At 41.9% G+C, this 58,208-nt stretch overlaps 1 protein-coding gene across 1 annotated transcript; it reads left to right on the forward strand.

Moving 5' to 3' along the window:
- Window positions 1-6,720: 6,720 nt before the first annotated feature.
- PSMA8 (proteasome subunit alpha 8) lies at window positions 6,721-57,787 on the forward strand. The gene is made up of 7 exons (XM_030213677.1): window positions 6,721-6,956; window positions 18,263-18,389; window positions 19,890-20,014; window positions 27,286-27,408; window positions 42,345-42,464; window positions 42,637-42,699; window positions 57,325-57,787. Exons 1-7 carry the CDS (start codon window positions 6,855-6,857, stop codon window positions 57,418-57,420), a joined length of 756 nt encoding a protein of 251 aa, XP_030069537.1. The 5' UTR covers window positions 6,721-6,854; the 3' UTR covers window positions 57,421-57,787.
- Window positions 57,788-58,208: the final 421 nt, after the last annotated feature.

The raw sequence follows: 58,208 nt of genomic DNA on the forward strand, positions 1-58,208 counted from the left end.
CTGTAACACTTGTGCTGGTAAATGGGAGGCCTCCAAAACCCACTGTACCCACATGTAGGTGCCCCCTTCACCCCTAAGAGCTATGGTAGTGTTGTACATTTGTGGGTAGTGGGTTTTGGGGGAGGGGGGTTGGGAGCTCAGCACCCGTGGTAAGGGAGCTATGCATGTGGGAGCTTTTTCTGAAGTCCACCGCACTGACCTAGGGTGCCCAGTTGGTGTCCTGGCATATCAGGGGGGCCAGTGTACTACGAATCCTGGCCCCTCCCACGACCAAATGGCTCGGATTAGGACGTTTTTGAGCTGGGCGTTTTTAGTTTCCATTATCACTAAAAAAAACAAACGCCCAGCTCAAAAACGTCCATTTTTTCGAAAATACAGTTCAGCCCGCCCCTTCACGGACCCGTTCTCGGAGATAAACGCCCATGGAGATAGACGTTTGCGTTCGATTATGCCCCTCCACGTATACTTACTTCAAAGCTAATATCAAATCCGATCATATTATGATCACTGTTATCAAGCGGCCCCAGCACCATTATCTCCCGCACCAGATCATGTGCTCCACTAAGGACTAGGTCTAGAATTTTTCCTTCTCTCTTTGGCTCCTGTACCAGCTGCTCCATAAAGCTGTACTTGATTTCATCAAGGAATTTTACCTTCCTAGCGTGTCCCGATGCTTTATTTACGCAGTCAATATCGGGGTAATTGAAATCACCCATTATTATTGTGTTGCCCAGTTTGTTTGCGACCCTAATTTCCTTTAACATTTCTGCATCCGTCTGTTCATCCTGGCCAGGCGGACGGTAGTACACTCCTATCACTATCCTTTTCCCATTTATACATGGATTTTCAGTCCACAGTGATTCCAAGACGTGTTTTGTTTCCTGCAGAAACTCCCTTATATGGTGTGTAGCCCCGCCCAGCACATCCCAGGATGCATTGGGCAGGGCTGGGCACCGCCATTTTGCGGCGTCGAAGGAAGAGGAGGGAGGCAGGCTGCGTCCCTCCTTCAACTAAGGTAGGGGGGCCGGGCAGGGGTTCGGAGATATTTTTACCAGGGATTCGGCGGCAGACAACTCTGGGAGTTGGGGTGGGCTGGAGGTCCGCCCACCCCTGTCGTTCACTGGGAGGGAGGGAGGAAGGGGGTTGACCGGCGGCCACCGGACCACCAGGGAGTCTTTTTCTGGGGGTTTGGGGGGGCTGGAGACCCACCAGATCTCCAGCCCTCTCTGAACCTGGGGGGGGTGGGATCGTCAGGGGGGTGACCGGAGATCCGCCAAACCTCCAGTCCCCTTTCGTTGGGAGGGTACTTTGCGTCGTTGGGGGGAATGGGGGCCTACCAGCATGCAAATGCATGCTGGACAGGGCTCACCATTCCTCCCCAATGATCTGCAAACCCTAACGCCAGCTCGGAGCTGGCGTAGGGTTTGTCGCAGCCAGCGACCCAATCTTTAGCGCGTTGGTCGCTGATCATTGGGGATGAATGCGTTAAGCCCCGTTTAGCATGCATTTGCATGCTACTTGCGGTAAGAGCCCTCGAGCTGATTGTTTCACGCGCTCGAGGGCTCTGATCATGGGGCGATAGCAAACTCCGGCGCTAGTACAGTGCAAACAGCCTCTAGCGCCGGCGTTTGCTTTAGATCATCTGCCCCCTAGTGAGGGGAGCCTCAGCCCAGCTGGTGGCTATGGAGTACTTGCTGTGAAGAATTGTCAGGACCAACAGCTACAGGCTTCCCATTAAAATTTCTATGGTAAAGGTAGGGGCTGCTTGTGTGCATCGTTTGGAAAACGTCTGTGCATTGCTTTGCATGCACATTTGTATATTTGCTTATTATAATACCTTTGCATTCCGTTTTTGTTAGCTGCTACCATGACAGGAAAAGAGCTTGGAGAACCCTTTTATGCATATCTGGCTGTACTCCTTGCTCACTAAACCGGCTAGAACCAGTTTAAAAAACCATGTTGCAGGCTCATTAGGTTTTGTGCATCTGGGCCTAAGTCCTCTTGGGATCTGCTTAGAGTGGCAATAGTCTAACAGTGTGGATGAGCAAAGATCCAACCTAATAGACCTTTTGTTAAAATTTACCACCTCCTCCCAATGGCTGATATTGTCCTCCAAAGCTTCATCATCCTTGAAGAATAGTTCTGCTGGGTGCATATTAGCTATTTCTTCATCACCATAGCTCAACACATCTCTCCAAGAAGAGAACGACATGGTGCCTAACAATTCAGGTGTGAGAAAACAAGAAGGCAACCAGTCCACTAGATCCAATGTGGAACAGAAAAGAAGAAAGCAGACCTTGTGAAGAAAAACAGTCTTTTATTGGTTGTTCAAAGTTCCCAGGACTCACAAACAAGTGCCCGACGTGGCCATGTTTCACCAGAAATACAGGCTGCGGTAGAGGTAATAAAACCAATTCATCTTAGGAGTTCTGCTCTGTCATATGTCCAATGTCATCCAAAAGAGCAGGATGCTGTAATATCTGTTGGAAGTGCTCTTCAGAGTATCCCACAAATTCTGTTTGATTTGATGCCATAGTGTCCATTCCTTGAAACTAGCAAACTATGGACACTGTTTACTAAGACAAACTAGCGTTTTTACCGCGCACCTAAAATTAGTGCGCGTTAAATGCTAGACACCCATATATTCCTATGGGTGTCTTTAGCATTCAGCATGTGCTAAAAATGCTAGCGTGCCCTTAGCACTGCTTAGTAAACAGGGCCTTAGGCCATCTTTAGAAAGAGCTCAAACATAAACATCAAAGAACAATTATCACTCCTTTCTCTCAAAAATATCACTCAGAGGTTCAAAGAGCTTCAAGATTCACACACCCACCTCATCACTAGTCCATAGATGCTTATTTAGTTTATTATATTCTCAAAACATTATCTGATTAATTATATCACATAAATACTCATCTTAAACACTCAATTGCGTTATAATTCTCCCAGTTGGTCAGGGGATCTCGTCCAACATATTTTGCTCAAAGGCTGTATCAAGGAACTTCCCCTAAAAAAACCCAGCATCATTATTAAAATGCTAAACTGTATCTATTTTTCATAAAACATTTTCTACATTTTTTTTTCAAATCCCTTACTTTAACATGCTGACCACACCACCCTGACTGGTAATGTTAAACCCTTCAAAGATGGCCGCAGCGTTTTCCTTTTGTTTATTTAAGCAATAAGTATACAATCACCTAACTAAAAAGAGCCAATGAGCAGAACTCCCAAGCTAAAGTCATCCATTCTATCTCTGCATTTAAACCCTCTGGGGTTTAAAATTATCTCAATATTGTAACCCGAGGGGTTAATAAAATAAGTAAAATTACTCAAGTTGTCCCAGGGTTCCATTGTGGCCAGCAGCACAGGTCTTAGAATTAGCTGAGAGCTGAGCTTCTGTTGGCTTAGCAACAGCTTGGCTTACTGTTACAGAGAGGCTCTCTGGCTGGCAGTTGGGAGATGGAACTGCAGCTGTGAAGAGAGAGGATGTGAGAGGTTGGATGGCAGAGTCTGTGTGACTGAGAATTGAGGTTTTATTTCTCATAGAGAAGTGGGAAAGGGGTTTAAAATAACAGGGAATAATTTAAAGGAGGGTTGGAGTGGGTGATGTTGTACTGGGGAAAACTGATGTAGCTTTGGTCACAAAAAGGGAATAGCCTCCTGAGCATTGGTAATGGAAAAGTGATTTTAAGTGATTTTAACTACTTTGATGGGAAAATTTTGACACTGAGAAGGATCAAAAGAGGATCAGTGTCATATAGATATATATATATAGGAGTAAAAAAGGTCACAAGGGACATAGGTTTAAATGATAGAATGTTCAGTATATTGAGAGAATGAGAGAGTGGCTGCAGAAGGAGGTGAGTGAATAAGCTGCAGGACCGCTCCTCAGAGCAGGGTACCAGTAAAATAGCCTAGGTTTTGTAAGAGAGAGGAAATTGTTTAAATTTTGTTTTAGCTAAGTCCTGACCACAGTGTTGATAATATTAAGAGTAAAGTCACCAGGTAAAAGGCATTTTATGTGAATAGGAAGTAAGGGTTTTGCCTCCCATTTTAGTTGCTTAAGAAAGGTTTAGGAAGAAGAAACATCCGGAAGATGAAACACCTGGACGAACGGGCCCCCACGCAAGCAAGGCTGGAGTCACACCTCCTCAGCTAAGTGGCATTGGTCACAAAATTGATAAAAGAGACTGAAGTGGATTGGGAAAGTGTATGCTGAATTTATAAGTAAGCTGCAGAGTGAAAAAGAAAGGAGAGAAAAGAAAACATACTTACCGGGTCTCCTTGATCCGAGGTTGAAGTTTTTAGGGAATAGCTGAAGATCTGAAAAAACAAAAGTTGATAGTAAAGAATCATATTCTTTATAGAGAGTAACAAACAAAGGAGCAGTGGTTCTATAACTTAAAGAAATAAAGGGAAAGTGACAGTGATGCAAAGTTGTGTTGAATCCTGTGAAAAAGAAAATATATGAGATCAAAATAGTATGGTTACCTGTTAAATCTTCATAACTGTACACTGAGATTTACCAGTCAAAGTTTAGTTACATTGCTGTTCAGACATTGTTCAATTATACTTGCTATTGTGTTGCAAATGTCAGTACTGGATGCATAGATAAAGTTATGCATCAAGTTATTAAAATTTCTTTATTCAACTGAAGAGTGAACTGGTGTGTCTCTTCCAAAATCAGGAAAGATCCCTACATTAAGGTTATTTCTTCACCTATCCTTTGAGGGTAGGTGACGAGGTTAGTTTTTGTTGCTTGCTCCTCATTCCTGTGTGCTGGGTTTCCGGGAAGCTGCCACGACTGCTAACATCTGGCTACCCGGAACCCTGCTCCTGCTTTACATCACTCACTCACAGGCGTGAGTGTGGGTATAGCTACAATATGGCCACCCTCCCACCCTACTCATGCCTGATCTAATATTCTCTATTGAGTATCTGAGTATTTATTTGATATAATTAATAAGATGAATGTTTTGAGAATATAAGCTAAATTAGCACCTATGGACTGGTGATGAGGTGGGTGTGTCAATCAGGGGCATAGCCAGATCTCGAGGTGGGAGGGGGCCAGAGCCGACAGTGGGGGAGCACATTTTGGTAACCACCTCGCCACTGCACCACCTCTGCCGCCTCGCCACTCCCCACCCACTACCGCCGCTGTACATCTTGGCTGGCAGGAGTCCCCAACCCCCGCCAGCTGAAGCACCGCTGACACAAATACCTTTAGTGAAATTGGCATGCTTAATTTCACTAAAAGGAGCGTGCCAGACGTGAGGGGAAGAGTGAGAAGGGGCAATGTGGCGGCACCGCCACAGACCAGCACTGGACGAAGTCTTCAGCTGGTGGGGGTTGTGGACCCTTGCCAGCCAACCAGGGGCCCAGAGCAAATTTGAGGGGCCCAGGCCCCCATGGCCCCACAAAGCTATGCCACTGGTGTGAATCTTGGAGATAAAGAAGATCTATGAACCTCTGAATGATACTTCTGAGGTCCATTAAATCTTTGAAAGGCGCGATATTGTTCTTTGATGTTTACTGAGCCCTTTCTAAAGATTTGTATTACCTAGTTTGCTAGTTTCACAGAATATACAATTGGCATTCAAGGCAGACAAAGCTAATGTGTATAATTTATGCACACAGAGGAGCTAATTGTATGAATTGGCACTTAGACTACTTGCCAATTACATGCACTAGGTGCTATTCTATAAGGTAGCACCTAAGTGCCATAGTGCGTAACTGCAGGGGGTATATACTTTGCTGGAGCATAGGTGGGTCATAGACATGTCTTCAAGTGACACATATCCTATATAATAAAACTCACCCTCAACGTTCTGAGGACACTGACATGTGTCACTTCCTGCGGGCACTTCCTTCGGGTTCGAAGGGTTCGTGGTGGTGAAGCCACCAAAATCACTGTGTCTGGGCCCCGCCCTCGCGTCAAACGTGATGTCGAGGGCGGAGCAATGGCGTCAGTGGATGAAGGTGGCGTGCGTTGATGAGATGTGGAGCAATGGCGGTGAGTGGCTTCACAACGCCAAAAGGGTGGGTAGGGAGGAGGGGGGTTCGGCAGGAAAACCTTGCTAGCGCCCGTTTCATTTGCTCCAGAAACGGGCATGTTTTACTAGTAACTTAATAGAATACTATCAGTTTTGAGGATCACTTGGTGCATGTAGGCATATGCCTATTTACACACCATTGCCATGACATATGCCTACACTTAAACATAACCACGCTGACTTACACTAATATTCTATAAGGGCATCTTGGTGCACATATGCCATTAGAGAACTGGCCCCTGGCAATGGGACCAGGCAATTCATAGAATTGACTCCACAATGCTTCTCCAGGTGTCACTATTTTAGTGCAGAACATTAGGTGGGGGGGGGGGGGATGTGTGTCAGGAAGTTTGGACCACCAATATGCTCTCTGCACGTCTTCTGCATGTGATTTATTTACAGCCATCGCGTGGCAAACTATTTTAGATCAGTTCCCTAGTTATACTGTAACTGACGAGTATTCCCTCTGCCAATTTCGTTTATTTAGCGGTCATTTTCTTGGTAAAAAAAAAAAATCAAACAAATATTGAGTCTTTTTATGTTGTTTAGTAATCCAAGTAATCACTCTTTCCTGAACTACCTGGGGCACGGGCGTTCAACTTGATGGGTGTTAAGCGCACGCGCGCTTCCCCATCCTATCATATTCCCAAAACGAGAGGCTCGGCTTCTGTTCTAGGCAGAAAAATCCACAGCGGATACGCCCAGATCCAAGCGTATGCACGTTGAAGCCGGCTTCGGCCCCCCTTTTTTTTCTCTCTCGCCCCCCTTTCTTCTGTTTAAGAATCGGCGCTCCGAGGGGCAATGGCTGCGCGCTACGACCGAGCCATCACCGTCTTCTCCCCAGACGGGCATCTCTTCCAAGTGGAATATGCGCAGGAGGCGGTGAAGAAGGGCTCCACTGCGGTGAGTGTGGAATGGAATGGGATGCAAACCCCCCCCCCCCCAGGGGCAGAGGCAGAGCTGTTGTGGGGTTATCAGTGCCGGTGGTGGAGAAGAGGGAGGTGGGGGTCGCGTGCCGCAGTGACCTCATTCTAGCACCGCCTTCTGTGCAGGCTGAGGCGCGCGCTCGCTTATGCTTTTACTTTTGATGGTATGTGCGAGGTGGGACTGGGAGGAGGTGGGCTTGCACTTGCAAGTGTGTAGTGAGAAGCTTGGCACAGTTTCTTACTGCCTTGTTAGGCTTCTTGTAACGAGGTGGGAAACATCGTGTTTTTCCTTCTTTCGTGGAGCTTGGGTTCGGTTCTCTCTCCCCCCCCCCCGCCGAAGGAGTAGCCTTTTAGAAGGGAATAATTTGGAAACAATCTGTGTCCCGTTTGTGCTATTAGAAGAAGGCGTGATGGTGAATTGAGGGGCGAATCCCTACTACCACTCAACTCATACATTAGTTCTGGTTTTTAGTTGCCATTTCATTAATTAAGAAGATTGGAGGGCGTTGCCTCCCTAGGGGAGTAGAGCTAGTGTAGACCTGCTACTGTCCTTTGCACTGTCAGTTTACACAGAAGCAGAAGTATAGACTGATGTGCCATAGGAGCCAACTTTTCAAAATTATTGGGGGTGCAAAGCCCAGTGGAAATAACCCCTCCCTGGACACATACAAGGAATTTTCTCAATAATTGGGGGTGCTCAAGAGTCGGCTCATATGTGATGTGCGGTATTCTTTAATCACTGTCGATCTCTCTTTGGTTAGGGTCTAAATGCAGGAACTGCCCTGTCAGAGCTAGGAACCTGTTTGAATCGTTTTTGCTGAGCACCGAGAATCTGTATTTTAGGGGGAAGGGAAATGTTAACAACTATTGTGAAAACAGAAGATTTAAATTTCAGGTGAATTAAAAACACGAAAAAAACATGTCTTACAATTAAGTGCATCTGCCTACCTGTAAGTGATAATTGTTTTATCTAGTTAGATCCCATTCTAAGACTGGGGATATGCTTGTGAGACATTTATTCCTATTGAGCTTGATAATACTATTTGATGTGGAGGGGCATTTTCGAAAGGGACGTCCAAGTTTTCATTTGGAAGTCCTCGCAAAACGTCCCGATCCAGGGGCGGGGAAACCCGTATTTTCAAAACAAGATGGACGTCCGTCTTTTGTTTCAAAAATACCGTCAGGGACGTCCAAATCCTTAAATTTGGTCATCCCTAGATATGGACATTTCTGATTTTCGGCGATAATCGAAAACAAGGACGTCCATCTCAGAAATGACCAAATGCAAGCCATTTGGTTGTGGGAGGAGCCAGCATTTGTAGTGCACTGGTCCCCCCTGACATGCCAGGACACCAACTGGGCACCCTAGGGGGCACTGCAGTGGACTTCCTAAATTGCTCCCAGATACATAGCTCCCTTACCTTGTGTGCTGATCCCCCCCCCCCCCCCAAAACCCACTACCCACAACTGTACACCACTACCATAGCCTTTGTGGGTGAAGGGGAGCACCTAAAGAAAAAAGCAACACTGGGCCTTCAAGACTAGGACAACAGGAGTACTTTATTAGCCAAAGACCCGACACGGGCCGTGTTTCGGTGCCAACAAGGCACCTGCCTCAGGGGTCAAATTGTAGATATAATGGCGTACAGATGTCGAGGCGCAGATGTCTTAACAATCAAGATGACTTGCGTATATTCTGCTATAGCGCGAAAGATCGCCAAGGGCGCTGGCTCCAGCAAAGAGCCTTCTGTGTAATCCGAAAAAGTAAACCAGCACCCTTGGCGATCTTTCGCGCTATAGCGGAATATACGCAAGTCATCTTGATTGTTCTTAAGACATCTGTGCCTCAACATCTGTACGCCATTATATCTACGATTTGACCCCTGAGGCAGGTGCCTTGTTGGCACCGAAACATGGCCCGTGTCGGGTCTTTGGCTAATAAAGTACTCCTGTTGTCCTAGTCTTGAAGGCCCAGTGTTGCTTTTTTCCTTTGGTTTCTCTGACTGTATACTGTATTACCCTCTCTGTCTGTATTGAAGGTGAGCACCTACATGTGGGTACAGTGGGTTTTGGAGGGCTCGCTGTTTCCTCCACAAACGTAACAGGTAGGGGGGATGGGGCTGGGTCCACCTGTCTGAAGTGCACTGCACCCACTAAAACGGCTCCAGGGACTGCTTACTGCTGTCACAGACCTGAGTATGACATCTGAGGCTGGCACAAAATATTTTGATAGATGTTTTTTGAGGTTGGGAGGGGTTAATGAGGTTGGGAGTAACAGGAGGTCATTCCCGATTCTCTCTGGTGGTCATCTGGTCATTTTGGGCACCTTTTTGTGCCTTAGTTGTAAGAAAAACAGGTCCAGGTGAAAACGTCCAAGTGCTTGTCAGGGACGTCCTTATTTTTTCAATTATGGGTCAAGGATGTCCAAGTGTTAGGCACGCCCAAGTCCCGCCTTCGCTACGCCTCCGACACACCCCCTTGAACTTTGGCCGTCCCTGTGACGGAGTGCAGTTGGGGATGTCCAAAATCGGCTTTTGATTGTACCGATTTGGACGTTTCTGAGATAAGGACGTCTATCTTCCGATTTGTGTCGAAAGATGGACGTCCTTCTCTTTCGTAAATGAACCCATTAGTTGCTGCACCCATATCACAGGCCAAATGGTGATATTTTAAGAGAAATATTTTACACTCTTCTGTTTTTAACTGTTTAAAGTGATTATCAAATTCAGAGATTCTGAGGTATGAGGAACCATATACAAATCTTCAAAACCTGCATTTGAACAATTTATATTTAAGTAAAGAATAAAATGAAAATATTATTTTATGTTATAACATTTTAAGAAGCTGCATTATGGTAATGGAATTCAAACGTGTGAGATAAACACAAAGGAATCCTGTTTAGAAGGAATCTTAGGGGAGATAGGGTGGCGACGCCGGTAATTGGGAAACAAAATGGGAGCTGGGCAGACTTCTACGGTCTATGCCCTGATTGTGACTGAATAGATAGGGATGGGCTTCAGTGTAAATTTTAAGGGGCTTCGACGTTAGCTCCAGAACTTAGTGCAAGAACAGTGCTGGGTAGACTTCTACGGTCTGTGCCTTGAGAAAGGCAATGACAAATCAAACTCGGATATACATATAAAAGTATCACATACCATGTAAATGAGTTTATCTTGTTGGGCAGACTGGATGGACTGTACAGGTCTTTATCTGCCATCATAGATTGGTCATTAAAGAGGAAAGCTAGGTTCCAAGAGCATCTTAATTTACTCACACAATAGAAATTAAACTGTGTTGTGAAGTTAAAGGATGCTAAATAAATGTTTTTAAAATGATCCTCAGCATCTGCAGAAGAGTTGATGATAGAAGATTAATTTGATTTGTAGCAAGGCTCTTGGGATGAGCTTTAGGCATATATGTTGAAAAATAGCCCTTGTAGCTTTCCTCCTCCTCTTCATAACGTTTGATGATGTACCACATAAGAATAAACATAATGGGTCAGACCAATGGTTCATCTAGCCCAGTATCCTGTTTCCAACAGTGGCCGATCCAGGTCACAAGTACCTGGCAGAAATCCAAATAGTTGTAAGATTCCATGTTACCGATGGCAAGCAGTGGCTTCCCCTTGTCTGTCTCAATAGCAGACTACGGACTTTTCTTCCAGGAACTTGTCCAAACCTTATTTAAAACCAGATATGCTAACCGCTGTTACCACATCCTCCAGCAATGCGTTCCAGAGCTTAACTATTCATTGAGTTTGTGATCTAATTTCCTGCTTGTGTTTCCCACAAAAACAAAGTGGTTTACAAGTTAAAACAAAGGAGACTGGAAGGGGATGCCTTTTAGTTGATAGGAAATTGTGAGAGAGAAATGACGAAAAGCAACAGAAGATGAACCAGGAAAGAGAGGGTCCTGGGATACTATATTCCTTTAACCAATTGAATTGTATTTCTCATGACAAATGGTGTGCTGTAAATTGTACCTACAGAGCAATGGCTAATTGTAATTATACTTGATGCCTAAGAAATAAAAGATACCTTCTTATACTTCTAATTATATTTGGTCTGTGTTCTTGGTTACTTCAGAGCTAGTGCACAGCTCTGGTAATTAAGGAGTTCAGATAAACGAGGTAATTAAACCAGAAGCAGCCTGGGATGGGGTTCATTCATCCCTAAGATAGCAGTGGTAGATTCGCTGCACTGGGAGGAATAAATCTCACCATAAAAATATACACTACAATGCCCCCAGTCCTAGTATTTTTGGAATGAGTAAATGAGCAATTCATGTTTATGCGTTCCTCTCCACTCAGTATTGTATAGACCTTTTATCATATTTCCCATCAGCTGTCTCTTCTCCAAGCTAAAGAGCCCTTTAGCCTTTTCCTCATAGGGAAGTTATCTCATCCCCTTTATCATTTTTGTTGCCCTTCTCTGTACCTGAGCTTTAGCATAAATATTTTCATTCTGTGTGGCTAGCTAGCAGAGATTTCATGGAGCCTGTGCCAGCAAATGAGTCTGTTTATGGTGATCTTGTTCAGAAGTGGGGTCCAGGCTTCAGCCTTCAGGTCTTTGCCTAGTGAGGCAATAGCTGATGGTCTAATGGAACCACCACCAACAGGGGGTAATTATGCAAGGGCCCCTACCTGGGTCTTCAGCTGCATCCCTTGGCCTTCGCCCTGTCTCTCCTTGCTCCCCCCCCCCCCCCAATCAGGTTCTTCTCCATTTCCTCTCCTTGGTTAAGGGTTGTGGAGATGATCCGGAAACGAATAGAACAAAAACATGAAGGAGGAGCAGGATGCATATGTTTAAGTGTCTTGCTCGTGCATCACAGAGTGGGGGAAATGAAGGAGTTCTCAGTAGAGAGCTGCAAAGGAACAGAAATGTCGCCCATCCCTGCTGGAATCTAACCTGTCCCCGCAAGTAATCTCCTCCATCCCCACCCATCCTCTCAAGTAATTTCCTCCATCCCTGCAAGTAATCTTCTCCATCCCCACCCATCCTCTCAAGTAATTTCCTCCATCCCTGCAAGTAATCTTCTCCATCCCCACCCATCCTCTCAAGTAATTTCCTCCATCCCTGCAAGTAATCTTCTCCATCCCCACCTGTACCCATTAGAAAAGAAGTATCTACTCTGCATTAGAGAGTTGCATAGGGACAGAAATTTCACCCATCCCTGCTGGAATCAAACCCAACCCCACAAGTGCTCTCCTCCATTCCTGCCCATCCCCTGTGCTATACTAACCCAACTTGTGGTAAAATAACCAGACTTAACAGTAGCTGATGTTGAAAACTTACCTTCTCGGTGCTTATGGGGATTTCAATGCTATCAACCATATCCATTTATTTGTTTAGTACTATTATAATTGCCTACTCTTCTGTAGGAATCCCGCAGGAACTACATCCATCCCCTTAGAGTCATTTGGACTTCCTGCAATGTTTTACAGTCTGCATGTGTTTTGACAACCTCGAATAGTTTTGTGTCATCTGCAAATTTAATTACCTCACTTGTCATTCCAATTTCCAGATAATTTATAAATATGTTAAATATCACCGGTCCCAGTACAGATCCCTGCGGCACTCCACTATTCACTCTCCTCCATTGAAAGAAATGGTCATTTAACCCTACCCTCTGTTTTGTGTCCAATAACTAATTCCTAATCCACAGTAGAATATTGCCTCTTATCCCATGACTCCTTCATTTTCTCAGGAGTCTGCCATGAGGAACTTTGTCAAAATCTTTCTTAAAATCTAGGTATACTACATAACTGGCTCAACTTTATTGACATGTTTATTCATGCCTTCAAAGAAATGAAGCAAATTGGTGAGACAAGACTTCCCTTGACTGAAACCATGCTGACTCTGTCCCATTACACCATGTTTATCTATGTGTTCCATAATTTTATTCTTTATAATAGAGTCCACTATTTTACCCAGCACTGACGTCAGGCTTACCAGTCTGTAATTTGTCTGATCACCCCAGAAACCCTTTTTAAACATTGGTGTTACATTGGCCACCATCCAATCTTCAGGTACTGGGGACAATTTTAATGACAGGTTACAGATTACTAACAGCCGATCAGCAATTTCATGTTCGAGTTCTTACCCTAGGATGCATGCCATCCAGTCTATCTGATTTACTACTCTGTAATTTGTTGATTTGGCTCAGTACGTCTTCCAGGTCAGCTGAGATTCCTTTCAGTTCCTCTGCATCATCACCCTTGTAAACCATTTCTGGTACAGGTAGATCTCTTACATCTTCTTCTGTAAAGACTGAAGCAAAGAATTCATTCAGTTTCTCTGCTATGGCCTTGTCCTCACTGAGTTCCCCTTTAGTTGGTTCATGATCTAATGGTCCCACGGATTCCCTCACATACTTTCTGCTTTTGATGTACCCGAAAAAGTTATCACTGTGAGTTTTTGCCTCTGCGGCAAGTTTCTCTTCATATTCTCTTTTAGCCTCCTTTATCGATGCTTTGCATCTAACTTGCCATTGCTTATGTTGCTTCTTATTTTCTTCATTCGTTTTTTCCATTCTTTGAAGGACTTTTCACTTCACCTTTTAACCATGCTGGCTGTCGTTTTCTCTTCTTTCCACCTTTGTAAATACGTGGAATGGATCTGGTCTGGGTTTCCAAGATATTTTTTAACAACGTCCATGCCTGATTTAATGTCCTAACTTTGCAGCCGATCCTTTTAGTTTCTTTTTAATGATTTTCCTCATTTTATCATAGTCGCCTTTTGAAAATTGTATATATCTGTGGTCTGCAGCACAAAGTACTAGTTTGAATTTGAAGGGTGATCTTTACAATTGTAGATATTGATATTGGTGTTTGTACACAGTGTGTAGTCATTTGGAGATGATTTCAGAGTAAAAATCCTTAGGAATAAATTGCTTTTCTGGGCTATGATTTGAATGCACCGAGTTGGCAGTATTGTGTTCAATTTTGGTTGCTGTATCTCAAAAAAGGTATAGTGGAATTAGAAAAGGTTCAAAGAAGAGCTACCAAAATGATAAAAGGGTTGGAACTCCTCTCATATGAGGAAGGGTTAAAGAGATTAGGGCTCTTCAGCTTGGAAAAAAGATGGCTGAAGGTCTACAAAATCCTGAGTGGTGTAGAATGGGTAGAAGTGAACTGTTGTTGTTTTGTTTTGGTTTTTTTTAAAAAATACAAAGACTAGAGGATACTCAGTTACATGGAAATACTTTTATATTTAATTTTCTTTATTGACGAAGAAAAAATCATAATATACATGCTGTCATATGTCAATGTTACAATGTGACAACCCTCTGTACCAGCATAGCATACACAAAGATAGTCATTCTTCGCCATATTTAAAATGTTTTCCTTCCCTCACCTCCCCCCCAAATCCCCTTAATAAAACAAAATAATTGTAACAAACAGTCTCTCCCAGTCCCTATAAATCATAATCCAAGGCATACTCTTCCAAGTAATACCTCCCTCTTATAGTATCTTGTAACACTTAATTAAGGAGGGTGTGAGGTTGAGACCACCCTTACACCCCAAAAAGAGAAGAAAGAAGAGAGAGAGGAAAAAAAAACCCTCCCTATAGCATCACCCACGTGGAAATACTTTTAAACAAATAGGAAATATTTTGTCACTCGATGAATAGTTAAGCTCTGGAATGCACTGTTGGAGGATGTGGTAACAGTGGTTTAATGTATCTGGGTTTAAAAAAGGTTTAGATAGGTTCCTGGAGGAAAAATCCATTGTCTGTTGTTGAGACACATGGGGAAGCTACTGCTTGCCCTGGGATTGGTAGCATGGAATGTTGCTACTGTTTGGGTTTCTGCCAGGTACTTGTGACCTGGATTGGCCATTGTTGGATACTGGGCTAGATGGACTATTGGTCTGACCTAGTATGGCTATTCTTATGTTACTACCACTGTTTCTTAATAGGGTCTAGGAAGTCTGGTTTTCTTTACTGCTGCTGCCTCCCCTCCCCCACGAGTGTGAAAAGAGCTCATCCTGAATACATAAGGGGAGATTCGTCTAACCATACAATTACAATTAGATACAAATTATGGTATGTCCCAAGGTCTGAGTTGAGAACCTCTTCCTTTGTTGAATATGAAGATCTCACCTATATCTTGTTGATCTGCATTTCTGAGTGAGGTTTTTCTTTGGTTTGGAAGGTTTCCCTCACTCACATGAGAGGAACAATGACTGAGCTCCAGCATTTTTTTGAGCCTTTATTTGCATTTTTTCCAACTGAGCTTGGTCATTGCAGAAACAGTCCTTGTCAGGTCCCGTGTATCAGGGCTTCCTCTGGAACCCTGCTAAGGAAGTAATCTATGTTTAGGTAACCGATAATACTATAAATGATTACTATACTGTCATTGCGCCATTCTGTAAATAAGTGCATATTATCAATAGTGCGCACGTTTCAGGATGGGTGTAAATGGGGTGCAAAATTATCAGGCTTATTTTTGAAAGAGAAGGGCGCCCATCTTTCGACACAAATCGGGAGATGGGCGTCCTTCTCCCAGGGTCGACCAAATCAGCATAATCAAAAACCTATTTTGGGCGTCCCCAACTGCTTTCTGTCGCGGAGATGACCAAAGTTCCCGGGAGTATGTCAGAAGCATAGCGAAGGCAGGACTGGGGCGTGCTTAACACATTGGGCGTCCTCGGCCGATAATGGAAAAAAGAAGGGTGTCCCTGATGAGCATTTGGGCGACTTTACTTGGTCCATTTTTTGTTACGACCAAGCCTCAAAAAGGTGCCCAAACTGACCAGATGACCACCGGAGGGAATCGGGGATGACCTCCCCTTACTCCCACAGTGGTCACAAATTCCCTCCCACCCTAAAAAAAAATTGTTAATATTTTTTGCCAGCCTCAAATGTCATACCCAGCTCCCTGACAGCAGTTTCCAGGTCCCTGGAGCAGTTTTAGTGGGTGCAGTGCACTTCAGGCAGGCGGACCCAGGCCCATCCCCCCCACCTGTTGCACTTGTGGAGGTAAATGTGAGCCTTTCAAAACCCACCAGAAACCCACTGTACCCATATGTAGGTGCCCCCCTTCACTTGTAAGGGCTATGGTAGTGTTGTACAGTTGTGGGGAGTGGGTTTTGGGGGGGCTCAGCACCCAAGGTAAGGGAGCTGTGCACCTGGGAGCAATTTCTGAAGTCCACTGCAGTGCCCCCTAGGGTGCCCGGTTGTTGTCGTGGCATGTCAGGGGGACCAGTGCACTACGAATGTTGGCTCCTCCCACGACCAAAGGGCTTGGATTTGGTCGTTTCTGAGATGGATGTCGGTTTCCATTATTGCCGAAAACTGGGGACGACCATCTCTAAGGACGACCATCTCTAAGGTTGACCTAAATGTTGAGATTTGGGCGTCCCCGACTGTATTATCGAAGCGAAAGATGGACGCCCATCTTGTTTCGATAATACGGGTTTCCCCGCCCCTTCGCTGGGACGTCCGAGGACGTCCTCAGGAAAGTTGGGCGCCCTGTTCGATTATGCCCCTCTATATAAGTTGTCCATAAGTTATCTCCATAACTTAGGACTGGATAGCACTATAGAAATGATTTATAGTAGTAGTAGGTGTGCACACTTATGCCAGCTTGGTGCTTAGTGTTAAGAGCGTACATCTAAGTTACACATAAATATCTTCACAGGAAAGTGGTTGCCTACTTTCCTTTATACAATATGCTGCTATCAGGCACCCAGTTAGTTGGTCTCCACACGTTGTCTTTTTGTGCAATAACTGGGACTTGCTCGCACTGTAAATGCGTTCTTTGCAGCTTGCACAGTCCCAATTGACCCAGGAAGTAGAGTCCTGGCCTGGTAATGAAACCCAAGCTCTCCACAGAGGACTAGATTCAATATATGGTGCCTGAAAAATCGGTGCCAAAAATATTTCTGCCTAGGCATATTCTGTAAACCACACCTAGATTTAGATGTGCTTTATAGAATATACCTAGTGGCCATGTCTGCGCGCCTAACTCTAGGTATGTCCGTTGGTGTAAATACCGGCATCTAAGTTAGGCATGGAGCAGGTATATAACCCTCTGTTTAGATTTTTGAACTGCCCCCAAACCTCCCTTTCCATGCCCATGCCCTCTTTTTGGTAGTGCGCATTAGAATTTATGCTGGGATCCGCACCCAATTTTGGGCGTGAGCATTTACACCAACTAAAACCTGGTGTAAATTTGTCATGTCTAAATTCAGCATGGATCTCCCTTTTTCAGTAAAACTGTGTGCAAATTCCAGGAATGCCCTTGATCCGCCCATGGCCATGACCCCTTTTTTGGATCCACGTGTGAAAATTTATGTGCAGATCTCGGCACCTAAAGATGTGCACACAAATTTTAATTAATGCAAATTAGCACTGATAATGCCCAATTATTGGCACTAATTGACTCATCAATTGAATTGCAGTTCACAGTAAAGATAAGGAGGTGCTTCTTGGAGTTAACAGATCATTTCTGTGTCCAGTTCTTAGTCATTATTTTTTATAATAAAGTGATATTGTAGAGAGGGAAGAAAAGCTATGGTTTTTGTTTTTGCTAATAAGATATTTAAAATGAAAACAAAAATGAAATCTATTGAGGAATGGTTGTTTGTTTTATTGCTAAACTTAAGTTGCCAGAGTCCTGTATTTGGGATGCAGAAATCCAGCAGAGCAGTACTTTTTTTTTGTTGGTGCTGATGTACTGGAAGTAGTAAATGTGTGGCAAAAGCCACAAAAATGCTTCGATGCATAGAGAGAGAGGGGTATGAGTAGGTGATTTGTCTGTCTGTCTCTGTATGAGTCATTGGTAAGACCTTTCCTGGAACATTATTTCTAATTTTTTGGTGGTTATCATCACAATATATATATATATATAGATAAGTCTTATCAAAATGGTCCAAAGCCCTATCGAATAATAAATGAGACTTGAGCACAAAAATATATATACTGTAGAGAGGGCAGGGGTATATGATGGAAATATTCAGACATCTTGAAGGTGGTAAAGCACAAAAAGCAGACACGTATTCAGTGGCATTATGTTCTAGACTGCAGAGCATAGGATGTTGATGCGGGAGTAACGTAAGAGAGTGTTTCTACAAATATGGAGGTGAAATCCTAACAATTTAAGACATTTTGGAATATGCCCATAGAATGCTTCATATGCGAGGATGTAAGGGTGAAGCTTGAGATTTGCGAATCTCTTTAGTACTGCATTGAGAATTAGCAGGCTAGATGAACATAGTTGCACTTATCTGTCCTCCATTTTCTTGGTTTCTATGTAATCATCTCTTCTTAAAATGGACAGGTTGGGATTCGTGGCAAAGACATAGTAATATTGGGGGTAGAAAAGAAATCTGTCGCCAAACTGCAGGAGGAAAGAACTGTGAGAAAAATCTGTGCGCTTGATGATCATGTCTGCATGGCCTTTGCAGGTACAGTATTCTTTTTAGGAAATTGTGGGTTACGTTCTTATTTTTTGGAGTAATAGATTTGTATGCACCACCTCCTTTATATGCAAATCTATCTTAAAAATATTTATTGAGCATATTCTGAAGGCCCAACTGGCAGCACTGCAGATGTCCAGACTGCTGTAACATAATCAGTTAGGCTATTACCAGCAATGGCCTAGAGCAGTAGTTCTCAAGCCAGTCCTTGCTGACTGCCTAGCCATTCTGGTTTTGGGGCTATCCACAATAAATATGCATGAGATATTTTGCATGCAGTAGAGGTAGTGCATGCAAATATATCATTTGCATGTTCATTGGAATATTCTTAAAACCCAACTGGTGAAGCAGTCCCTGAGCACTGGGTTAAGAATTGCTGCCCCAGGAGCAGGGGCGTAGCCAGACAGCAAATTTTGGGTGGGCCTAGTGAAGAAGTGGGATGGGCATCAAGAGTTCTCCCCCCCCCCCCCCAACTTAAAATAAGATAGCATGCAGGAAAATGCTGCTGTCCACCTTGGCAGTGTGCAGCAGGCATGCGCTGAGGCCGGTATCAGCAGCTTTGGAAACTTAGACTGCTAGAGAGCACTGTTTTTGGCATCATCAGGGGGACGTCTTCAGCTGGCAGAGCTTGGGAGCCCCACTAGCTAGCACTAAATGTGTGGTGCTGTTGGGTGGGCCTGAGTCCTAAATGGATGATCCCTGGCACACCCAGGCCCACCTTTGGCTACACCACTGCCCAGGAGGTGCGTCAAGGAGACTGAATTACAGTGTGTTCAGGAAAAAAGTCAAACCATACCAAACTATAGTAACAAGACGGGGTGGAAATGCCTGTAATAAATAAAACTTGTTTTTAGGTGCCACTCCAGGTCTGTAAGACAATGAGAATTTTTTTTTTGGAGGGGGGACCTCCCATTTAATGCATGATGGTCTCATAGGACTCCCATGGTTTTAAAATCCTTATTGCGGTTAGCCCACTTCTCTACTTCTGAGATGCAGATATGGATGGGGCAATGAGAAAAATGCACAGGACTCCCAGAAGAGATGCTGAGCAGTTAAGTTTGATGTTGAAAAGTAAAATCTGAAAGCTGAAGCTACGAGAACACTTATCTTTGAATATTATAATATATCTTGGATCCTGTGACTACAAAAATGTGAAGTTTTATCTTTGTCATAAATTTGATGTATGATTTTGTTTATGTAATTCTTGAAATGAAGATAGTCTGAAGCATAGTTAATGTGCTGAAGTGAATTATTGGTCTTCTGCTTCTCTGTGTGGATAATTTAAAGTTGTTTTCACCAGTTCATTGGAGACCCTTTTTAATACATTATTTCATTAGTGTTCTGTTCTTATTAGCACATTCAGTGCTTGAGTTTAATTGTGATTCAAGCTGAAAAATAAAACATTTAGAACATTTTTCCCAGTTGATTGGTTATTGCTTTGATTAAAGTGGACATTGCATTCCTGTTAATTATTTGATAATTTTGTAGGATTGACTGCAGATGCCAGAATAGTTATTAATCGAGCTCGTGTGGAATGTCAGAGTCATAAGCTCACTGTTGAAGATCCTGTTACAGTTGAATACATAACACGTTACATAGCAACATTAAAACAGGTAAGCAACCTACCTATTTATAAACTTTTTTTTGTTCTGGTCATAGAAATTGTGTTCAATAACTCTAAGCCTAGATTCTACAAAGATGGTGAGTTTGGTGGTGGTTCACATCAGGCTGAGACCTTGTGATTTAAAGGTTGAAAGAAAGGGTACTTGGAGGTTTATATTTTATTTCCATTTGATACATCACCATTTGATAATTACCTTCATAGCAGTTTACAATACAATATTATTATTATTATTATTATTATTATTATTATAGATCACGGATTGCGACTTTTCTTTCCTAATGTCACTAAGTATAGCGTAATAAAGTTCAGAATTAGAAGACACTGCATGTTGAACAGTTCACTCTGATGCACTCCATCTACCATTCCGCTCTCCATCCCTAGACAATTTCTAAAGGTATCTATGAATAGAAATGTTTTCAGTTCATTTTTTTTGTAATTTTCAAATAACACATCACAGAAAAATAATACTGTGAAATCGCACATCAGAAAACAAAATCGAGCAAATGTAAAAGGAGAAAAATAATACAATAATCACCTGCAATAATAATAAAATCAAAATTAAGAGAAGGTATAGGAATTAACTATTGGTTTAATCCAAAATTCACCAACTACATAAGGCCACATCCTCCACTTCTACCACTAGCCAGCCCTAAAAATGGAAATTTAAGCCTTGACTGTCAATTCTTCTTTTACCACTATGTAATCTAAGAGTGATTTAAGGTCCATAACATTTACCCTCAAATAATACACATTGACAAGGAAATTTTAACACAAAATTCATACCCAGAGCCAAAGCTCTACGTTTCAATGCCAGAAACCCCGGTGTCTCTTTTGTGTAGCTGTAGAAAGATCAGGAAATAATACGTTTATTTTCAGTTTCTTTTCAAATGTAAGAAAAAAGGGCTCCAACTGTAGGTGGGTTGGCACTGAGTTCCAAAGTGTTGGTATCAATAGATGAGATAAGAGAATTGGAAATCCTGAATAGTGAGTTCTTTGAACAAGTGTTTAAATTTTGTATTCTATGAGTAATGGGGAGCCAGTGTTCTTTCTGTAGAAGTGGTGTAATGTGATCCCATTTTTTGGCTCCATAGATCAGCTTTACTGCCGTATTTTGTGTAAATTCTGCCAGATAAATATAAGATGAGTACCTTTTAAACAGGATATTACAATTATAGCTATACCTAATCTTCATATTCCTTTCGGCCCTGAATACATTATATGTATTTGGCTGAATAGTGATTTAAATTCAAATGTGAATAATCTGAGGCTCTAGTATGCTAAATACTGAAATAAACATTTGATCTCTGATTTCATGTATCTTCTTTTATTTGTTATGTTAAAGCTCAATGTCCATTGTTCGTATTCGGTATTTATATTTGGCCAAATAATATTTTTCATTATTCTTATTTGGCCGAATAGTAAAATATGCTATTCAGTATTGCTCTAATTACAGTAGTGAAAATGTGTAAGTACCAGGGAATGAACCAATATACATAGTGTTTTTTGAGTTAATAAAGGAGCAATAGAGCTTTAACGTAAACATTTGTGGGATAGGTAAGAAATATGCCCCCTAAAGGAGAGGTTGGTATTGATAATTATTCCAAGAATGCTTAGTGATCTTACAAAACATACAGGGGCACCCATAATGGACTACTAGCTTCAGGCGCTCTTCCTCCAGATATGGGGCAAAATCGTCCTCACACAGCCTCTGCAGCAAATTATCACCCAGTGGCAAGTATACCACTCTTTACAAAAATGCTCAAATTATATGTTAGTAAACAGTTCTCCAAATATCTGGACACATTCTCCACACTACACCAGTTCCAATTCAGATTCAGATCCACACACAGCACTGAAACCCTCCTCTTAGTACTAGCAACATATGTCAAACAATACCTATGTAAGTGTGATCAAGTGCTACTACTCCAGTTCGACATCTCAGTAGTATTTGATGCAGTGGATCATATAATGCTACTAGACCATCTGAGTCAGATTGGAATAACTGGACCAATCCTCAAATGGTTCAACAGATTCCTCTCAAACCGAAGCTACTCAGTGAAACAAAACAAAAAAACCTTTCCAAATACTGGATTCTGAAATGCGAGGTTCACCAAGGGTTCCCGCTCTCTCCCATCTTGTTCAATTTCTTCATGTCTTCCCTTAGCTCTATTCACCTGGGACCAGAAGAATTATTCTATCACACTTGATGACATCATGCTTCTTCTACCTCTGACATTCTCACACCAAGATCCAACCTGATTGGCAACAATTGGGATGAACACTAGTCAGACCTGGGCCCAAGCAAACAAACTGAAATTGAACACCCAAAAGGCCAAGATTCTCTGGTTCTGGAATCAAGGAGTTGAGGTCCCAACTTTAATAACACTATCCAACAACATCACCTTCCCAGTTGAATCAGAAGCTAGAGTGCTAGGAGTCATTCACATCCCATATCAACCAACTGTGGAAGAAAACAATGTTCAAAATGAGGCAACTTCGTCTAATCAGATCATTCTTTGATCAAAAAGCCTTTGTGATACTTGTACAAATGCTTATCCTGTCACACCTGGACTACTGCAATGCTCTATTTCTCGGCATTAGGAGCAAATGCCGACCCCCCCCCCCCCCCCCCCCGCTACAGATCATACAGAACACAGCGGCCAGACTAATCTTTAAACTAAATAGATACACCAGTATTTCACCTTACCTTTCAAAACTACACTGGCTACCAATAACTGAAAGAACTAAGTTTAAGGTTGCCTGCCTAGTCTTTCAGATTCTTCAAGGTGCTACGTCTGCACTCCTGATTAACATCTCATCCATTTGCATTGTTCACTCCAGCAGACTAAAAGAGGAACTGATCCTAGCCCTACCGTTTCACATGGGAATCCGAACTCAGAAGATCTTTAACGCTCTTCCCAGCGGGAGGGATCACATTATGGAGTTCACTTCCTCTGGCTATCAGAGCAGAGAATAACTACCTCAGCTTCTGAAAGAAGCTAAAAACCTTCTTTTTCCCAAAGAATGCTACATAACACCCACTGATCACTTTAGAAATATCAATTTTAACAAAGACTATAATCACAAAGTAAACCACCGTATAACATCACATCTATCCAATAAGAATGTATTCACCCACTGTCCTATTTATATTCTGTGCTTGTTGTTTCCACTAATGTTGTAAACTGCACTGAACCCTAAACAGGGGGTATTAGCAGTATATAAGACCTAAATTAAATTGAATTGAATAATGGTATATGAGATGGTAAAGAGTTTTGTCTTGTAAATATAAGACCTTTATTTTGTTTTCTTTCATTTCTTTAAATTATTTATTGTTGTGTAATTGTCATGGACTTGGGTGGTGAGCCCTTAGACCATCACTGTGTTCCCAAACTGAGGGTCATGGAATCCTGATAGACAGTAGACGAGTCACTCAGGAGAAGCTGAAGCTAGAAGATGCTAGAACTGGAGACAGGAACTGCGGAGCTGAAGACTGGTTACTGGAATTAAAGATTAGGGGCAGGGGGGGAGGGGTAGATATAATATGTTAAAAGTTTGATGACGAGCTGTATCATATGGTTTAAACAGAACATGTTTGTATACTTTGCATCTCTGTATATGCAGCAGGTTAAAGGTGTTTCTTTTGAGTTGTCATCAATAAAAATGTTGAACCTTAAAGATTAGGGGCAGGAACCTGAGGCTGGAACTAAAGACTGGATATTGGAACCAGAGGCTGAAGGCAAGGCAGGAAGAAAGCGAGGGGAACTAGACTAGAAAGGGAGGCAGGCAGGTAAGACAGCAACAAGGCAGGGAGCTTTAGGAAGGAACAAGAAGCAGGTGGGCAATGCAGGAACAAGGTTTCTCAGGAGACCAGATAAGGCACAGCTCTGAAGACTCATTGCGAAGAGAAGGTGGAAGGGAGGTCCGAGAGGTGAAATAGCCATCCCTGTGGAATGTCACAAGAGGAGTGCTGCCCCGTGCTTTGGCTGCCTGCCCCTTTAATAGGAAAGCTTTGGTGGCTAGGAACGCCAGTGTTGCAGCAGAGGCTAGAGTGCAACTCATTGGGGTGAAGGCAGGAGCCCCAAAAATGCCCTGACGTGAGTCATGGGGCCAGGGCATGGCTGTGATCAGTCAGTACTCCCTCCCCAAATCCCCTCTCCTTCTGGGACCCAGTTTAGGTTTGTGAGGAAACAAGCAATGGAATTTCCAGAGGAGGACTGGAGCGTGTGCTTGACTTTCTGGTTCCCAAGAATTTTCCTCCACTCCCAGATAGGTGAGACCCAAGTGACAGCAGGACTAACAAGTAGTGAGATTATATATGCCACTCTGGCTTGTTAGAAACAAAGTCCCTCGCTTGAAACTTGAAAATTTGTTTGGCATTGGTTCAGGAACCCCCTTCAGAACTTCAGGTTTCTATCAAACCAAGGAGGAGGTGCTATTCGGTCTCCTGAGGCCCCAGGAAGACTAGGAAAAGCTATAGTGGGTTAAGGAGCCACAGCTTGTGGTGCACCAGGATTCTGGAGGTGGTCCATCCGCTGGGTCAAATTCTGGACAGCACCAGATAGCTGTTGGAACTGTAGGGACAATAGTTGCAGTAAACCGCAAGGCTGATGACTCTGTCAAGCTCATGGCCTTTGCAATCTGTCACAGGCTTGGATGGTGAGCCCTTGGATCATCACTGGGTTCCCAAACTGAAGGTTTGGGAATTCTGATAGACAGTAGAAGAGTTGCTCAGGAGAAGCTGAAGCTAGAGGATGCTGGAACTGGAGACAGGAACTGCGGAGCTGAAGACTGGTGACAGGAACCTGAGGCTGAAGACTGGATACTGGAACCAGAGGCTGAAGTTGCAGAGCCGAAGACTAGAAGCTGGAACTGAAGACGGGATACTGGAACCAGAGACTGGGGCTGTGGAGTTGAAGGCAGGAACTGGAGACTAGATACTGGAACCAGCAGGCAAGTCAGGAACAAAGCAAGGGGAACTAGGCAAGAAAGGGAAGCAGGCCAGGAAGGCAGGAACAAGGCTTGTCAGGAGACCAGACAAGGCACGGCTCTGGAGACCTGTCACGAAGGCAAGGTATAAGGGAGGTCCGAGAGCTTAAATACCCCTCTACAAGGGACTTCGCAAGAGAGCGCCACCCCCTGCTTCAGCTGACTGCCCCTTTAACAGGAAAACTTTGGCGCCTAGGAATACCAGCATTGCAGCAGAGACTAGAGTGCTCTGAGCCATTGGGGAGTGCTGCCCGCAGGACTCATTTTGGTGAGGTGGAGGCAGGAGCCCTGAAAACACCCCAAGGTGAATCGGGGCCGGAGTTGTCTGTGACAGTAACCAGTTCCAAATCAATTAGTTTGGAGTTCAGTGTAGTCACTCAATCTATTGAGTGAGTTGAAAGTGGGCAGAATTTTGAATATCGTCAGCCTATGCGAATGGCGTAAGCTCAAGTAAATAATTAGACCTAATAAAGGAAGATTGGGGCCTAGATAATGCCTTATGGTACTTCTCAAGTAAAGTGGTTGGATTAGATGTGATGCTATTCCATAATACAGCATAAGAGTGATTGGAGAGAGACAAAGAGGCATATTTTCAAAGCACTTTGGGAGGCTAAGTTCCATAGGTTTCTATGGAACTTTGGGAGGCTAAGTGCTTTGAAAATGAGCCTCAAAGTGAATCAGTCCAAGGTTTTACCTGAAAGCCCAATATCTAGTAGCTTTTCAAGTAATAGGTAATGGTTCACGAAGCTGAAAGCAGCCAAGAGTTCAAGAGAGAACAACCATTTTATCTTGCTCTGGGGCTGGTGCTCACTTTATCGAAAATTAGTGCAAAAACATAGTTGCAGCATGCTCAAACTAATAAGTATGCAAATGACTGCTGCATTAAAATTTTATGGCAGTAATCTATGGCTCAGTGCTAAATGTCAACTTTCCTGTCAGTGCCTGAGCTAAATCACTGTTCAGGAACTGACAGGAAAGTTGACATCTATCTAAAAAAAAAAATAAAAAACAACAAAAAACGCATACCACAGCATGCATCGGTCTAGCATCCCCTTCCTCCCACCCCAGTTTTAAATAAAAAGATTCCAGGTGGTCTAATGACCCCCCACACAAATCCCTGGTAGTCTAGTGGTATTCTTCCTCCTCCAGTCCCACAAAAAACTCCCTGGTAGTCTAGTTTCCCTTACTTTGGGGAATGAGGCAGGAGTGATGCCCACTTGATTCTCCCAAAATGGCGGTTCCCTGCCTCACTTGGTGCTTCCTGGGATGCACCGGGCAGGGACTGTTTACTGTATAATGGAGACATTCACTTCATATGGTTGGTAGGCCCCACATGGTGCATCCCCGGGGGCCATTGAACCCCCCAGGGAATCTGTTTTTTATTTAATATTGGGAGGGGGGGAGGGAGGGGACAGGATGGCAGGGTGTTTCGGTAGGGTCAGAGCCGATGCAGAAAACAGTCTGGGGCAGGGTGGTTGGGTTGGTGGGAGAAAAGGGGTGCAACTTAGACACCACCAACCAACCCTTCTACACTCCCCCAAACCTGGCAAAAAGTTTCCCGCACTAAATATGCGTGAGCTTTGTTTGGGGTTTTTTTTAAGCATGGCTGTGGGATAATTAATGCCTGCATTAACACACATTTTATGGTTAAATATTTTTTATTTAGTCATCAACATCCAATTCAATACATAAGATTACAAATACTCGGTTTGTATAAGAATGCAAAGAAGAAACAAAAGAGGACCAAAAGTCAGTTTTCAATTTCAGCCCCTCCCCCCCAAACCACCCCAACACACACCATCCAACTCCTCCCCTATAGTTAGATCAATTTGAGTATCATTCGGGTCTCTGGATCAATGCTGATTAATTCTGAAGTATTGAATTAACTTGCATTTCAATGCTGTCTGCAGTAATGTCTCAGTGCGAGCTGATACCTGCGATAAAATCATTTGGGCGCAAGGATTTACACAAAGTAAAACCTGGTTTAAATCCTCATGCCTAAATTAGGTGTGAATCTCCTTTAGTCTTTAACACTGCATGTAAATTGCAGGAATGCCCCTGGCCCACTCATGTCCTCCCCATAGCCATGTCCCCTTTTTTTGGATCGCATGTAAATTTAAATTGATGCCAATTAGCGCCTATAATTGATAGGGCACATTTGCCAATTAAATTGCCAACGCAAATTGGGTGTGCTCCCAAATTTGTGTGCGTGGTTTTCAGTGCTATATATATATGAAACAAGCATTAATTGTGAAAATGTTGTCTTTGTAGCGCTACACACAAAGCAATGGACGTAGACCGTTCGGTATTTCTTCATTGATTATGGGCTTTGATTTTGATGGCAGTCCAAGACTGTACCAAACAGACCCATCTGGCACATATAATGCTTGGAAGGTAAGTCACTTATTGGAAATTGTGGTAAACCCATTTCTCCCTAGGAAACCTGGATCTCAGGACAGCACTCTTAAAATATGACTTATATCTTAAAATTTATATTTAGTAAATTCTATTGCAGTTCCATCGGCAGATTTAATAACAATGCATCAGTGGGAATCAACGTAACATAGTAGATGACGGCAGACAGCATGAGTCTGAGCTAGAGCACTGTAGGTAATTTGGACATGCAAAACTACCCTATAATACACTGTGATTGCTTTTGTCATAGATTACACCCTTACTAGCAAAATGGAAACAGTTGACCTATTTGGGAGACATTGCAGAACTTACAAGGGGGCAGATTTTTAAAGAATTTGCATTTGTGTTTACCTCCTTTCTGAAAAGGGATAAAGAAATTGCTATTTCCAGAATAATTATTTCTGTAGGTATGAATAATGTTCTGTCTAGAAAAACAGAGTATAGGTTTAATATATGTTAAGAACATAAGAATAACCATATTGGGTCAGACCAATGGTCCATCTAGCCCAGTATCCTACTTCCAACAGTGGCCAATCCAGGTCACAAGTGCCTGGCAGAAACCCAGTTAGTAGCAACATTCCATGCTACCAATCTCTGGGTGAACAGTGGGCTTCCCCATGTCCATCTCAATAACATACTATGGACTTTTCCTCCAGGAACTTGTCCAAACCTTTTTTAAACCCAGATAGGCTAACCGCTGTTACCATATTCTCTGGCAACAAGTTCCAGACCTTATCTATTCTTTGAGTGAAAAAATGTTTCCTCCTATTTGTTTTAAAAGTATTTCCATGTATTTTAATTGAATGCCCCTAGTCTTTAAATTTTGAAAGAGTGAAAAATAGACTCACTTTTACCTGTTCTACACCAGTCAGGATTTTATAGACCACAATCATATTCCCCCTCAGCCATCTCTTTTACCAGCTGAAGAGCCCTAACCTCATTAGCCTTTCCTCATATGGGAGGAGTTTGATCCCCTTTATCATTTTCGTTGCTCTTCTTTGAACCCTTTTTTGAGATATGCTGAGTAGAACTGAACGCAGTATTCAAGGTGAGGTATCACCATGGAGCAATAGAGACATTATAATGTTCTTGGTCTTATTTTGCATCCCTTTCCTAATAATTCCTAGCATACTATTTGCTTTTTTGGCCGCTGCCGCACACTGGGCATAATATTTCAGCATATTGTCTACAATAATACCTAGATACCTTTTTTTCTAGAGTGTTGTCTCCTAATGTGGACCATAGCATCAGGTAACTATGATTTAGATTATGTTTCAACTTTTTTATTATCAACAAATTTGAACAATCATCATATACATCATAGCTGAACATACAAATAAATATCTCAATAAAGTGAACTCTAATTATACGTGATATACCATTTGTCATCATGTTTAATTCCCCTAATTCCCTTCTTCATGCCCAAATCTAGCCTAGATCCCCCATCCCTACCTATTCCCCCCTACCCCCCTTCCCCTATACAAGCATCAGCGTAAGTTGTATACATCTACATCTAGCAATGGTGTTCACAATGTGTTGAGAATAAGGCTTCTTCCCTTCTGGGTCAGTCCATCTAAATAACATCCCCATACTTTTAGAAAACGAATTCTCTGTTTGCAGGAGCCTTTAGCTTCTTTCGCCTCCCAAGTCATCAGTTGGTGTACCTGATTATGCCAATGCCAATATGTTGGCGGATGAGTCAAGGTCCAGTGCTGCATAATACATTTCTTCGCAACCAAACACAATTTCCGATGAAGCAAACCTCGTTCAGCACTTAAGCGTAATTGTCCACTTTGTACCTCCAAAAGTTGATGTATTGGATTCAAGTTAATGCGTGTCTGCATTATATGTGACATATAGGAAATTACTTGCCTCCAGTATCTCTGTATTGCCACACAGTCCCACAACGCATGATACAATGTATTATCTACCCTATTGCATTTCAAGCAAATAGCAGAGTTAATCCCCCCTGACTTATAAAGTTGAACCTGAGTGAAATACGCTCTATGGAGTATCCTAAATGCACATTCCCTAAGATCTGCTCCCCCTACTGTTCGTGGAATACTTCTGATCTGCGCTAGAATATCCCAGGCCACTAAAGTTCTGCCCACATCTCTCTCCCAACGATGTCGAAGCTGGACTAGCTCCTTCCCGGGCAACAGTTCCCACACCTTCTGGTGTATATTGGATATGGAGGGGACATCTTCAGCAATCTCTTCAAAAAACTTCCTAATCGTGCTCCCCATCTTCTTATTTAGTGCGTCTGTACTTAAAATTTGCATGTAATGTTTAAGCTGGCAGTACGCATATTTGTCTCCCCAGCTCTCAGTCGCCGTCCCCCCCCCCCCCCCCCCCCAGGATTTGTGATAGCTCCTTGAGCTGTCCTTCTACCCCCAATACATCCGCTAAGCATACTATTCCCATTTGCTTCCACCTGGCAAAGATCCTATTCTCTATTCCTGGCACAAACATCGGATTACCGTGAATTGCCAGGAGCTCCGTCACCGTCGAATCTCCCCCCAACAGTTTCCCCAAGAATTTCCACGACTCTCTAATGGGCATTAATAAAACACTACGTCTAAATCTTGATGGGATCATATTTTTCTGCATATGCATCAATGTTACAATATCGTATGGTCTAAAGAACGGTTCTTCTAACTCAAGTGGTGTGTGTGCGTGGGATAAAAATATCCAATCTCTCACCTGTCTGAGAAGGCAAGCCTTATTGTAATAGGCCATGTTAGGTATCCCCATTCCTCCATGTCTCCATCCTCCTATCATGAATCGATATTGGACTTTGGCCTTTTTCCCAACCCAACAAAACTTCATTATAAGCCGATAAAAGTATTTTATATCTTTCTGCAGTATCAGTAATGGCAATGTCTGTAAAGTATATAGCCATCTCAGCAAAATCACCATTCTGAGAAGACTAATCCTTCCCGACAATGACAGCGTCAAAGTTTTCCATCTGTCAAGTTGTTGGGCCGTCTGTTCTAATAATTTATTAACATTCAGCCTATAAAGCTCTGATGTTTTAGTTGGTAACAAAATACTAAGGTATTTAAAATGAGCAGTTTCCCATTTCAATGGAAATGTTCCATTCCAATTACGACGGTCATCGGAGTTAATGGCCAACACCTCTGATTTGTCTAAATTCAATTGAAATCCGGAGTAATCTCCAAATTCACTGATTATCTCTAGTAGATTTTTTAAGGCGTCCTTTGGTTTCGTGAGGATTACCAAAAGATCATCAGCAAATGCAGCCATTTTAAACTCTTGATTCTGTATTTGCACCCCTGGCACTGCAGGGCATTCATGAATGTCTCTAATTAAAGGGTCTAAATGAAGTGCAAAAAGCAAAGGTGATAAGGGGCACCCCTGCCTGGTTCCCCTACTAATTTGAATTTCTTCTGACACATTCCCATTAACCAACACTTGTGCCCATGGAGACCAATACAGCGCCCTAACCGCCTGCATAAATCTTCCCTGCAAACCATATGCCTCCATCACCGAGTATAAAAATGGCCACTCTACTCTATCAAACGCTTTTTCAGCGTCAAAGCTTATCATGATGGCCTGTTCCTTAGTATACTCCAAGTGTTCTAGAGATGTCAGAATGCGTCGCATATTTTTCGCGACCGATCTCCCCTGCACGAATCCCACCTGTGTTTCATGGACAATATGAGATAACACGCGTCCCAACCTATTTGCTAAGATTTTTGCAAATAACTTCGCTTCCTGATTTAGGAGCGAAATAGGTCTATATGAACTTAAAAGCTGTTCATCTCGCTTAGGCTTTGGGAACACAACAATCCTTGCTAGATTCAAGTGTTCAGGCAGTTTACCGCCCTCAATCCGTTCATTAAATACCTTGGTCAGTGTGGGAACTACCGAATCCCCCATCATTTTATAAAATTCCACTTTATATCCATCCGGGCCTGGTGCTTTACCCGATTTACTGTGTCCTATAGCCCATGTTATTTCATCTGCGTTAATCTCAGCATTTAATAGTTTACAATCAGTAGTACTCAGTTGTGGTATTTTAATACCCTGTAAATACATCGCTCCTTGGAGTCCCTCTTGATCTGCTGCAGTATATAAAGTCTGGTAATAGGTTTGAAAGGCCGATCTAATCTCTTGATTAGAGTGCAATAATTGTCCTCTATTATTCCTAATAGTGGTGATATTTCTAGAAGCATGTTTAGGAGCTATGAGTCTTGCTAGCAATTTACTTCCTTTATTTCCATGCTTATATAATTGAAATTTATAGTAACTCTGTGATTTCATCTCCCTGGCATGTAATAAGGAGTTCAAGGCCGTCTGTACCGATATCACCTCCTGCCAAATCCGAGTATTTGGGGTTAAGCCATATTGTCTATTTAATCTTCCTAACCGCTTTTTGAGTCTCAGAATTTCTTGATCTCTTGTGCGTTTATACTGGGTGACATAACTGATAATCTCCCCTCTTAGTACTGCTTTCGCAGCTTCCCACATGGTGGTACTGCTACTCACTGAGCCCTCATTATGTTAACAGATGTTCCCCAAATCTTGCATCCTTCACCAAATATGACGTGAATGTCCAGCCCTGTAATCTATCCTCATCCCCCCTCCCCTCCAGGCCACATGAACCACTGAGTGATCCGATATAACACATGGATCTATCTCTGCCGCTCTGATATCCGTAAATAGTGTGCGTGATATAAGCAAGTAGTCAATCCTAGAGGAGGAGCTATGGGCTCTGGGTCGATGTGTATATTCTCGTTCCGTAGGGTGTAACGTCCTCCATACATCAATAAGATCTAACGTTGTACTGAAATCGGGCATACCTCTGGTGCATTTCCGACTAGAGTTTGTGGGCTGGTGTGACTTATCTAATATGGGATCCCATGGCATATTAAAATCTCCTCCCAGCATCATAGGCAGTGCTTCTAATTGTGTAATCTCCAAAAGCAATTTTTTGTAAAATTTTAGGTCTAATACATTAGGTGCGTATATACTACCCAATAACACTTTGTGCCCATTGATTGTAACTATGCTAAGAATAAAGCGACCGTCCGGGTCTTTAATAGTCTTGTGAATCTGAGACTCTATCCCTTTTCTAAAGAGAATTGCCACCCCACCCTTGCGACCAAGAGCTGCTGAGGTCAAACAATCTGCCACCCACCATTTATTTAACTTAGAATGCTCAATATCTGATAGATGTGTTTCCTGAAGGAATACTATATCAGCTCGAATCCACTGAGAATGCTCAATATCTGATAGGTGTGTTTCTTGAAGGAATACTATATCAGCTCGAATCCGCTGTAAATGCTGCAATATCTTTGATCTTTTAATGGGTGAGTGTATACCCCCCACATTCCAAGACGCTACTTTAATCATTTATCCACCAGCTCCTTCCTTATCATCCGTTGGCCACATCTATCGCCCGAGAAGAGCCAGCCCAGCCTCCAGCCCCTCTCTCCTATTCCATATCCCCTTTCCCGAAGCCTCTTCCCGTCTTCCTGCGTTAATGGTAGATGCATATGTACATTAGCAACACTTCCCCCCTCCTTCCCATCCCCGTCCCACCCCAGCCCCTCATTCCTACCCCTCTTTCTTACCCCCCCTTATCCCCTAGGTGTTCCTGTAGAACTAGGTCACTTCCGACTCTCCTCCCCCCATATGCCCGTTCCTTTACCCCCCTAATATCTGGCGTCCCCTATTTCCTCTTTACCGCACACCAATTTCTCCTCCTATTTCCTATATCCTCCCCTGCCCACCATGTTATTCATCCTACTATCCCATCATCTTAATAACCCTTATGTCCCTAGATTCCCTATGTATATTCCCCCCACCCTTATTATGTTGCATGTAAGAACAACTTAAGTCTTTTTAGAGTCCATGAACATTTCTGTTAACATTTTGTTATTATAAACTTTTTTCTCAACATAACTATTCAGATATTTCTTACACTATAAGGTCTCTGAATCGTCAGATCTCTTATGATGGTGTCAACTTCTCTGGAATTTGCTACAGGAGCCTCTGATTCCACTTGCCATTAAATCTGGCCCATAGTAGAGCACGCTCTTCTATTCTTCCATAGTACAATTTCAGTATGAGTACTCTAATCGCAGTAGCATTTAGCATGTCCAGTTGAATTTCTTAGTGTAGCTATTCAGGTATTCATTACATTGAGTCCCTTGAATCTCTGATACTATGATTTAGATTATTCTCACTTTGCATTTGTCCACATTAAATTTCATCTGCCATTTGGATGCCCATTCTTCCAATTTCATAAGGTCTTTCTTCAGTTTTTCACAATCCGCATGCATTTTTTTTGCAACTTTGAATAGTATTGTGTCCTCTGCAAATGTAATCGCCTCACTTGTCGTTCCATTTTCCAGATCATTTATAAATATGCTAAATAGCACTGGTCTCAGTACAGATCCCTACGGCACTCCACTATTCACCCTCCTCCATTGAGAAAAATGGCCATTTAACCCTACCCTCTGTTTTCTATCCACTAACCAATTCTTAATCCAGAAAAGGACATTGCCTGCTATCCCATGACTTTTTAATTTCCTCAGGAGTCTCTCATAAGGAACTTAGTCAAAGGCTTTCTGAAAATCCAATACACTACACCTACCGGCTCACCATTATCCACATGTTTATTTACACCTTCAAAGAAATGAAGCAAATTGGTGAGGCAAGACTTCCCTTGGCTGAACCCATGCTGACTCTGTCCCTTTAAACCATGTTTGTCTGTGTGTTCTGTAATTTTATTCTTGATAATAGTTTCTACTATTTTCCCTGGCACTGAATTCAGGCTTACTGGTCTATAATTTCCCGGATCACCCCTGAAACCCTTTTAAATAATCAGCATTATATTGGCCACCCTCCAATCTTCAGATACTACAGATGATTTTAACGACAGGTTACAGATCACCTAACAGATCATCAATTTAATGTTTGAGTTCTTTCAGTACCCTGGTGTGTATGCCATCCAGTCCAGGTGATTTATCACTCTTTATGTCAGTTTGACTCAGTACCTCTTCCAGGTTCACAAAGATTTCTTTCAGTTCCTCCACATTATCACTTTTGAAAAACATTTCCGATACAGGTAGATCTTACGCCTGCTTTAGTCTTTACGGAAGAAAATAATTCATTCAATCTCTCCGCTATAGCCTTCTCCCTGAGTGCCCCTTTTGCTCCTTCATGATATAACGGTCCCCCAGGCTTTCTGCTTCTGCCCTCCTTCCTCTACAACAGCAGCAATTGAAAAAAAAATTAGTTTGAGTTCCTTCATTCCTTAACCCCTCCTCCCCTTCTTTGTTTGAACTAACTTGGGCCTGATCACCATCCTCCAACCTCAACTTGAGTACTGGGAGATGATGAAAGTATCGAAGCTTAATACAGCAGTAAGTTAAATGGACAGAAAACAAGGGACTGGATTTAATGAGAACTCTAGTTGTATCACTTCTTCAAACATGTCAGTAATGGAGACATCCACATCCAGCTACAAGAGTGTTCAGTCACCACATAAGAATCCATTGGACCATTTAATTTTAGCCTTAATGAAGTCCTTTGTCTTCTCCTTCCTTTGCATTATCAGAGACAAAGTAAAAGAAGAGAATAAAATGTGTGTACCAGCCATCTCGGTAGTTCTGTAGGTGGTCCAAAGGTGCTCCAAAGGAGCATAACACTTTGAAAATATCCCCCCTGGCACATGACATCTGTTGTGTACCTGTCAGGGCTAGCAAAAAGCTGGAGTAGACACTGCCGTGCTAGGCATGAGCTTCCATGACTCTAAGAAATGCAATCTTCCTAGCCTTCCTGTTATCTTGGAGGGATGGGTATGCCCTCTTGTTTTGTCTGTCTGTGTGTTCCTTTCTGATTTGGACTTGCTAGGGCCAGCCCAGAGAGCAGTCTATTTCTGGATTGGACTACTGGGTCATTCTGTGTTCCTGGTCTATGTCCAGTTCAGCTAGTTTCCTGCTTCAGTGATTGTGCATCTGCCTTGGATCTTGCCCTGTGTTTTGATCTGGCTTCTAGTCTGGTTCATTGCTTTTGAATGCCTTGTTTCATTGGAATTCTGGTGTTGGACAATTGCTAAGGCAAATGTGATAACTTGTCCTTAGCACTGAGACTATTACTGAATAAGATAGCCTTTGACTAACACTGTAGTGTGCATTGTCCTTCCTTTTAAGAGAACCAAGTCCTTGTGGCTGTCCATAGCCCAGCTGGTTCCCCTCACAGTGCTGCAGCTCCTCTGAGGTTTTGTATGGAGCCAGTTGGTGCCCTACTGTGACAGGAGCTTTCTGGGCAGATATGAAATTAAGTATCAAGTCCTTCTCCCTATTTACAGTCCTATAGATGGCAGAATTAATCAGGCACACAAGTGGATGACATCACACATCACTGGGACATCACAGCTCTCCCAGAATTTCCAAATATATCTGGATAAGTTGCTTATTTATGTTACATCTTACGAACTCTAGAACGAAGCTCTCTTGGTCACAATGCAAGTTTTATGGTGAGCATACTCCAGATTCCCTGGTTTAGGAGCGAGGTTCATTCCTGTCAGGGTATGTACAAAACTAATCAACTTTTGGGCAGCAACCACACATCTAAAGCAAGACAACCAATGTTGCTGAATCTGATCATTAGTTACAGTGAACTTTGCTTATTGTATGAAAAAGCTCATAACCCAAACTCCAAGCTCCGCTCCAATTTTCTTTGACAAAGATCTTTGTTTGTTTCACCAAACCTCTAGCTGCATCGGTATAGCATAAATTCCATCCAGTGCACAATCTATAGAAAAATGGCGCCTGGCCAAACAAGACAGTACTAACTCCCGCATTTCCTGTGAGTAAACATCAGATTTCAAAAAACTGCGTGCCATTCCACTTTCTAATTTAATCCTTTCGGCCAGACAGAATCCAGTTTAAAAATCCACCTCTTCATTCATAGATCATCTCTACGTAAGGTGTGAAAAACGCAACCCATTAAAAAAACACCTCAAAACTTGAAACAGATGTTTTCGATCCCTTCAGTGAACAAGAGGTTCATCAACAGTTTGATGTGCAGTCGTGCTTTCAACTATTATGACGTTTGTCCCACATATTTCAGCTTGCGTGGACATATTAATAAACCACATTATGAGAAGTACATGAAGTCACAAATTTCAGTCATAATACAGGTCCACCGGGGTTCTTCAATTCAGTCACTTCCATCATAATCTCACAAATCAAGCAGCATTCACACTTCTGGTGCCTACCTTCTGCAGAAATTGAAGTGCTTGTTCAAATATCAGATCAACATAAAATCTTTTCAAATTAGATCGGCATAAAAGATCTTTCAAATTACTATTCTGACTTTACGCCAACAGGCAACTCATCTTTCCAAAACATTGATGTACACCCAATGGAGCTGGGTTTGGTGTTTTGCAGAAGATTAATGTGACTGTTTATTTGGAATGAGTTGTACAGATAAATGACTGCTTTTTCCTAGTCCTAGGGGTTAGACAGTTTCCTAAAGGACAAGTCTATAAACCACTACTAAATGGACTTGGGAAAAATCCACAATTCAAAGAATAACATATATAGAATGTTTGTACGTTTGGGAAGCTTGCCAGGTGCCCTTGGCCTGGATTGGCCACTGTTGTGGACAGGATGCTGGGCTCGATGGACCCTTGGTCTTTTCCCAGAGTGCCATTACTTATGTACTTAAATATGTACTTATGTAGTACATAAGTCCAGTGTAGTTTTTGCTTTTTCTGTATGATATACTTTTGTAGAGGGAATTTTTTAATGCCCGTGATTGTACTTAAGGCAGTATTAAAATAATTTGTGAGGTCTGCCACTTAAGTCTGAGGCTTTTTTTTCTCCAACTCATGGGTTATGAGCATTTTCATACAGTAAACAAAGTTCACTATGACTAGTTATTAGATTCAGCAACATTATTGATTGTCTTGCTTTAGATGTACCAAACTAACTCATTTGGAGAAATTGCCCTTTGGAACAGTGTGTAAAATGCCAGCCCTTCCCATGTGCAGTGGTCTCCTCAACATCTCCGTTCCATAAATCATTAAGGGACGCAACTCCTGGAAGATGGGAGGAACTTTTATGCTTGATTTTTATTTATTTTATTTATTTATTTAAAAAGGATTTGGTATACTGCTCTTCACAGTACTTATCAGAGCAGTTTACAGTATATTAGAGAATATAACATATGTTAACCTTACAGTACAATAAATAAATAGATAAAAAAAAACGGACTTGCAGAAATACGCTTGTTAAGGCAATAATCATTTATTTTTCCATCGTCGGGCATACATGTGGGTGACTCCCAAGTTTAGGGCTGCTTTTTGTTACACGAACTGTCCATCCTTGAGGAGCAGTCATCAAAAAGATGTGAGACATGGAGGGGCATTTTTGAAAGAAACGTCCAAGTTGGGATATGGACATCCATCTTTCATTTCGAAAATACCAAGGACGTCCTTGGATTTGGATGTCCTTAGATATAGCTGACTTTTGGCGATTTTTGAAACCAAAGACGTCCATGTCTAAAACGTCCAAATGCAAGCCATTTGGATGTGGGAGGAGCCAACATTTGTAGTGCACTGGTCCCCCTGACATGCCAGGACACCAACCGGGCACCCTAGGTGGCACTGCAGTGGACTTAATAAAATGCTCCCAGGTACATAGCTCCCTTGCCATGTGTGCTGAGCTCCCCAAACCCCCCCCAAACCCCACTACCCCTAACTGTACACCACTACCATAGCTCTTACGGGTGAAGGGGCGCACCTAGATGTGGGTACAGTGGGTTTTGGAGGGCTCGCTGTTTCCTCCACAAATGTAACAGGTAGAGGGGGTATGGGCCTGGTTCTGCCTGTCTGAAGTGCACTCCAGGGACCTGAATGCACTGTCATGGACCTGAGTATGACATCTGAGGCTGGCACGAAATATTTTTAATGATGTTTTTTGAGGGTGGGAGGGAGTTAGTGACCACTGGGGGAGTAACGGGAGGTCATCCCCGATTCCCTCCGGTGGTCATCTGGTCATTTCGGGCACCTTTTTGTGCCTTATTCATAAAAAAAAGCACGTCCGGGTGAAAATGTCCAAGTTTTACTTTAGAACATCCCTGCTTTTTTTGATTATGGCTCCAAGACGTTCAAGTTTTAGGCACGCCCAAGTTCCGCCTTCACCATGCCTCCAGCACGCCCCCTTGCAGCGGACTTCAGATAGAGATGTCTAAAATCGGGTTTCGATTATACCGATTTGGACATCTCTGGTAGATGGACGTCCATGTTCCGATTTATGTCGGAAGATGGACGGCCATCTCTTTCGAAAATGAGCCTGTTAGTGTTAGAAGACAAGTTGATCACCCCAAGTCACTGATTGGTCCAAGCGAAAGTCTTCATTACATACGTTCACTTCACACTAAGTTGCTGCTTTGCAATATAGAATCCAGCAAAGCAGATTTAAGGAAGACCATTGTAGCTGCTGTGGCTCCGATTTGATGAAGTTTCACTTTTAAGTGTGCTTAGTGTGCCTTCTGGAGTGAACAGTAAGTATGTGGAGAGCATATTTTTTGGAGCAGATTTATGGATTATATTTTGATCTGTATGTCATTGTGGGTAAACTTGATGTAGTATTGTTTTTTAGTTCTGTATGATTTACGTTTTATGTATGTTTTTATTGTGATCCACTGAGGATCGAAGGCTGTGCGGAATACAAATAATGTAAATAAATATTGATTAGTTGAGCACTGGTTTGTTCATAAAAAAATTGAATGCAAGATACTTCCTAATTTGCCAAAGTCTGCTTGGCTACCAGATTGCCAGCCCTGTTGAGGTCAAAGAGACACACAGCTGCATAGACTTTCTGATGTAGGAGTAGCCTAGTGGTTAGTGCAGTGGACTTTGATCCTGGGGAACTGGGTTTGATTCCCACTGCAGCTCCTTGTGACACTTAACCCTCCATTGCCCCAGATACAAAATAAGTACCTGTATATACTATGTAAACCGCTTTGAATGTAGTTGCAAAATACCACAGAAAGGCGGTATATCAAGTCCCATTTCCCTTTCCCTTTGAGGTAATAAGGGAGGGCTCATTTGCAGTCCACAGTATAAAGTGACTTCTCACATGGATTGTTATGAGGTTTAAGGTAAAAGAGAGAAAGGCGGCGTGGTTAGGGTGGTTGACTTTGGTCCTGAGGAACTGAGTTTGATTCCCACTTCAGGCAGCTCCTTGTGACTCTGGGCAAGTCACTTAACCCTCCATTGCTCCATGTAAGCTGCATTGAGCCTGCCATGAGTGGGAAAGCACGGGGTACGAATGTAACAAAAAAAAAGTGCAAGAAGTTTGCTTATTCTTCTATACAAGGCAGCTGCTATTAGAGAACTTTTGAGGTGTTATAGTGAGTGAGTGTACATGGGTTCAAATGGTGATTTCAACAGAGATGTAGGGACCATGTTTAGGTCTCAAGGTACAGGCTGTTTCTGCAACAGTTTTAAAATACAGAAAACCCTTAATAAATCTAGAAATGATGGAATGTTGTGAAGCCAGAAAGCTATGGACAGGGGCATGATAGGGTGAGAGAGCACCATGATGTACTCTAACGGAAGACCTCTGCAGTCCTGATCAATGAAGATGATTAAGGTAGTGCAGAAGGGTGTCAGAAAGATACTAAACAGATGGAGAGTCATTTGAAGGTGTAGGTATGTCTAAAATACAGTGTTCTTACAGTAACTAATATCGTGAACAAGCTACTCAATTTCCATGTTTTTTTTTTTGTTGTTGTTACATTTGTACCCTGCACTTTCCCACTCATGGCAGGCTCAATGCGGCTTACATGGGGCAATGGAGGGTTAAGTGACTTGCCCAGAGTCACAAGGAGCTGCCTGTGCCTGAAGTGGGAATCGAACTCAGTTCCTCAGTTCCCCAGGACCAAAGTCCACCACCCTAACCACTAGGCCACTCCTGCACCCCAACTCATCTTGTTTTTCGGTGGTCGGGTTTCCAGACATTTCTGGCCTGCTGACAGCCCTTCCCACCACATTCACCCACCAGCATGGCGGTCTCCTGCAGCTCCATTCCCAGCAGTGTACTGGCGGATGCCAGCCTCCCTAGGTGAACACATGCACGATGTACTTTTAAAGGGCCCGCTGTCGGAACTCTTAGATGCCTGCAGCAGCCATCGTTTCCTGGTCTGGGGATACTTAAGGGAGCCCCTGACTTCCTTTGGGGCCTTCACAACAGGTCTCCAGGAGCTGTGCCTCATCTTGCCTTACCTTGCCTCATCTGTCTTCATGTTCGTGCCTTGCCAAGGATTTTGTCTAGTGCTGTGCCTAGCCCGAGTGACTCGCGTGCCGCTAGCCGGTTTCCGGATATGGTCCAAGGGCTCACTTCACCTGAGTCCGTGACACCATGTCATGAGCGCTAATGATTAGAGGGTGGGATGAAAAAGAAAACCCTTGCTCTAAACGATCAGTGATGGAAATAATTGAAGCCTACATGAAGGTGAAACTTAGATAACTTACGTAGGGAGAACCAGTTTTGTTGAAGTCAGTAAGACACTGTTAAAGTCATCATACCATGCATTTGTTAGAACTCTTGCATGGTCTTTGCTATGAGAGGCACCCCTTTCCATCTGATCTGAAAAAACTGTAAGATGTTGTGCAGGATTTGCTGATCCAGAGACCACATGGTTTTAAAAACTTGGCTGAGCCTGTCAGCTATACCAGTGGGAAGATAAGTGGCGTGGATGTGATTTCGCAATGACAAAATTCCAGCTGCTTCCCAACACAGGTGGAGGTATCCCAGTTTTCCTTGCTTATTGATATAAAAAATGTTAACTTGAATACCTGTCTGAACTAATACCGAATAATTATGAAGATGATGGATGAATATTGTAAGGGAGTAAAGTACTGCCCAGAGCTTCAGACTTATGTGGAGCAGTCTTTCCGATTGTGTCCAGGTACCATGAGTTGAAGTAGGAATCCAAGTGTGCACCTCAGATGATGAGACATCTGTTAGGACCAAATTAAATTTCAGTGGCGTCAAGTTGAGGAGTGTGGTAACAAATCACCACTTTGAAATTCTGAATCTGAAGTACAGAGAAGAGAGCCTATTGGATCTTGAAAAGAACAAGTATCTCTCTGGACAGGAGTTATTTGTTTTCCAGCATTTAATATTTAAACCTCACCATAATTTTCAAGACGTGTTTAAAACAAATTACACACAAAATAGTATGCTCACCAATCCACCCTTCAACCAAATATGTTCATTAAAAACAGCTGGATTATGCTTGGAGCCCAGACAGCTTACACATTTGGAGTGGATATCAGTTTTTTGATATTTCCCCTACTACAGGCAAAACAGGAACTCTGATATTACGTATTTTGGAACATGTATGAAAAAAGATCAGAAAAATAACAAAAAATGTAGTGTGTAATTTAAGGAGTGATAGCAACAAATAAAACTGGAATAACACACAAAAGCTAAAACTATTCTAAAATGGGACAGCGATATTTTTGTGTCTATTTGACAGAGCAGGAAAGAAAGACACAAAATTGAGAGGGAGAGATACGGCCCCAGAGGAGGGGCTGCAGGAGAAAAGGTAGGGTCACAGAGACAGAGATGAGATGCTGAGCATGGAGGGAGCATAAGGACAGGGACACAGAGGGGAAAGGTAGATATACAAAGGGGAGATGGGAAGGGTTGTACATGCACAAAAGCTCTGAGCTGTTCTGTCCTGTCCTGGTGACATGCGATGATATCACCCACTGGTGTTCTTGACTCATTTCTGCTCTGCAGCATGGAATCATTTGGTGATTATAACGTTATTAACATGTGTCAACAGATGTGGATCATTTTTATTGTGACATTTTCTTTGCTATTAGTTTATTAATATAACTTGTTTTGCTTCTCCAGGCAAATGCAATTGGTCGCAGTGCAAAAACTGTACGTGAATTTTTGGAAAAGAACTACACAGAAGAAGCTATAGCTACCGATAATGATGCCATTAAACTAGCAATTAAAGCTTTACTAGAAGTAAGTGACACAGTAGAATCATGTTTCCTACAGACGTAAAATGGGAAAAATCCATGGTACATCAGGTCCCTGGGTACATAAAAATTCATGTTTTAAGTAAAGTTTACTTCCTTCAGGTCCAATTTGTTGATACTTTAAATAATTTTCTAAAAATTTGCTGCTTGTGCTCTAGGTTGTACAGTCTGGTGGAAAAAACATTGAATTGGCAGTAATAAAGAGAAACCAGCCACTGAAGGTATTGTATAAATGAATGTTCAGATTTTGTTTTTTAATTTTTTAACTTAATCTGATAAGACCACCTGGTTGACACCTATACAACAGTTTTCATGTATAGACCATCCCATAACATGTAGTTATACATTAGTGAGGGCTTGATTCACTTCTGCTCAAGACTTAAACGTTTATGATTAAAAGCGATTTGCTGGGGTCAGGGTAGTGGGTGGAAGGTTTCTTGTTGGATTCACAGGTAGTAGTGGCAGCTAATACGCTCTGGGTTGGCTAGAGTTGTAAATGCTTAGAAGGCAGTGGTCAGAGCACTAGAGGGGGGATACCTAGATGGCTGATTTGAGGCTCATGGTTCTCAGGTTCTGAAGGGATCCAGGTTACTTGTTACTGCCCATATGTGTAACATGGAGAGAATGTAGAGGACTGACTTGCACACATCTGAGGTTTCAAGGTATAGTCTGCGTGGTCAATGAGGTATAAGGTACCATCTGTATTTCCATTTTCAAATAATGCTGTGCATATTGAGGCTTTGACTGATATGTTTTTGAATACCTTCTCATTGTTCAAGTGGGTAGCCTAAATTCTTTTCCCAACCATCTATAAACCATCTTATATCTCTGAATTGCATATCTCTTGATTACCACTTCTTTAAGTATAATTTCTCAGTTGGCAACATCAGTTTTAAAAAGTAATTCCTGATTCCCCTACCCCATGAGAAAATGCTTAATTTGGATATAGGCGTAATAATCTTGTGGTTTCAGGTTTTACTTCTCAAGTAATGTCTGGTAGATGTGTTAGTCCGCTTTTAAAGGTGATAAATAGAGATAAAACAAAAAAATAAGATACCTTTTTTAATTCAACAATTCATTTTTGATTAGCTTTCAAAGGCAAATCCTTCTTCAGATCAGACAGATTTTCTTTTCTTTGTTTTGTTTTATCTTTACAAGTAATGTCTGAAATCTGGCTAATTCCTCATCTACAACTTATTAACCCCTTTTTTCCTCCCAGCTCTTATTGCATAATCCGCCCAGGCCCAGCTTGGATGTTAACAAATGCCTAACTGGGGAAGGTGTTTTTTTTTACTGACCCCTAGGTTTTTAACTTATATGTAATGTAGAGAAAGGTGTTGAATATATCCCATCCCAGCCCTAATACTTCAGGAGAGCCATGGGAGAAACCATATAGGAGTCTGTGATAGTAATTGTTCCAAGTCCAACTATTTGTACCTCTGCATTTCATAATTCCCCCCTCCACCCCCCCCCACCCCCCATTTGGTACACCACATCTTCCCTCCCTCCCTCCCTCTTCATATTAGTGTATTTTGAGACCCTGAGCAGTCTCCTTTTCCAGATAACATTGAATATCTTCTCTGGATACCCGCTAGGCCCTTGCTTGATACTGTTTATCTAAAATAAAATGATAACATGAGTACCAGTAATATCAATATAAGTGTTGCTCAGTATTGAACAACTTGAGAGACATCATGGACAAAGTCTTCCATGCAGCCTCTGAATACACAGGGCAGATTTTTTTTTTATCTTTAAACATGTAAAAAACACACTGTTCTGTCATTTAAATAATTATTCTAAAAGGCACTTATCTCTTTTGTTGGGGTCTGACTTTAGTAAAATGAGGGAGTACCTGAAGAAAAAGCTGGCAGGATGGGAGTATACAAAAGAAGTGGAAAGTCAGTGGTCCAAATTGAAAGGAGTTATAAAAATGACAATGGATCTTTATATAAGGAAAGTAAACAAAAGCAAGAGGAAACCTATATGTTTCACCAAACAATCATCTGAAGGAATAAATGCCACCCGTTTTGCCTTTTATGAAGTACAGAAAGAAGAACATAGAACGGAATACAGAAGGTGGTGAATGGAGTCAACTCAAAGTACATAAGTAATGCCATACTGGGAAAAGACCAAGGGTCCATCGAGCCCAGCATCCTGTCCACGACAGCGGCCAGTCCAGGCCAAGGGCACCTTGCAAGCTTCCCAAACGTACAAACATTCTATACATGTTATTCCTGGAAATTTTGGAGTTTTCCAAGTCCGTTTAGTAGCGGTTTATGGACTTGTCCTTTAGGAAACCGTCCAACCCCTTTTTAAACTCTGCTAAGCTAACCGCCTTCACCACTTTCTCCGGCAACGAATTCCAGAGTTTAATTACACGTTGGGTAAAGAAAAATTTTCTCCGATTTGTTTTAAATTTACTACACTGTAGTTTCATCGCATGCCCCCTAGTCCTAGTATTTTTGGAAAGCGTGAACAGACGCTTCACATCCACCTGTTCCACTCCACTCATTATTTTATATACCTCTATCATGTCTCCCCTCAGCCGTCTCTTCTCCAAGCTGTATAGCCCTAGCCTCCTTAGTCTTTCTTCACAGGGAAGTCGTCCCATCCCCGCTATCATTTTAGTCGCCCTTCGCTGCACCTTTTCCAATTCTACTATATCTTTCTTGAGATGCGGCGACCAGAATTGAACACAATACTCAAGGTGCGGTCGCACCATGGAGCGATACAACGGCATTATAACATCCTCACACCTGTTTTCCATACCTTTCCTGATAATACCCAACATTTTATTCGCTTTCTTAGCCGCAGCAGCACACTGAGCAGAAGGTTTCAGTGTGTTATCGACGACGACACCCAGATCTTTTTCTTGGTCCGTAACTCCTAACGTGGAACCTTGCATGACGTAGCTATAATTCAGGTTCTTTTTTCCCACATGCATCACCTTGCACTTGCTCACATTAAACATCATCTGCCGAGGTCACGTGACGCTATGGTGAAGAGAGGTTGCAGGTGAATCTCTCTCCGAAGCCTGCCTGAGAATCCCCGCATTTCAAGGAGAATTAAACCCTTCTAATTTGCAATAATCGCTAGAAAAGAACCCAGGGCAACAATCTGGTCGAGCAGAACGAGAGAAAAACTAGATATGACGACGAAAGCAGCCCAAAAAGAAAGACAGAGGGGAAGGACGGCCGAAGACAAAATGGCGACGGCCTTCCCCGAAACCAATCCATCGGTGTCTTCGGCGTGGGTGGCTGAGATCACCTCCGAATTAACGGGGGTGATGGAAGATCTATTAGATCGTCGGCTGATTCCGCTTGACCAAAAATTGGATACTAAATTGGAACAGTTGAATACGAAAATAGAGGATTTGACTAAGGAGTGCATAGCGTTCCAAACTACAGTCAGCGAAGTGGAAAACAGGCTGACGGGAGTGGAGGACTCTCAAAAAACTGTGCAGAAAACGATATCCGATTTGGAATCTAAAATTGAGGATTTGGAAAACCGTTCCAGACGGAATAACATCCGATTGGTTGGCTTACCTGAAGCGCTCGGGGGAAAACAGCTGGAGAGGATTCTAGAACAATGGCTGACCAAAAGTATTGAATTTCCAGCAGAGCTTGGTCCTTTAAGAATTGAACGAGCGCATTGGCTGGGAGTTCGCCAGATGAACGCTGTTAAGCCACGAGTAATTATCTGCAAAGTACTCAATTTTATGCACAAGCAATATATTTTGCAGGCAGCAAGATCAAATAACTCTTTGACCTATGAAAAAGCAAAAATACTCTGCTTTCAAGACTACTCAGTAGGTGTTGCAGCCAAGAGAAAAGCGTTTTCTACCGTGTGTTCAAAATTATTTGCTTTGAAGATCCGTTTTAGCCTGCAATATCCGGCTACATTGAAAATAACACATGGGGGCAAACTACGATCATTCACGTCTGAAAGGGAGGCAAAAGACTTTATTGCGCAGATAGAACACTCGGATAAGGCTGTTCCTGAGGACACAGAACCTGCGTGAGCCCGAAAAGAGCGGCAGCTATGAGGCTGGGAGGAATCTAGCTCTGGATGCGATTAACTATATTCAACAAATTTGAAGCAGGAGAACTCTTAAGGGGCAGATACCATTGAGAGACTCTGGCACAGATGGTGATAGAACTGCTAATCGGTTTTGTTGGTATTTAATTTTTATGTTAATACTGTTATGATGGTTCTGCTCAATATAAAGGGGGGAGTTTAAGAAGGGGAGTATATTTAGAAGTTTAAAGGTTGGGAAATGTTAAAATGTAAAACACGAAAGAATAAGGTTCTAGAAGAACTAAGAACTAACAGAAATAAGGGGAGAAGGTGGGTTAGCGTTAAAAAGTGACAGCTTCAGAGATTTCTACTATAAAAAATACAACACTCTCTCTGGTAAAAGATAAAACTTTTATTCATAGCAAAATAAATCAATTGGAGAACTATAATAGGAGACTTAACCTGAGAGTTTTAAATTTCCCCAAAATGGTTGAACTGAGTGGTTTGGAACTATTCAAAAAATATCTTACTGAGGTTCTCGGTTGTTCCTCTGAGATGATTCCTCCTATAAATAAAATATATTACCTTCCAATACCAAAAAAAAAAATGGAGGAACAAGGGAGAAAATCAGAAGAACACGGAATCCAAGCTGAAGGATTACAAAACTTAACGGCTTTTCTGGAAAATTCATTACCTGCAGTTTATACTCGTTCAACTTTACTTGTTTCTTTGGTCTTCGAACAAGACCTAAATTCAATTATGAAACTGTATTTCAAAAATGCTCAAAAAACTTTTTTGGGATCTCGCTTGTGGATTTACCCAGATGTCACTAAAATTACCCAGGAAAAAAGACGGGAGTTCCTCTTATTGAGAGATGAAGTTAAAGCTCTGGGGGCTAGCTTTTTGCTAGCATATCCATGTAAATGTCAAATTAAATATTTGGATAATAAGTACATTTTTTTTGAACCTGAACAATTGAAAAGTTTTGTTGAAACAAAGAAGATTGTCAAGTGACCTCTTGGACTAAGGGGAACAATGAAGTATTGAGAACCCGTGGGGCGGTCTAGGTCCTATTACCTAAATAAGGGAAATAATTTGATTTTGTCTCCTCAAGTTCTTTAACTCCCCCTTATTTGTGGTCTAAGATAGGAAAATATTGTTTCTAAGGATATGTGAAATATTATTGTGATTTCTTTTGAATGATTTTTCAATTCCGAGTTATCTTAAACAAGTATATCTTGTAATTATGTGAAACTTATAAATAAATAAATTAAAAAAAAAAAGTGACAGCTTCATATAAGGAAGCACATGGTAAAGGGAGATGGGGAGGGAGAGGGAGGGATATGGGAGGGAGGGATGGGCTAGCGGGGAATTGGAAGCGGAGAGAATTGATGCGGAGGGTTAAATATGTCAAAGAAATGGAAGGAAAGACAAGTTGTACCATAAAATGCATTAACATCAGACTAAGAGAGCAGCTAATATGTGACGAGATGGGGAGCCATAGGCTGGGATGGCTTCTCATGAATTTAAATACGAGTTTGTCAATTAAGGATAATGTGAACTTATATTACACAAGATGATTAAAATTGTCACTTGGAATATAGGTGGTATACACTCCCCTATTAAAAGATCTAAAATTTTGCAGCACTTGCAAAGACTAAGGGTAGACATAGCGATACTGCAGGAAACCCATTTATCTGATGAAGAGCACGCAAAGTTGGTTAAATGGTGGGTGGGAGACTGCATTGCTTCACCAGCGGTGGGCAATAAGGGGGGTGTGGCCATCCTTATCAGGAAAGGAGTGGTGACCCAAATTCATAATCAGCATAAAGATACAATGGGTCGCTTTGTGTTTTGTAAGGTTACTATTGCCAGGAAACAAATAATTTTAGGTGGTGTGTACGCCCCAAATACACTGGACCTTAAATTTTATAAAAAAGTAACTACAACCATTGCCAACATGGAGGCCTTACCGGTGATATTGGGTGGAGACTTTAATATGCCATGGAATCCACAAATTGATAAGTCTCATCCATCAATGGCACGAGGGGAAAGGAACACTAGAGGTTTACCTGACATGTGCAATACACTAGACCTTTTAGATGTATGGCGCACGTTACACCCAACAGAGAGAGAATATACACATCAATCAAGGGCTCATCAAACCCATTCTAGAATTGATTACCTGTTAGTGTCACGCAAGATTTTTACCGATATACAAGAAGTAGAAATTGGGCCTTGTTTGATTTCAGATCATGCCACAGTTTGGATGACTTGGAAATTAGGAGATGATAATTCCCAAAGAGGGGGAAATTGGTCATTTCCTAGTTACCTTTATAAAAGTGGGAAATTTAGAGAATATTTAATAGCTAAATGGGAGGAGTACAAACACTTCAATGAAGGATCAGTACTAGAGGCGCCCACGTATTGGGAGGCAGCAAAGGCAGTCATCCGAGGGGAAATTATCAGCTATGTTAGCAATTACAAAAAACAACGTGATAGAGAATTATTGAGATTAGAAAAAGAACTTTTACGCTTGACTACTCGATATGGGCAAAACCCGGCTTCAAAGATACATAAAGAAATAATTTCAGTCCAAACAGAGATAAATGCACTGCTGCATGAGAGGGCAATAAAGTCCCAAAGTTATTATCGTTTCCAACTTTATAAACATGGGAACAAAAGTGGTAAATTCATGGCTAAACTGATTGCACCACAATCAACAGCAAGATACATAGGTGCTATTAAAGGCAAAGACGGAAAACTAATAAACAAGGATGAAGAAATCAATAAAATTTTTCAGGTTTACTACCAACAGCTCTATAGCGCAGGGGAGAGTCAGGGTTTACAGAATGATCTTTACTTGCAAAATATTGACACCCCTTTGCTGAGACAGACAGAACTCCAACAATTGAACGAACCCATAAGTTGTGATGAAATTATATGGGCAATTGGCCAAAGCAAATTGGGAAAGGCACCCGGACCTGATGGCTTAAAATCTGAATTTTATAAATTGTTAGGTGAAAATATAGCCCCCATATTAAATGAGGTATTTAATGAATGGGTGATGAAGGGGAAATTACCGGAAAATCTTAACTTGGCTCAAATTATAGTGCTGCCAAAGCCTAAGCGCGATGCGCAATATGTATCCTCCTACAGACCTATTTCACTTCTGAATTGTGAAGTCAAATTATTTGCAAAAATATTAGCCAAGAGACTAGGGACGGTACTACCAAATTTGACACATGAAGCACAGGTGGGGTTTGTGCAGGGTCGATCTGTAACTAAGAATTTGCGAAGTATTCTATTATCTTTGGAACATCTTAAAGGGTCTGCAGAAAGTGCTTTATTGGTCAGTTTTGATGCTGAAAAGGCATTTGACCGTGTGGAATGGCCTTTTTTATTTTCAGTTTTAAGTAGATATGGGTTTTCGGGATGGTTTGTACAAGCCATTAAAGCACTATATACCGCCCCTAGAGCACGGATCATGGTAAATGGAATGGTATCGGCAAATTTTGAGATCATGAGAGGGACACGCCAAGGATGTCCACTCTCCCCGTTACTATTTGCATTATACTTAGACCCGTTGATACGAGACATAATTTCAATAAGATCCATTAGGGGAGTGGAGATTGGATCGATGACATTTAAAATTGCAGCATTTGCGGATGATTTGCTGGTAGCACTTACTGAACCAAAGGCATCACTTGCAGATCTTCTAGAAATAATTAAGGAATTTGGAGATCATTCAGGATTCAAATTAAATCTGGATAAGTCAGAAGCCCTGGCGATACCAGTTAATACCAAATCTCTTTGGGGAGCAGAATTCCCGCTGAGATGGGTAGAGGGTTCTTTTAGGTACCTGGGAATTTTGCTTGCTTCTCAGACAGGAGACATATACAGCCTAAATGTCAATAGATTGTTCAGTCAAACAGAACAACAGTTGGCAACCTGGAAGATGTTACCGGTGCCACTAATAGGTCGAATTTGTCTCATACGAATGGTAATATTACCCAGATGGCTATATGTATTACAAGTCCTGCCATTGAGATTGTTACAGAAAGATATCAAACGATTCTATCGAATGATAGGACAGTTCTGTTGGGCAAAGAGAAAGGCTAAACTGAAGTTGCAGTTGATGCTGGGGAACTGGCAGCAGAGTGGATTGGGATTGCCTAATCTACAATACTATAATCTGGCAAGCCTGTTGCGGTTAGTGAGAGATTGGATTTTTTCTGCAAATACACACACCCCGCTAGAATTAGAAAAGATATACTTTAGCCCTTACAATATGGTGACCTTGCTGCATCTCAATAATAAATCGGTGCCAAAGAAATTTAAGGGTAGTATAATACTGGCTCCTCTACAAGAGGCATGGAAATACTTGGGGACAAAACTGGGGGGACAGCCGAATATGACAGAATGGTTGACCATAAGGGGGAACCCGTTGTTTACGCCAGGACTGGAAAATCAGGTGTTTCGGAGGTGGGCAAGGAGAGGGCACACATGTCTAAAAACAATAATAGATTTAGAAGGGAAAATTAAACCTCTAAGTCAACTAATACCCACTGACGCTGCACACTGGGAGGACGTGTTTGGGTATGGTCAGATAAAACACTATATACAAACACTTAATGCAGAAGAGCTTAAGTTTCAATTGGGGGAGAAAATTAAACAGTTTTATGATGAAATATCAGAAGAAGCCCCCACAATTTCGCAGCTCCACAAACAATTGTGGACTTTGAGGTCAGATAGAGATTGGTCACAACTTCGCCGTAGGTGGGAAGCAGATACAAAAGTAGATTTATCTAATTGGGACATAGCAGCACACATACGGAACATCCCTAAACTGATTAATGGAGCAAACTATAGAGAATGTGCATTTAGAATAATACATAGAGCATACTTCACACAACGCCAGTTCTATAAAGTAGGAGGGATTGACACACCAATCTGTATGAAATGCACACTGGAGGAAAATTCGTTCTATCATGCATTTTGGGAATGCACAAAAATACAGCTTTTTTGGGAAAAGATACTGGCATTTATGAATTCAATCATTTCAAGTACTATAGTGGGCACTCCGGTGCAATTAATATTGGATTGCCCAAGAGCATTCAGTGGCCTTACGGCAGATGAAATATTGTTAAGTCGCAAATTATGTTTGGTAGCCAAAAAATGTATTTTGCAATGTTGGACTTCGGATAAACCCCCAGATTACTGGCAATGGCGAAATCAGGTGCATCTTTTAATGACATGGGAAGCAAGGAATGCAAAAGGCTCCTGTCGTGGGAAAAAATGCTTCCTTAAAGTTTGGGGGCCTATGTTGGATACCTTAACGCAGAGAGGTCGGAGTCTTGTACTCAATAAGCTTTGATAATATTATAGAATAATGGTACACTTACCTGAACTCATAAGCACAATTTAATTATTAATGAATAGCAGGGGGGAGAGGGTGGGGAGAGAAGAAGGAAGGGGAGAAGGAGGGGGGAATATAAAAGATGACTGTGATGTATATTTAACAAAACACCCCCTCCTTAAATGTACGTTTGGCTGTTAATGAGCATGTTTGGGAGGGTAGGCAAAGAGACCAGGGGAAGATGCATAAAACTATTGATGATGGAATTTATTGCTGTATACAAGTTAATATGCTGTATTACTTATAATGCTCAATAATAGAAGTATTGGCAATGTTAAAATGTTTATAATGTTGAATCATCAATAAAAACAGTTGAAATATAAACATCATCTGCCATTTAGCCGCCCAGTCTCCCAGTCTCGTAAGGTCCTCTTGTAATTTTTCACAATCCTGTCGCGATTTAACGACTTTGAATAACTTTGTGTCATCAGCAAATTTAATTACCTCGCTAGTTACTCCCATCTCTAAACATTTATAAATATATTAAAAAGCAGCGGTCCTAGCACGGACCCCTGAGGAACCCCACTAACTACCCTTCTCCATTGTGAATACTGCCCATTAGTTCAGCTCCCCAAGAATCGTTATTGGGGCCAATTCTGTTCATTATATTTGTGAGTGACATGGCTGAAGGGTTAGAAGAGAAAGTTTACCTTTTTATGTGGCTAACACGAAGGTTTGCAACAGAATGGACACCCTGAAGGAAGTGGACAATATGAGACATGATCTAAAAAGATTAGAAGAATGGTTAATGTTAAGATTTAATGTGTAGTGTAGAGTGATGCACATGGGGTGTAGAAACTGAGAGAGCTGTATTTGCTAGGGAGTGAGAGTCTAATAAGCACAGACAGGGAGGATATTAAAGCAATAAAACAACGTGACAAAGCAGTGGCCATAGCCAGAAGGTCGCCAGGCTGCATAGAAAGAGGCATATCTAGTAGATGAAAGCAGATGTTAATGCCCCTGTACAAGTAGTTGGCGAGGCCCCATTTGGAGTACTGTATTCCATTTTGGAGGCCGTATCTCACTAAGGACATCAAAAGACTTGAGGCTGTTCAGAGGAAGGCAACAAAAATGATATGGCATTTGTGCCAAAAGACACATGAGAAGAGACTTGAAGACCTCAATATGTATATCGTAGAGCAGGGTGGGTAGCCTCCAGTCCTTGAGGGCCGCAACCCAGTCAAGTTTTCAAGATCTCCCAAATGAATACACATCTGATCTGTTTGCATGCACTGCCTCCATGGTATGCAAATAGATCCCCTATATGTTAATTAGGGGGTAGGGTTACCATATGGCTCCAGAAAAAGGAGGACACATTGATCCAGTCCGGGTTTTGCTTCTATTGAAAGCAATGGAAGTAAATCCCAGACTGGCTCAATCTGTCCTCCTTTTTCTGGAGCCATATGGTAACCCTAATTGGAGAAAACCCAATTAGTTTGTGGCATTTGAGAACCCCTTGCCCTACAGGAAAGGAGGGATAGGGGGGGATATAGACATCTAAATACTTCAAAGGTATTAATATGCAAAATATTTTTTTTCAGAGCTGGAGAAGCAGTAGGCTAGAGGTCATGAGTTGAGGTTGCAGGGTGGGAGACTTAGGAGCAACATCAGGAAATATTTTTTCACAGAAAGGTGGTGGATGCCTGGCATGGAGGTTGTGAAGATGGAAACGGTGACAGAATTCTAGAATGTGTGGGATAAACACAAAGGATCACTATATAGAAAAAGGATGGAATCCAATTAAAGGAAAACTTAAATGACTTCATAGCTGGAGCGAGCTTTGACGCTTCAGAGGTTGAGAAGTAAGACCAATGCCAGGCAGACTTCTATGGTCTGGATTCCGTAAATGGCAAAAAAAACAAAACAAAACCCAGGAACAAGGCTGGAGTGGTCTTCAATGGCAACTCAGATAGTTGGGAAGTACATAAGTACATCTGGTGCTAGGCAGACTTCTACAGTCTATGCCCCAAATTTGTCAGGGAGAGAGAAAGATTAAAGTATACCAGTGTCATGTGTTTGAATAAATAAAATTGCTTTTAGTTTAGGTCAGCAAAGCCTCTGTGAACCAGACATCTCTAGCTCACAAATTTAACCTTTGCACTACTTATAGATATTGGGGCCGGTGATGGTGTGTATAAAAAGATACCTATCCCCCTTAAGCACACTTACTCACAAGGCACTCTTAAGAAGCCTAGTAAGCTCATTCAGGAGGGAAGGGAAGGGAAATAGGACTTGATATACCGCCTTTCTGTGGTATTTTCCAACTACATTCAAAGCGGTTTACATATATATATATACAGGTACTTATTTTGTACCTGGGGCAATGGAGAGTTAAGTGACTTGCCCACAGTCACAAGGAGCTGCAGAGGGACTCGAACCCAGTTCCCCAGGATCAAAGTCCGCTGCACTAACCACTAGGCTACTCCTCCACTCCAAGGAAAATAAAAGCCAAGGGCTTGGGTATCATCTTTTCTTCATTGCACTTATGCTATTCCTTTCTAGCTGGACAACTCAGAGAAAAAGGAGACAGTAAAATGAGGAATAAATATAAGGTTCAAGGTCCTAATATTCAACATTCATTACCTCATGTATTTCTTGCAACTGTCCTATCACTTTCAATTTCACTTGGTAGTAATTCTAGCATGCATACAAGGCAATATTTTAACAAGTACTAAGGAAAGTAAGCTCCTAATAAAACAATGAGAATAAGTAACAAGCTAGAAAAATATCTTAGTTCAGAGAGAGGCAAAATAAACTGACAGGCTTGTCTAAGTTTAGTCCTTGAGGGCTGCAAAAAAGGCCAGGTTTTCAGGATGTCCCTAACATATAATCATGAGTTGTACGTGCCCAATATATCATCGATCTCTCTCATGCATATTCATTAGGGACATCCTGAAAACAAACATGGCCAGCTTGCAGCCCTTGAGGACTGAACTGGAACATAAGAATCTAATAGAGTTACAGATTATTTAACTCAAAAATACACAGGCACTGTACATTCATGTTACTTTTTTTATACACACCTAAGTGTTGCCACACTGGGACAGAACAAAGGTCCATCAAGCCCAGAATCTTGTTTCCAACAGTGGCCAATCCAGGTTACAAGTACCTGGCAAGATCCCAAAACAGTACAATACATTTTATGCTGCTTCAGTGGATTTTCCCCAAGTCCATCTTAATAATGGCTTATGGACTTTTCTTTTAGGAAGCTATCCAAACCTTTTTTTAAACCCCGCTATGCTAACTGCTTTTACCACATTCTCTGGCAATGAATTCCAGAGTTTAATTACATGTCGAGTGAAGAAATATTTTCTCCAGTTTGTTGTAAATTTACTACATTGTAGCTTCATTGTGTGCTTTCTAGTCCTAGTATTTTTGGAAAGAGTAAACAAGCGATTCACCCGTTCCACTCCACTCATTATTTTATAGACTTCTATCATAGCCGTCTTTTCTCCAAGCTGAAGAGTCCTAGCTGCTTCAGCATTTCCTCATAGGGAAGGCGTCCTATCCCCTTTATCATTTTTGTCGCCCTTCTGTACCTTTTCTAATTCCACTATATCTTTTTTGAGATGCAGTGACCAGAATTGCACACAGTATTTGAGGTGCAGTCTCATTATGGAGCAATACAAAGGCATTATAACATCCTCATTTTTGTTTTCCATTCCTTTCTTAATAATACCTAACATTCTATTTGCTTTCTTAGCTGCAACAGCACACTGAGCAGAAGGTTTCAACGTATCAACGATGCCACCTAGATCTCTTTCCTGATCAGTGACTCCTAATATGGAACCTTGCATTATGTAACTATTGTTTGGGTTCTTCGTTCCCACATGGATCACTTTCCACTTGCTCATATTAAATGTCATCTGTCATTTGTATGCCCAGTCTCATAAGGTCTCTTGTAATTTTTCACAATTCTCTTGCGATTTAACAACTATGAATAATTTTGTGTCGTCAGCAAACTTATTTATCTCACTAGTTACTCTCATCTCTACATCATTTATAAATATGTTAAAAAGCAGCGGTCCCAGCATGAAAAATTTCTCTCTAAACCAACTATGTAATCTTCACACATAATTCTGAACTACAAGCATTGGCAGTTCGAGGATCCCACCAAATTGGTAATCTTTCAGTACGGGAAATAAAGATTTTTCAATTGTGTTCCAGAAATTGAAGGATTTATAACATCTGTAGTTTACACTAAAAACAGAGAAGTGAACCCATATGGGAATCAAAACATCAGCAAAGATGGTCTCTAAAAAATTGCATCTTATACAGTGTGTTACTCCAGAATATTAAGGTTAAGCAATGCTCTATCAGTGCTGCAACAGATCAAGCATAAAGGAGTGCAAGATAAAAAAAAAAAACCCCTTAGGTCAATCACCCTCCACAGCCCCACCCCTCGCACGATACCCTCCCCCGCTGCCAACACCACCAACTTTACACCCCCCGCTGCCAACCCCCCGTCGCCTACCTTTGCTAGCGGGGGACCCCAACCCCGCCAGCCGAGGTCGTCGTCTTCCTTCAAAAGGTTTCCTCCTTCTGTTTCTGACGTCCTGCACGTTGTACGTGCAGGACGTCAGACGCACAGAACGAAGGCTTGCTGGCTGGTCCCCCGCCAGCAAAGGTAGGTGACGGCAGGTTGGCGGCGGGAGGGTCGTCGGCAGGGGGAGGGGGTTCTGGAACTTGAAGGGGAGGGGGGTCATAGAACAAGGAGCACAGCGCGTCAAAATCAGGGGTGCCGCCATGCAACTCGACGGGGAGGAATGCCTGACGACACACAGAGGGACGGAGAGAGGTAGGGAGGGGGCCATGGAACCTTGCTAGCGTCCATTTCATTGCTAACAGAAACGGGCCATTTTCTCTAGTTTTCTAATAAAGTAACAGATTTGTTTCATCTTAACTATGACCACCTCACCACACAAGTTGACTCTGATTTGGAAAACTCTTATGTTAACTTGGTAGGGAAGAATAGTGACCCCTGAATGATGATTCTTCCTAAATTTTGATTCCTATTTACCTAGTTACCAATAGCACAGCCCTGCAAGAATACTCATTCCCTTCACACATGGAATTTCTAACCATAATGATTCCTCTCTGCTATCTTTTTCATGTAGAACATTTTGGTTGACTCAATTCCGTCTTTAACGTATAGCGTTATTCACTGTGTTAATTTATATGTGTATTTGAGAAACAAAAAGATTACTGTATTAATCGCTTGTCCTTGGCAGAGTCTACAGTTGTTTTCTGTCCTCTCATTTCTTATACTTTAGATTATCAAGACAAGGGCTTAATATATTTTTAGTGTATATAGGGCATGGAAACTTAATTTCATTAGTGTTTCACTACTTCAGTCTACTATAGAAATAATTTTGTCTTGTATTTAGCTCATGGCTGTTTTCCATTGCAGATATATGATGCCAAAGAAATAGAATCCCTTGTTAGTGAAATAGAGAAGGAAAAAGAAGATGATGCTGAGAAGAAAAAGCAGAAGAAAAGTACCTAACAATTTAAATTCAGTTACTGGTTTGGTCTACTGGTGCACGTTAATCATTACAACATGCAAAAATGTGACAGTGTTTACAGCTTGCATTTGTTGAGTTATTAAATAAGCTAAATTTGTGAGGGGATCACAGGTGGGCAAAAATGGCAGGACCTGCATGAGCCAAAGTGCAAAAGTAAACAGCAGGTACCAGAATGCATTTCTGTAAATATTTTTAGAAATGGTTTGCCTATTAAAATTAGGATCTGTTCTGAATTAACAATAAAATGTTAGGCTTCAAGCATTATCTAACTTTGTGTTTACTTATGGCTATAATACTGTTAACAGCATGGTGAAGGTAAACATTCATTAAAATGAAATATTGATCTTTTGTGCTGTGAGGTATAGTCCATTTTCAGATATCTCCTGTAACAGAAGAAATAACCTGTTTTTGCTGTAACATCGCACCCAGTTACCCACTCCACCCTCTTAAGTGTTTCTAAAAGAAAAATAATTGCCACAGGACATTGCTTATATGTTTTATTTTGTGGTCTGCCTAAAATAAAAGAAACAAACTAGTTGTAATCTTATAATATGAGCAGTGTGTTATCAACCTCAGAAGTGTATGAATAAATATTTTGTAAATTAAAAATGCTATTCTCTTACTAGTAGACTTCCTGTTCCTTAACATTTTAACAGAAGAGGCAAGAGGCGCCTCAATTAAGAAATTTAAAAAAAAAAAAGGGAGGGCAGAGTTCTGGCTCAAAGGAGAAAAATACTGATACACCGGTGTGATTATAAAACACTACTAA

This window comes from Microcaecilia unicolor, chromosome 1 (genome assembly GCF_901765095.1).
Source record: "Microcaecilia unicolor chromosome 1, aMicUni1.1, whole genome shotgun sequence".
Taxonomy (NCBI): domain Eukaryota; kingdom Metazoa; phylum Chordata; class Amphibia; order Gymnophiona; family Siphonopidae; genus Microcaecilia; species Microcaecilia unicolor.

What these genes read in the sequence shown, in the direction of transcription:
- PSMA8 (XM_030213677.1), top strand. Translation starts at nt 6,855, where the DNA reads ATGGCTGCGCGCTACGACCGAGCCATCACCGTCTTCTCCCCAGACGGG. An exon ending in TGTCTGCATGGCCTTTGCAG is followed by an intron (nt 18,390 to 19,889) that starts GTACAGTATTCT and finishes ATAATTTTGTAG; the next exon opens with GATTGACTGCAGATGCCAGA. An exon ending in ACATAGCAACATTAAAACAG is followed by an intron (nt 20,015 to 27,285) that starts GTAAGCAACCTA and finishes TTGTCTTTGTAG; the next exon opens with CGCTACACACAAAGCAATGG.